The sequence below is a fragment of the Phodopus roborovskii genome, unplaced genomic scaffold (genome assembly GCF_943737965.1).
Source record: "Phodopus roborovskii unplaced genomic scaffold, PHOROB, whole genome shotgun sequence".
Classification (NCBI taxonomy): domain Eukaryota; kingdom Metazoa; phylum Chordata; class Mammalia; order Rodentia; family Cricetidae; genus Phodopus; species Phodopus roborovskii.
In genome coordinates, this window is record NW_026126558.1 from 28,156,452 (window position 1) to 28,228,540 (window position 72,089).

The following is a 72,089-nucleotide window of genomic DNA, read 5'->3' on the forward strand; positions in this document are numbered from 1 at the left end:
CAGAACTTACACATTTGTAGGCTGGTATATTGATTTAGCAGGGGCCTCTCTCTCTCTCTCTCTCTCTTTCTCTCTTATTCTCTCTTCCTCGCTCTGTATTGTTTTCAAGACAGGATTTCTCTGTGTAGCCCTGCCTATAATCAAACTCATTTGTAGACCAAACTGGTCTCAAACTCAGAGATTTGTTTGCCTCTGCCTCCAGAGTGCTTAGAATAAAGGTGTATGCCACCACCAACTGGGTATGTGTTTATCTCTTTACACATTATTTTATAGTAAGTACTTCTCAGAGTACTCATTATGATATAATTCTAAACATCACCCATAGCCCACGAACACAAATGCGCCCTCCTTCCTGAGCCTAACACCAGTAGCACAGACACTGAGATCAACAATTAATAAATGGGCCCTCCTGAAACTGAGAAACTTCTGCATGGCAAAGGACACAATCAACAAGACAAAACAGCAGCCCACAGAATGGGTAAAGATATTCACCAAATCCAATTCTGACAGAGGTCTGTTCTCCAAAATATACAAAGAACTCAAGAAGCTAGTTACCAAAACACTGAACAATCCAATTTAAACGTTGTGTATAGAACTAAATAGAGAATTCTAGATAGGGGTATCTAAAATGGCTGAAAGACAATTAAGCAAGTGTTCGCCATCTTTAGCCATCGGGGAAATGCAAATCAAAACAACTCTTAGATACCATCTTACTCCTGTCAGAAAGGCTGAAATCAACAACACCAAGAGGTTATGCTGGAGAGGATGTGGAGAAAGGGCAACACTCCTCCAATGTTGGTGTAAATGCAAGCTTATACAGCTACTTTAGAAACCAGTGTATGGTGATGTTAGACCCTAATTCTGGGGTCCTGATGGACCTATGGGAGAGCCCCATGACACAAACACCAAAACCAGGAGATGCAACAAGCAAGAAGTGTTTATTGAACAAGTGCACTTGGGTGTCAGCAATCTCGGGGAGAGCTGCACACCCCTCAAAGTGTTTAGGCTCCTTTTTATAGAGATAAACTGCAATCAGCATACATGCATGGGGCACAAGGTGATTGATTACAAAGTATGATGTCATGTTTGAGAGATCACCCAGGTATGACCTGTTCTTATTCAAGGGCTAAACCATAGAATGACTTGAAAAGTGCCCAGACTGTCCATTGGCCAGTAGTGACTCATACAGGGCTGTTCATCTGGAATCATTTGTTTTAGGGTTGTGGGCCAAGACCTGTGAGAACCTTGTTTCATACTCTGTCTTTCTCTTGACTGTACATTTACAGCCTCAGTTATTCCACAAAGGTTTGATGATTCAGTAACTAGCCCAATTTAACATGATCAGTCTAGCATATAACCACTAACCCCATCACCATAGTAACCTTTCTTGTTCTCATAATTCCTGATGTTTCACCTATGTCAATGTCCATTCTTTGTGATTTTCTATAGTCTGCTTGCGAGAACTATTTTCTTGCCCCTTTCCCACATCCTTGCTCTGCAAACTAAAATCTTTCATTGATTCCTCCAGAAAATGGGAATCTGTCTACCACAAGATCCAGCAATTCTACTCTTAGGCATATACTCAAATATTGTACATTCATACAACAAGGACATCTGTTCAACTATGTTCATAGCAGAGTTATTTGTAATAGCCAGATCCTTAAGCAAACTAAATGACCCTCAACTGAAGAATGTATGGAGAAAATGTGGGATCTTTATACAATGACATACTACTCAGGGGAAAATGAAAAAATAAAAAATTGATTCTTGAAATTCACAGGGGAAAAAAATGGAACTAGAAGAAACCATCCTCAGTGAGATATCCCAGTCACAAAAACGACAAACATGCTATGTACTCACTCATATATGTATTTTAGACACAGAGCAAAGGATTATAAGACTACAATCCATACCACCAAAAAAGCTAGGAAACAATGAGGGCCCTAAGGGAGACTTACATTGTCCCCCTGAGAAGCAGAAAGGGACAAGATTTCCCAAGCACATTGGGAACATGGCAGGAGGGGAGAGGGTGTTACACAAGGGAGAGGACTGGAGAGGTGGGCATGAGGGAGCAGGAAGATTGAGTCAGGAAAAAAATAGAGGAGAGCAAGGAAATAGATACCATATGAGAGGTGAGCCATTTAAGGTTTAAAGAGAAATATGGCACTTGGGAAATTTCCAGAGATCTACAAGGATGGCCCCAACTAACAATCTATGCAATCACGGAGAAGCTACCTTAAATGCCCTTCCCCAATCATGAGATTGATGACTACATTATATGCCATTCCTGAGCCTTCATCTAGTAGCTGATGGAAGCAGAAGCAGAGCCCCATAGAACTGAAATGAGCTGAACTGGAATCCAGTTGCAGAGAGGGAGAAGTGATGAGGAAACGGGTCAAGACCAGGTTGGTGAAACCCACAGAAAAATCTAATCTGACAAGTGGGAGCTCATGAACCAAGACTGATAGCTGGGAAACCAGCAAAGGACTGATCCAGCCTGCTTAATGTGGATGTTAGCAGGACTGGGCTGTCTATGGGGCCTCTGATAGTGGATTAGTATTTATCTGTAATGTAGAAATGGATTTGGGAGCCCATTCCACATAGTATAGATATGACAGATTTTGAAGATGGAAGGCTTCACCATCCCTGGGGAGTAAAAAGGGGATGGGACTGGGGTTGGGAGGGGGACAGGGTAGGAGGAGAGGTTGAGAGGGAACTGGGACTGACTTGTAAAACAAGCCTATTTCAAATTTAAAAAAAAATTAACAAAAAATAATAATTTTCCAATTAAAAAATCCAGTCTCAATATATTTTAGAATACCTTTATATCTTTATAAGTGTCCCATGTTTTGGCATCTATCATCTAATGGACACGTTTCATGCAGGAGTTCTGTTGTCTTGAGAATGTTAAAAATAAGGTTTCTTTCTCACTCAGAGGGGCAGAGAAATTACTGTTGCTATGGTTCTAATTGAACTTGAAGCCTCTGAAAGCATAGAGCAGTTTTGTTTATTGACATGTAACTGCCCTCCAGAAATGTATGGAAATAATTTATCCTCAAGAAAACCTTTTTGTTTTACAAGCCTGGCATATAACTGAGAGGACAAACTTCAATAACCCTAGGATTTCTTTCCAATACTAACAATGACTTGCTGACAAAGATGGCAGACAAAAAAATTCCCTGAAAAGATCTCTATATAGGATCCTTTGTTTCCAAACTTGTCTTACTGCTCTACTTGGACAGAGGAGAGATTGGAATAAAATGAACTTTTGCCTCACTACTTAGCAAGTAAAACCTTGAAAAAGACTTACACTCTCTGGTAGATATTATTTAAGTAAGCTTGCCTCACATTAGCACTCCCAGTGATACAGGTGATGTTAATTTGCCTCATTATTTGAGCCTCTCCTTCCCAACCAAAGTCCTAAATAGATCAGGGAGCCAGAGGGATATTATCTTTTCCTTTCAACTTCTGTTAATTTCCCTGTGATAATTGACTTCTAACAGTAGCACGGGAAACAGAATTAAAAATATCAGTTGACTGCCTAATGATCTCACATTGCAGAAGGTCCCAGAAGTGTGTTGATTTGGAACACACTTGACATCACTATCATGGACCTGACATTGCGGTAAATAAGGATCAGGATAAACAAATAGGCCGAATAGATGTTTATTCAGGGAGATACAACCTGCAGATGAACACTTGGAAATCAACCCGATCCTCTCCGTCCGAGTAGCAGGGCGGGCAGTGCCCAGAGGACTACCTCACTGGAATCCCCTAAAAAAGATTTGAGCTTAATACAAAACTATATTCAAAGCAGTGATAACAAGGCTCTAAGAAAAGGAAAATCGAGAACAAAATGACCTCACTAGTGAGGGCACAAGGAGTTTACTATTGTCGTCCTAAGCGGGAAAACGAGCGCCAATATCAAAAAAAAAAAATTTCAACCTCATCAAGACCTGAGAAGGAAAATAACATGCTCATATGCACCTCTTTTCTTCCAGGGAAAATTTGACACAGAGCCAATATGATATACAGAAAGGCTGGTATGAGGAAGGATGAGGGAGGAGTCTACTCCTGTACAAATTCTTCCTCTTACACCACAGAAATGATTCTGTCTTTTGAAATTATCTGATGAAGGTGAAATCGGTGACATTTAATGTTCATAAATAATGTAAGCACCCCATTTCTGGTTGGCAGTGTTGTCACCGGCTGTCAGTATTATTTTGCTATCACCAATCTAATCTCAGGACTTTGTTTCCATTGTTTCTTTATAAAAAGGGAATGGAGAAATGAAAGAGATACCAATGAGCCTGGCTTTTGTAAAATCAATCTAGTGGGAGATATAAAAGACAGAGCTTCAAACGCTGAACTCTCCAGAGGCCTCTACTTATTAATGGAATGGTAATGATTCCTATCATGCCCAGCCTGAGCTATTGGATCTAAGAAAAGGGATATTTGTCACTCATGTAAAGAATGAAACAGGACAAAAATGCATAATAATGTTATCAGTTGTTCCTCGACACTGAATGATTATATCACTAACAGAATGCAGGTGGCAAAGACTGCTCAAAATATAAAAAAAAATAAAAAATAAAAAATAAAAAGGGTGCTCAGTGATTATAATGAAAAAGAAACACTACTATATGAGCACCAAATAGAATATGCATAGTATTTTACTTATTTTTTTTCTTATCCATTAGTGTTTTAAAACTGAAAACCTACTTCCCTGTTTAAGTAGAAGCTTACTCAAATCAAATGTAAATAGAGATCAACATTTTTAGAAGTCCAAACTTTGCCCTGTTTCTCTCAGCCTATTCATAAATGCAAAGGAGTGTGAACAGTGCAGCCATGAAAGGGAGAAATAGAAGATTTCTATTTCTATTTCTTCTATCCACAGAGACCCAATATATAAAGACCCTTTTTAATGTTACTCAAAAGATTCTGGAGAAGTCAGCTCAGCTAATGTGCCAATTTAGTATTTCTAAAAGTGTTTAGAATTCCTAACATAGTGTATACTTAGAAGACTGAAAACATGGACACCTCCTGAGGTCTCAGAGGCTGTTGGGATGACTCCAAAGCAAAAAAGGTCATTGTGTTCTCAAGAGAAATGTATTTGCTATAAATGCCTACCTCTGCAGAGGGAATTTAAGTTTGGCAGAATAAAAGATGACCTGGAAACAAGATTTACAGAAAAGAATGGAATTATCTACTTTTTCAATGTCATAGTCAGATATTAGAGAAGGGGTAAAAGTAAGAGAAGTTGGTTTTAATAGATAGTCCAAAGTTTTAGTGATTGAAGCTCTGGAGGGGTAGTCCACAACATGAGGACTCAAGTTACCATGGCTTTTTATAGCTGGCTGAGAGACAAACCTACATGAAAGTAATTTTAAGTATATGTTACTATATATAAAGATATACTTATATAAAATATGTATGAATTTTTTAAGTGTACTATTTCAGATGGGATATATATATATATATAGTTTTGCCATAATATGAAATGAAATGTAGGTTTATAAAAGAATTAATGAAATAAGAAAGAAATAGGGGAAGGGAGAGAGGAAGGTAAGAAAAGAGGGAGGGAGAGTAAATGGAGGAAAGAAATAAAAGGAAGTAGACAGGAAAAGAATATAATAGAGGTGAGTAACTGGAAAGGAGAGGAAAGACAACAGAAAACAAGAATAAAGAAATCAATAATGGTTGAAGGGACAGTAGGGAGAGGAAACGGGGAAAAAAAGAAGAAAGAAAATAGCAGAGGAGAATCAGAAAAGAACATGATAGACAACAAGGTGATGGATATAGATATTCTAGAGAGTTCATTCAGGCAATCGTTTGACAATGTATACCTATATAGGTTTGTTAGTCCTCCTCAGCAGAGATGGAAAAAAAAAACTCCAAAGGGAAAAGAAAGAGAAAAAATACTGGGTTTGAGAAAAGAACAGTGTTTAACCAGGATGAAACTAGGAGGGAGGAAATAAGATGTTTGTCAAAGGGCATAAAATATCAGGTAAGTAAAGATGAAAAGTAAAGTCTAGAAATCTAAGATAAAATATGAAACTGTAGGCAGAAAAATTATGTGTAAAAAACAGTTGTTAAGAAAGTAAGTTTTAGCTGTGTTTTCACACATAGAAGGTAGGTGGAGTGATATATTAATTTGCAGCAGAGTAGTAACCCTTTCAATCTTGATCGATCTACTAATATCACACTGAAAACTTCAAATTTACACAATAAGCTGACTTAAAAGGAGAGAATAAAGCTGCTATATGAATGTTCATTTTAACAAGTAAAAATTTCAGAGTTAATTGTGAAGGAGCTGTTAAATTTTTTTCTCTATATGTTTAGTAATTAGACGATAGAATGAAAGGGAAGAGAAAGAGATCTCTTTACAAGGAGGGAAGGCAAAAGTTCTAAACATTAATTAGAAGAGGATAACTTTTTCTCCAAATATGTTAATAGTCCACTTATTAGTTCTCCCCACACAGGCTGAGGGGGAATAAAAGTCAAGTCAGATGTTAAATCTCTTAGGAATTTGCACTTGCCAGAAACCAAAACAGTGAGTTGGGTACAAGATTCACATAGAATGGTGACCATATAACCACTTTTCTTGCAGGAGGGGCTTTGGGGACAGGACAGAAAAGTGTACATGTTAGCAAAGTGAGGCCATGGAGGGATCACAAGGTCATTCATGGGCTTGGATATTTCCAAAGCTTCAATAACACTAAATAACCAAATAAACTGCCTTGTAGCAGGTGGAAAATAAAGCTAATCTTTATTATGTTAGAATGTCTACATTTTTTTTTTTCTGAAAAAGTCATAGCATTCTAAAAAGTATTTCACAGGACAAATATAAAATAAAATATCTATCTTCTACCTGAAATTTCAGCAAAGTTCAAGTCTTCCAAGCTTGTCTAGCAGGCTGTTGGTGTGCTTTATTGTCACACAGATCATGGGACAAGGGCCACAGTTGCCCATAGGCAGCTGCTCAGAGGCTTCCTTCACTCACCACTAAATGGACCATCCATCCTACAGAGCAGCCTATGATCTGGAAACATGTTCTCTCTGAGCAAGTATGTAACAAAAATAAGTGCAAGTCTTATTAAAAGAGAGGCATCAATGTTTAAATGCCATCATAGAAAAGGAATCAGAGTTTGTAAGGAGTTAGGGTTTTCTGCCAGCTGCCTGGTATTGTCCGGCCACTGCGCCAGCCCCAGATAACAAACAGAGATTCTGTATTTGATATAATGCTGTTGGCCAGTTACTTGTTTCTTATCAGCTAGCTCTGTATTAAGTATTAGCCCATTTCTGTTGATCTATGTATTTTCACATGGTCTCTTCTTACCCAGGAATAGGGCAGGTGTCTTGTCTCCCCAGTCTCTCCATCTTGACTCCTCCTCTACTTCCTCTTTCTTCCTTGTCTCCTAGTCCCTCCTATCTTCCTTTCCTATTGGCCAAAAGTGCTTTATTTATTAAACCAGTATGAGAATCATATATAAAGAATGACATCTCCCATTATCTCCTCTTTTCTGTTTAAACAAAAAGAAGGGTTTTAACCTTAGCATAGCAAAATATATCACACAACAGTTATCAAGTAATAATCACAGTTAACAATATTTAGTCCATTAACATTTAGCAAGATTTAAGAAAATATCCCATCATCTATTCTATCTTTGTGAGTCTAAAGACCTGTATGTAACTTATCTTTAAGTCTAACTAAGGAAATCTAAAACCATAACTATCTGTCTTCAACTCCTTCAAAGAGCACAGAAGGTAATATATAAACTCTAGAAATGACAGAGACATCTCACTGGTCAGTCACCCGAAGTTCTTCTGTAATATTCCATCTTCAGCCATAGGCCATAGTGTGTCAGGCAGACTCTTCAGCAAAGCAGGAAACTTTAAACTGTCTTCTTGTATTAGCTGTTTGTCAGACACTTTTTGCTGTGTTCTGCAGACTGTCTGGCAGACTCTTTCATGAAGCAGGAACTCTGTAGCAATGTCCATCTTGAATCAGCAGTCACGTTTCTGTGGGTCCTGCATAAAGTCAGTATCTTGTCCAAATGGCTAGTCTTGCCATATTGGAAGGAACTCCATAACGAGTTTCTTCAGTGTCTATCATCCTTTTTGATGCTGGTGATATTGCCAGGAATAATTGTGCCTCATTGTCAAGAAAAACCCTACACCATTTTAAATGCCATATTCTGTAGGTCTTTGAAAGGTTTGAAGAATGCCTATCCATTTCAAATACATCTCTATATATCTAGACCTAACTAACCTAACCTATATATCTAGACCTAACCTAACTAACACTATAAATTTTGACTATTATAGGTAACTATAATCTGTACTAAATTATACATTACATTTCTAAACGAGCTATGCAAACATAATATCTAAACAAGAGGAGAAATATACATATCACCAAATTGACCTTAAATTTGTATCAATGAATGAAAATCCATTCCAAAACAAAGTATTCATATCTATAACATAATTTCTTTTTTACCTTTAGAAAGAGATTGTGGTCATTAACCAATCCCGCTTAAATGAAAACAAACATTTATAAACAATATTTGGGAATTTGGGCATTGTTCTTTCCAAACTGCTTCCTGCTGGTAGGGGGCACTGTCATGGGGATCCTAAGAAGATGCAGAAATCCTGGCTCTAGTCTGCAAGGCTGCCTTGTCCCAGCTGTTTTGAATGTCGGATCACCTGGTACTCTGTTTCAGGGGGTCTGGTTTGCTCAAACCACGTTTTTCTAGAAGGAATCCACAGCTTTTCATTTTCTTTGGAAACAAAAATAGAAATCCTTTCCCCAGTAACTTGTCCTTAGACTTAAATTTTGAAGTCAAAGTATTTTTAAATTATATACATTGAATTAATTCAGTAGTATTTCCTTTAACAGTTGTTGTTATTTTCTTAGCAGTCAAAATATACAAAGACAATATAATGCCATACAGTATGGAGATTCTCTCCATTTTTATGTGGCCTTTTTATTATTTTGTTTCTTTTACTTCTATTTTTTTTAGTTTTTGAGACAGAGTTTCTCTGTGTAACTTTTATCTGTCCTGGAATTCACTTTGCAATTACAGAGATCTGCTTGCCTCTGTCTCCCTGGCATGTGCCACCACACCTAGCTGTTCTGTCTGTTTATTTTTAAACCATTTTATCCCTTTTCTCTTTCTCTCCCAAGCCTACGTATATTTTAAAACACACTGTAAACCTTTAGCGCTTTTTCTTAATGTGAATCTGTCTTTATTGTAAATCTTTATCTTTTTCTGGCCATGAGTCTTTTATCTGGTAAACAACAACATTGCTAAAATGAAAGTCATAGTTGTTTCTACTGGGGTTTATCAAAGATGGTGGCGTCTATTTTACCGCCAGCACTGAGAGCTATGGTCACCGCCCTGGTCTACGCTGTCACCCAGCAGCATGCTGCTGGTTTGGAGATGTGGTCCCTGCCACCGCCAGCTCTCGTATACACCAGTAAATTGTTAGCAGTGCTTTTTAAAAGCCATGCAGCTTTTTGCAGCTTATGCTGAGTCAGGAACCCTCCCTTAAAGGAGCCTCGCAAATACCTGCTTGTCTCTTGCAAAGCAGAGTCCAACCGAGAAAATGCTGCTACCAAGAAACCTTGCTTTGTCTCTGTCCATTTGTTTCTAAACCCTTTCTTAAGCTTTTGTTAAATTTTAAGTGGAAGTTCTTATTAGCCACATGGGTGCCATTTGTAAGGAGTAAGGTTTTTCCTTGCCGCTGCTGGTCTTATCACATTGCCAAGGCAGCCCCAATTAACACACTGAGACTCTGTATTTGATATAATGCTGTTGGCCAGGTACTAATTCCTTATCGGCTAGCTCTGTCTTAACTATTAACCCATTTCTATTAATCTCCACGTGGTCTTATCTTACCGGGGAGTGGACACAGATTTCTGTTCTCTCCAGTCTCTCCATGTTGACTTCCCCCTTTGTAATATTGTACTGGAAGGAAATCATCAGCTAGGTCCAGAACACCATCAGTAGAGACAGAAGAAGCAAAAGTAAATTCTAGAAAGTAGGCTTTGTGTGTAGCTGTGTCAGAGGTCTATGAAAGGAGGAATATACCTGAATCTAGATTGACATGAAATATTTTTTTTAAAAGAAAGCCCTAAATTTTTTTCAAAAGAAATACTGTTCTTAGGACGCTTAATCCTACACTCCTGAGTCAATTGGTTTGAGGCTAGCTGTCTGTCAACAAGCCCGGCCTGCTTATATGTCCCATTAAGTGAGTTCCATCTTGTCTCCCTGAACATCACAAATGTTTGTGTGTCACCACTCCTATTGTGACTTTAATGAGCATCATTTTGAAGCTCAGTGCATCATAGAAAAACAATTTCTTCAAAACATGACACCCATTCATCATTTGTTTTGGATGTTTTTCAGATTCCAAGAAACATTGATATATGTTACTCAATATATTATCTACATCCTATGGTAAGTATCTATAGCAGTTACTATAAGCAAACATAAAAGGAATAGACATTTAGATATGCCAGTTAAGTTGTATAGCTACAATGTACAAACACATAGACAATCATAATATTCATTTTTTTCATGATATTTTGGCTACAGTTGAAGCAAGTGTCAACAATTGAGAAAGTGGATGCTTGGTATTTAGAAAATCTTTGTGGTGTTTCTATAAAACTTTGCACATCTACGATCATTTCAATTTCACAAGTTAAAAAAGAACTACTTACCATCTCCAAAGACAAACAAGAAAAGAATGAGACTTTTTTCAAACCCCTTCATAGAGCAAAGTTTACCTCATGGACAGTGTTCAGTGCAGAATGCTCTTAGAACTTTTGGTCGCATTCCCATATGCTGTTGTACACCTGTGGCCAGTTATTTACAGACCTTAGAATTTGTCACATGTCACTGATGCTGTGCTAGTTTAAAGACAATGGCCCCAAACCCTCAGTGTAAGATTGCAAACTTCTGTTTCTTTGTCCCGGCAGGTACCACATTCCCTGAACACTCTGGGCAGACTAATTCACTTGCTGTTAGAGTGTTCCTTATTGTGTGACCTCCCTTCCTTTTAGCTCTGAATAAATATCCCTGGGCAAGTTTTGCAATAAAACTTGTTCATAACTTCAAAAGCTATAACCAATGTAGAGGCAATTGTACTAACTCACAAACCAGCCCAGTTATACAAACAACTCTTGTAAGTAGCCTGGATACTTCAATGTTGGAATGGAGGACTCTAATAAGTGAACCTAAATTTAACTGCCATCTGGTATTTGCTGTCGGCAAAACCTTGCATCCATGATCAGCTCTCCAAATGACTCCAGGAGAAAGGCATTATTATATCTGCCTTTAGTGAATGAGATGATATGGCTAACAAGATAAGTATTGAACCTAGATTAAGATTACCTTATTTATACATTTTATTAATGAAATTCCCTACAATGCCAATCAGTCTACCCCATTTATTAGAGACATGTATCAACAGCTATCACTCAATACTCAGTTGTACATCTTTCAGAAAAAAATGAATAGTTTTATTAGTTTTATTATTCCTAGACTCAAATTTTCAGTTTGATGGATCAATGTGAATTCCTCCAAGTAAGGATGCCATGAGTTATAGTGTGTATTCTTTTCTTTGCATTCATAAATAGAGTAGTTTGGCTAGTCTCATTCCTTTACCGTATCTGACTAATAAACATTTTTCCAAGCTATTAGTACTAGAGGGTAACCATAAATGAGTGACATTTTCAAATGCTTTATACTCCAGACCTCAGGATCAGATGTTGCCATTTTCAGAGACAGCTGTAGCTCCACTCACAAAAGGCCAAGTATCTTATAAAGAGAAGAGGCATTGTAAAGGAAGCTGTTCAAAGCCATATGTCCAGTTCTTTTCAGGTGCCTTAGGAATAGGACCAAATCCCATACCTCCCTGTGATGAAAGTTCCTTAATTTCAGGTACTACTCTAAAAATCATGTTGATTCAGCCCATTTATTTTTAACTATTTATTATGTTCACATATATTTCTTGTGTTACCCATGGAATTTACAAAGATGATGTAATAATGTGCTCATGTCCCTCAAGAGAGTGTCTGACCTATTGAAGATTTTGTCACCTTTTTTTCCATTAATTCCAGAAACATCTTCTGTGTTCTACCTAAAGAACTGTTATTATATTTCTGTTGCTTTTCTGATTGTTATGTTATTTCTGCCTCAGTGGGAACATGTGCTTCAGTCATATAGCTTAATCTTTCTATTCATTGTACGAATTGAATTATTTTCTCTTCTTTTATCTTTGTGTCACACAGAATGATGGTGCAGGCTGTGTTGTCAATTTAAACTATGGAAGCACACACACACACACACACACACACACACACACACACCATATTACTTTTGAACCTAGAAATATGACTTCTGTTATGAGGACGTGTCTTTGATTTTTAGTCTAAGGAGGTGCTGAACGAGTACAATAGTTAGACTTAGAAATAGTAGTCTGCTTATCCATCTATCAACTATCTCTATAGTTGGTCATATAACTGGGTTGTACCCTTTTAATCCCATTTTGCAAAATGTTGCAATTTAGGATTTTGAGCTTAACAATGATACAAAAGTGACCCAGAACTGATAGAAACTGCACTTAAGGTGCAGTTTTCCCCTGGGCTAGCAATGTGTAACCCAAACTCCTTCATGCTGCTGAAAGCAGTAGAAGACTGATGCTCCCAGGTACCTTCAGGTTACGGAATCAAGCAGGCTGGTAGAACAAATCACTGTCAAGTCAGAAGGGTACAATTCACAAGCACCAACAATCAAAGAAGGCGAATCAAGAACTGTTGCTTTAGTACTACATTGCTGGTGTATTTCCTTGCTATTATTCTGATCCTTAGGCATTGCATGATTTCACAAATAGGTGAGGTTAACTTTGTTCTAATGATTCACATACTCATGTCTTCTGAAAACATCTTCCATGGATATAAGCAGAGGTGGCATTTTATTTCAGCTGTTAATGCAGGAGTCTTCAAACTGACTTATAAAATTAACTGTTGAGGCTATGCAACCTTGTTTTTAACACTGTGTTCCACAAAATTATTAATTTACAACTTTATTTGTTTTGTATTTTAGCACCAGACAGGGTTGTAAGTGTCAAGTGACACAAAGTCAATTACCTCAACTAGAAAATGTGCAGAGGTTCTCTTTTCTCTGGTATATGAATTGCAGAAGGAAACAGCAACATAGCCAGTCCCTTTGGTATTTGGGTGTTGTAATTATTACCATTGTTCCCTTGCTGCATGTCACTCTCTCTTATACAAAGCACTCATTGTTTTAATAAATTCTGTTCATTTCAATTTAGTAAGCAACAGATATCTGGCAAAAATGTGATGATTATGATGTTGATGACAATGATAATGATTATAGCAGCTATCCTCATTCTTTTGGTTTTTCCATCCTTGATACTTGGCCAACATAGGGAATCTTAGAAAGTGAATGTTAGCTAATATATCTGTGAACTCTTGTTCTAGCACACTGTGTTCTATATCCATGACTACCATGTGTGAGATACTGGTCCCTTATAGATTCTGCCTCATAGTACTCTTTATCATCATTGTCTTTAAACTATACAAAAGTGGAATCCTGTTCTGTCAAGTCTCATGACATCACTAAATATATTTGTGAAATGAAGTCCCTTAGTGTAGGTTGTGGCCTGCATGGAAATATAAGTAGTGATATTATTTTTTACAGCAGATTTATTTAAGTGTATATGTATGGATGCTTTGCCTGGTACCTCCTAGGCCAGAAGAGGATAACAATTCCCTAGAACTAGAGTAACTGATAATTGCAAGCTGCTCTGTGGATACTGGAAAATAAACTTGGGTGTTCTGAAAGAGCATTAAGTGTTCTTTAACCCCGAATCACCCCACCAGCTCCCTTTTGACCTTTTCACTTTACTAAGTAGTATAGCATTCAGGATCCCTTTACTATCTTGCTTTCCTCAAAATTTCAATATTGATATGACTGTTGAGAATATCAAGAACATGTGCAAACATGCATTCACACACATGTGCAAATATTGTCCTTTCCCCTTACACCACACAACAGAAAATACAATTCATTTTAAGAATTAACATTTAAGTGTATCTTTATCATGATACAGTATTCTCAAATCTAGATATTAGAAACTACCTAAAAATATATGCTAAAAGATATGTATGTAAGTAGATGTAATCAAGACCAATAGATGCCACTGATGCAAATACAGGTATAGTTTTATAATGCTAGATAATGGGGGGGTAGGACATAAGATTGGGAAGTTGATTACAGCATGATTGTATTGAAAATTTTGGACTTTAAATGACAAAACCCATTGAAAAGTGTTGAGCAGGGTGGAGATGAATGCACTGTATAGTGTAGGCTAAAGTAGGGTGGAACATGGAAGAGGAATTACAAAGGAAAAATAATAAAGCTTTGGACCATTACTCTCACTCTAGGAATTATTCTTTATTCTTAAGTGGAGTGTGACTTACAGAAATGTCCAAAACTTTGTAAAGGTTTCAACTGCATTTGGATGGAGGCACTGAATGTACAAATGCAGAGATCAAGTTGGCAAAGGATGTGGACAGGTAGGGAACAACATTCTTGCTTCATTTAACAAGGGCTTAGTGATAAGGGAAGGGGAGGGTTGGTCAGAGGCCTCTGCAAAGCAAATTGCACAGTGTGATAAATTCAGGGGAGGGATTTAGCTTCACTAATCCCCATTTAAATTTGCTGTCTCCTAAATGGTCACTGTTTAAGCTTTCACTTCCTATAGAGTCATGGGGGAAGGACTCATGCAAACTGAGCAGGCTAATCTGAGAAATGAATACACAGTAATAAATCAATGCTGTTATTATGTAGATTGATATGGCTACTTCAAGCTCTTGAGAAAAATGCAGGAATTTTGGGGGTAATTTTTTAAACTGTTTCAGCTGCATGATTTAGTGATCTATTTTTTTGAGGTTGAAAGAAGACCAACTTCAGAGGCCCATTTCCCTTTCAAAAGAAGGATTAAATAATGTTAAAGTAGTTTGATGTGCAGTTTGTTTGCATTTTTTATTTAATCAGCCAAACAAATATAATTAATTCAGACAGTTGTCTCTGTGGTTCTGGCGCCTGGTAGGAGCAGTATCATTACAAATGCAAATATGTTCCTAAAATAATGAGAATGTCATTATCACCCCTTACTCCTTTACATGGTCAGAGAGAAAACTAAACCACATTTGTTATGGAAGTGACTTTTTCACGCTGTGGTGGAAAGAACATTAACTTCTTTGGCTAAGTAGGATACAGCCTGGCTGTGATTTTCTCTACTGTCACTGTGCTGTTAATGGGGCTTGAAAGTTGGGGGTATATTGTAATGAATTAGGCACCTGACCAGCCATCACCATGGAGTAGAGATTTTATTCTGTCTCTGTGTTCTTTGCACAAGCTCCCTAACATTTCTGTGACTTCAGTCCTCATTTTTTTATGCCTTGCTGCCTGAAAGGAATGTTATGGGGATTCAATGAAGCCTATGAAACAATATCCATATGTAAAACATGGTTGGTATTAATTGCATTCCAGACTGTCTGTGTATGCATAAGCTTCCATTGTGTTTACTTGGGTTGATGTTTGCTCAATCAATGAGAACAATCTCATTTTCTGCTGCATTCTATGAAGATATTAGGAGCCTCTTTTTAACGTTTCTTTACTTAATGTTTCTCTGCTGTGAGTCTCCTTCTATGTGTTGCTGCCTCTAGGAAGTACTCCCTTCATTTTAAAGCATATGCGAACTTGTTCTTAGTAGAGGAAGTAGCCCATGACCATTGCTGCAAAAATCCCCTTGCTTCTCTGGAAGTTTAATCATGATCTATGTGAATTTTGTCACCACTTCTTGGTGTTAATCACTCACTGAGCAGAGATCTTGGAATTTCCCTGACATTGTTTTATATCTTAAAAATCAGAAGCCTGTAGTTTGTCCTTTTCTTATCCAGTGTTCCACATACATGAATGCAGGAGACCATCATTACCTCTACAAAACCATACTCCTAGAAATGTGTGGTAAATACTGACATGAAACATACTTTTGACAGTTTTGTATATGAAGCACTTAATTCAAGAGTCTTGAATTAAGACTCCCCCCCTACAATTTAGAACATGGATATTGCTGAGATCTCTCTCATTTTGTTTCAATTTCCTTATTTGATTTCAACTGAAGCCTGGGAAGAAGACATAGAGAAAGTCTACATATAAAATTAAAAAGCGCTAACACTGTATTTTTATATTTGAAATGGTATTGAAGATAAAAAAAACTTGTGTGGCTGATGACTGTAAAACCAAATATGACTTAATGATAGAAAACATTGGAAAACACTATAACAAATAATGCTCAGCAAATATTGTCTCATTAACTTTAAAATTACAGTGAGGAAATAAAATTTAAGCATTAACAAAGTGTACTTTAATAAACAGTAAGAATTCAATTTCATGACCTACTTTTCAATGTATTAGACCTGAATCTTTGGATCACTTTCAAAACCCTTTTATATTTTATGTTTGTTCCCCGTTAAAAGTAAAAAGATAATAATTATTATCATGCATTAGTGTGAAAATTAAATATAGAATGCAACTTAATAATCATAAGATAGCAACGATAATTAATAGTAATAATTAAATGTCAATAAAATCATAATTAAATTGTCATTGAAAGCACAATACAAAAGGCAGTGAACATTCAAGCTTAAAGATGCTTTATTAAGGGGCCATGCTGATGTGAGCAGGGCTGCTGCAAGAATCCATGTAGATGTCCGTGCTCCATGCTACAGAACAATGTTATGAGCAAGAAACTTTTACTCATGGTGTTATCAATGGCTGCAGACTCATAATTGAGAATGAGAGACATTGAAGGCTTCTGTGACAAATGCTGCCCCCCCAATATAAGGGAATAGTTCAGACATGAAACAATTGAAGAGAATCCTTAGAAAGTATAATAAATATCTGAAGTGTAGCTCTTCACAGTTGATTGCTTCTGGCAGTAGGGTGGGGAAGGATTTGGTTTTCTTTAATGGGCTGGTCACTGGAAGTTTGACAGTGCTCCAATGAGTACATGAACAACACAAATAGGAGTTGATTTTTTTATTTTGGGCAGAGGGTTGCGGAGGGAACAAGGGTGAGAGGATATGAGAAGCAAGTGTGATCAGGGTTCATTGTATGGAATACCCAAATAATTAATAAAATTTTACATTGGAGAAAATAAAGAGATGCTTTCTCAAGTTAATTAAAATACCTGGTATATCAAAAGATAATATCACTCTTTAACAAATATGTTTGAGCTGGATCTGGTGTTCCACGACAGTAATATGCCTACTTGGAGGAGAGAAAAATGATATCAAAGGCCTACATGAGCTGCAGGGCCAGTATGGTAAACAGTGAAATCATGTCTCAGAATAAAATATGAAACAAAATTACATTTAACTCCCCTCATGAATGCATGAAAAAAGCCTTGAAATATTTCACCTGTAATTTTGGATATATATTCAGACATTTTAATGAGATTTTAATATAATATTCATACTGATTTTTTGGCATATTCATGATTATGTGAAAGTAAAACCTTTACTAAAAAATAGCTTTCATATATAACAATGTAAAGTATGTTTCCTCATAAAGCTAAGTGTTTATGCCTTTGTGGAACGCTTTTCTATGATTCTACTAAGGATACCTAGTGAAAAGCTTGGTGCCTAGCAAATATCAGCAGAAGATTTTTGAAGCCTAGAAATGGAGAAGCCATTGGTAAACGAATTAATAGAAGGGTTCTTACCAAAGATGATCACTATGATATTATGACAATTACAAAGAAACTTAGACACAGTTATGCAAATGCCAGCATGATCGAGTATAATTAATTTGTTTCCCTATGTATTATTTTGTTTTGTTTGGAAAAGAGACGAAGATTTAAGTTTTTGTGACTGGATGAATGGTGATTCCTCTCAACACAAGCAAGAAAAGAGAAAATATAACAAATGCATTTTTAATTTATTCATTTAAATATTCATTTGATTTATTCTAGTAAAATAAGGAGTAATCATCTCAATAGAGTTATACCTTCAAGAAAGTATTGTGCTGCATAAAATATAAGTTGAAAAATGATCAACTACATTATATGTAATTATGTATCTGTATGAATCAATATATTTGCATACATGTATTGGATATGTATTATGTACATATAATACATATATATGCTTCAAGACTTTGTATCTACTCTCATATTCCATCTTAATACATTAGGTATTTCAGGGAAAATGTTTCTCTAAAATATTTTTATAAAATATTAATAACAATAGAAGTCGGTAAGGCACCGTCTAAGGTTCATGGAGAATGAAGGGAAATTGATCCTCAGAAAAAAGGAACTGTGTGTTATACCTTTTATCTTACATTATAAAAATTTATTCTCTACAATATAACCTCAAAAGTTTCAATCCTTAGTCTGAGTGTCAAGTTTAATAATTACTCCAAGTATATTTCCCATGTAAAAGTTCCACACCATATATTCATGATTTTGGACAAAATTCAGGAAAAAGATTTGTATAGTAATAGCTCACTGGAAGAGTGAACTATTTCCTGCTTTCTTGTGTTTTCATTTCATAAAACGTAGATATTTAAAAAAACAAGGCTAAAAATATACATTTGATACCCTCCCCCTTACCTTAGTGATTATTTATTCCACAGATTAATATTTTTCTTCCCAGACTCTGAATCCTTTGGATGCTGACTTCAGAGGAGTACACTAAGCCTCTGAAGCTTTGAGTTTGAAAACTTCTTTTCAAGAAACATTAAATAACAACTTATTTCACCCTTTGACATTGTAGTGGTTTGCATTTACTTCATGTCAGACATTTACATTGTATTTAATATTTGACATATAATAAGCAACATGAGACTATAGAATTTTATTTTGAATTACAAGAGTAAATGTCACTGAAAGGTATATGAGTCAGATATATTGAAATACTCCAAGTTTTCCTGAATGAAACCCTGAAGAATATCTGCTGAATCATGATGGAAAAATAAAAATAAAAGACATAGGAGAGATTTTGCAATATTCAATATAGTGGAAGACACTGAATATTCTTGGTGCCTTCAGAAAAACAGCAGTTAAGCAGATGTGGGTGGACTATGTCAGTCACAATGAGGCATGCTAAGAAAAAAATATTCTAACAACATGAGCTGCTACTCATGAACACCCTGGCCAATGTTTTTCTTTCTTGTACATGTGGCAAAATATGACTGCATCTATGTATACATGCCCAAAATAATAGCACCTAAATCTGGAATGCTTTCATATGAATTCTGTGTGTGTGTGTGTGTGTGTGTGTGTGTGTGTGTGTGTGTGTTACATGGGTATTTTAGAGTAGAAATTAGTCTTGTTTAGAATGTTAGTTAAAAATGTTTCACTATGTAGTGTGTCAACGTTATGCCAATGTGCCTTATACACTTGATCTGATTGTAGAGGAAATTAGCATCATTTTACAATTAGATCGTGTCAAAGCATGATTTAGAGAAGATTGAGACCGAGAGCAGATCCATGCACAAATTCCATGGTTTGTAAGATGAGTCCATAAACACCAGAATCCTTATGAAATCAAATTAATTATATGACTATTTGAGACTTCTTTACAGAAGCTTTTAAGTTTACTAGAAAAATCTGAAGGGCTAATTAGTGCAAAGTGAAAGTGTATCCAGTTAAGACAGTAAGCCTGATCCCATTACCATGTCAAGTGGGTTAAACGTGAAGTGCTCTCCTGAGAAGTGAGCTCACTGTCTCATTAGTACATTGGTATATGCATATGTTTGCTTGTGGGGTGCCTAGGGGAAAATCTGGAAGAGTTGGTGCATAATGAGGTTCATATTGCCAAAATCAGTGTTTCTGGGACACACATACTAAGGAACTTTTTCCCAGTATTCTTCTGTATTTGCATTTTTTTCATCTGAGCAATCCAGCAAACTGAATGCACATTGATATTTTGTGTACACAGCAGTGTGCAAAGTGCTGTTTTCACAGTCCTCTTCAAGACTGCAAGGCAAGAGTATTCATGCATATTTTCCTGACTTAATGACAAATAGTTGAGATTGCTACCTTCTTTCCTCAACTCCAATGTTACACCAAACTCTATATATTCACTTGAAGTCTCTCTCTTTTCAGACTTCAAACAAAATTGAATAGACAACATGTAAGTATCAGTATGTGTATATGCATGTGCATGAGCCTAATGGAAAGTCATTTTGAAGTGGAAAAATCAGTTCAGTGTGTCTGGTAAAGTACCTCCAGATACTATATTAGGGTATTAAAATTCACGTGGGACCTCAGCCTGAAAAGAAAGTCGTAAGGTAAGAGCAAACACTTCATTCTTATTTACCAAACTTAATACTGAAAAACCTAGACAGAAAATAAATTCAGAATACTTATTGTAGGAATATAATAATATTTGTGAAAAACTTAGAGGTAGAGATCTTTGGTGAGAATGAGAAACCAATCACTGGAAGATCCTGAGCTGATATTGCTCCCAAAATTAGGAAAACAGAACCTAAACATATGACAAGCAGAGAAGAAACCTACAGAACTCTAATATATTGGAGCAAATCTGAATGTATATAAATTGAATGCATGGGATCTAACATCAGAATTGTAATGAATATATAGATTCATATGCGTTGAATATTAAAATCAACTAATGAATATATGAATATAAAAAGACTTAAATATTGCAGAGACACACCATGTTTGTGGATAATTCAATTTAGTGCAAGGTTATTTAATAAATGTTTTAATTTACTCAAAATAAATACAACCATAATAAATATTTATCACTTATTTGCATACAGTAAGATATATTGATTAAGAACTTTTATAGGAAATAAAGTAAATTAGCAAATAAAAAACACAGTTAAAAGCTATTATAGAGAAATGTACATTGTTGATCACTTTCCATGAAATATCCATAAGCTATATTGTCTAGGATGTAGGGTAAGCTGGCTTTTTGGGCTTTGTCTTTGGGAGATTCTGGTAAGTGCAGTCTTATGCCATTTTTCCGTGGCAAACCAAAGTGTCTGTGTATACATTTCTTGAAAATGCTTAGAACTAAGTAAAAGTTTTCACATGGTAACATTTGGCTAATCACTCTATAGTTTCCAATCTTGCCTGATACATTTTTCTCTCAGGTTATGTTTATTTACTTTCCAAGAATACATTATTCAATATATTTTAAGCCTACAAGAACATATTCTCCTCTCAGCTTTTACATGGTCTTTATACTCGGAATTGTCTTATCTCCACAGAATATCCAAATAGCAATAATAGTTTAATATCAAGGCATTTGTTTGGAAAGGCAGAATCATATTTGTTTTAAGTGAAATAAACAGTGAAAAGTGAGGAAATTTTACTTCAAAACAAAAGAAGATGTTAACATTTACAGTAGTTTTTTAATAGAGCTAAAAATCCAGTATCAATACTTAAACTTTTAAAGGACAATAGTAATAAATGTTATAAGAATTCACTGAAATAAAGGTACTGCAAAGAGAAACTTTTCTGATTCTCCTTAATGGTTGTATGTCATAGGAAATATAAATGCTGAAACTTAATAAATTTCATAAATCAATGCTTTGGCATAAGTTATAAGGAGGGGTACAAGACAGAAAGTAGTAGTAAAATAACTTTTTAAAATTTTTAAGTATAAAAAATTTTAAATTATTATTAAATTTAAATATTATATACTTAAAAGACTATGAATTACAGTATATTTTATCAGCAACATATAAGATAACAATAGAAATGTCATGTATATAGAGCCATATATGATTATATTTATGATATATTTACTTTAAAGTGAAAAGTATTTGTCTTTTAAACAAATTTTCCATTCTCTATTTAATTCTCTTGGAAAATTAGCTTGATTTCAAAACCTATCTGTTGAGAATGTTTCACACAGAGAAAACTGACAAAAATACATTGAAGTTGAAACCATCTGATACAAATAACAAAGTAATCATAGTTTAAGCAGAAGTTTCATATATTCTTTGACTTCTTTTATTAAAGAACACATGAAACTTTGTATGAAGATAATATTCAATTTACATGTGTTATTTTGTATCATATGTCGGGGGCCTATTATTGTACACGTATATCTGGCTTAACTAAAAAGTTGTTAATATTTGAACTCTTCTTTTCTGACTCTATTTGTGTGTATGCGTGTATGCCAGAGTTGTACAGATGCCTACAGAAGCAAGAACGGGGCTTTGGGTACCATCATGCTGGAATTACAGGCAACAGTGTGTTCACTGATATGAATGCTGGAAACCAATCTGGGTTCTCTTGATTGCATAGAGCAATTAGACACTGGCTAAACTTTTCAGTACACTGACAGTCTTCTTCCCCCTACCCCCTTTTGTATTCTTTTAATTGTTTTTAATTTTGAGATTGTAATATAAAAATTACACAAATTATCCTTTCCTTTTCTCTTTCCCTACATATGTACCACCTTGCTCTCTTTCACATGGACTCTTTTTATATTTATTTGTGGACATGCATGAATTTGCATATACATGAAAATGAATGACCAGTTGACATTTGGTAATCAGTTGTCCTACTCTCTAGTACTTTCAGTTTAGGAATCCTACTTCTGCAGCTCTTGGTATCCCATAGTTGTCTATAGTTCTTTGTGTGGGTTTGCAGTCTTACTATCTGATTTTAATATTTATATTACTTGTACTACTCACAATTATGCCACTGATATTTTATTTTAGAGAGTTTTTACAACATGTTAATAAGTACAGTTTTAATGGAATTCATGCTTAAAATAAATAAGCAAAACAAATAAACAGAAAACCTAAACTAAAAGTACTTGGCAGGTTTTAGCTGAACTACAAAAGTATTGACTTCTCTAAGTATTTGAAGCATAACACATCAGCATATGTAGCAAATTGTACTGATACAGGCAAAGGCCTAGCCACCACAGCAGATGACCTGAATTTGAGTCTCACAAGCCACACAGTAGAAGAATAGACCCAGCTTCAACACAATGTTCCCTAAATTCTACACACAAACCATGGCACATTCAAGTTCTCCCCTCAAAAAAGTCCATGCTCAAATGTACATGTTCACACATGCATAGAGAAACTTTTGCATGTTACATACAAATTCTATATTTTCATATAAATTTGAGATTATTTAAAACATATTGTACACACACATTTCTAATATAGTTCAAGGTATTGTAACTATACAGCTAATAGGCTTAATATCCATGTTATTGAAACTGTGTTATCGAAGTGCTTTAAATGCCATATTCTGTAGGTCTCTGAAGTGTTTGAAGAGGACCTGTCTTTCTAAAATATATCTCTTTGACCTTGAAAACATATCTAATGTGTTTACAAGTTCAATTGTAATAGGTGGCTAATTACTAACCTACATTTCCTTATTATCTTATATAGTTGATAATAGTAACTTTCAAGGACTAGAAATTTACATTACATTAATGAATGAGATGTATAGGTACCTAAATGCACATACACACAAACACACAATAAACAAAGTGTAAGAAAAAAAACATGCATTTTTATTTTAAAATATATTTATATCATTTCCCCTTCTATTTCCTCCCTTTAGTCCTCTACATGCATTTTCCTACAATCTTTTCCAAATTCATGTCACTTTTACTGTTGTTATTGTTACTTATGTACATAAATGTGTAATTGTATAAATACAGCATGCTGACTCAATTTGGTTTACTTCTATTACTGGCCACTTGGAATTTGATAAACAATTATTCATGTCTGGAGATGATACATACTCCCTGTCTCAGCAATTCTTAGTTACCTGTACTTCTTTGCATAGGAAAGAGGCAACATGAGATGTCCTCTTTTTTTTTAAGACACTTATGCGTGTAGTTTTCTGACCATTTGTAAGATAAATGACTCAGATCAGGTTTTCTGCACCTGTGGCTTTAATAGTCTTTCTGATATTCTTGTCAAGATGCTTTCTGTAGATGCATCCATTGTAATTGAGAAGCCCAGTAGTTTTTTGTAATGGCCTCCTTCTGCTGATTCTTTGATTAGAGGTAAGAGCTACATTCCCTGTGAGTTTAAACTTGAATGCCTCCTCCCTAAGGGCTTGCTTTCAAACTGCCAAAAGGTACAATACAAATTGCTAAGGGAATAAAGGAACTAATAATGCTACCCTGTGTTGTGATTGTGTATGAACCACAACAGATACTAGCACAGCTAGATATTCCTAAAACTGCAGTAGTAGCACTTATATCTTGGCAGTAACCAATAGTTATCTAATTGGATTTAAGGCCTACTCACCAGAATGATATTATGATTGGTGTTGGAAACCTACCCACTTCCTAGAGTTAGTGAAGTTATGGGTCTTAGAGAAGAATCTTCCACTGTGTACTTACTAAAAAAAATTATATTTCCTAAAACTAGTGATCAAATACTCATTATGATTCAAAATATTGAACTATTTAAACGTAATTTTTTTCATTTATGATTTTTTTAAATCAGGATTTGTGTGTGTGTGTGTGTTTGTGTGTGTGTGTGTGTGTGTGTGTGTGTGTGTGTGTGTGTTTGTGTATGCAAGTACCTACAGAGGAAAGAAGAGGGTAATGGATCCTTAGAGCTGGAGTTACAGGATACTCAGAATCAAACTATAGTTCTTTGAAAAAGCAAGTACTCTTAACTACTAAGCCATCTCTTCAGCCCCAGATATTTCTGATATTTTTTAAAATGTCTTTAAAAAATATTTCATATTTATTCTATGGATTTTTCATCATGTATCCCAACCCCACTCATTTCCTTGTCCATTCATATCTGCCCTCAGCCCTATCAACCTCTCCCCTCAAAAAGAAAATATAATTTAAAAGAAAAACTCAAAACCCCAAACCACAAACCAACCAACCAACCAACCAACCAACCAACCAACCAAACAAACAAACAAACAAATGAACAAATCTCAATGTGGAAGCTGTATTATGGCCCAGTGGGTCACACAGTATATCCTTTAGTCCATGCATCATTACTTGTAAGTGTTCATTGCAATGGGTCATTGGTCTGGCTTTAAGTATCTGGCTTCTGCAACACTATCTAACACCAGATCCTGACCAGGACTACTTTTGGATATCCTGTTATTTCCATGTGTCTCAGTGATCCTGCAGCTTTGGATCTGTAGGTCCAGGCCCTTCATATGTTCAAGCATTTCACAGATGAGGTGGATGTTGGGGTGAGTTAACTCATAGACCTTGTTCTGGGTCTGGTTGGTAGCTGGGTTGGTGAGCCCAACTGTTTTCCCTCATTGTCACCACCCACTTAAGCTCTACATCACTGTCTGGCTAACTCAGCCAGTACACCAGGCAACAAAGAATGGGGCCAGTTTTCCTGTTTGCATGCACTTCTGTCTGGCTCATCTGTACTCACACCACCAGGGCCAGGTCTACTCTTGTTCAGGAGAGGTGCAGGCCCTGCTTTTCAGAGTATTGTAGTTAATGAGGGTCAAGTCCAGCTCCCCCACTTTCATTACCCCATGTCCTTCTTTCTCATCTGCAATAGGTGGAGAAGAGTGAAAGAGGGGGGTATCTTTCCTTTTTTCACAATGACACCACATGCTGGACAAGTCATGGGGCTTTCTTGACTCCACAGGTGACTCTCCCTCACACCCTCCAAGTTGAAGAAGGGCAGAGCCAACACTGTGTAGCTGTGTCCTCCCTCCTTTCAGTGTCAAATGAGCCAGTCATCAGCACAGACCACAGTTGTGTCAGGGCCATGGATTCAGACATGGTCCTTGTATACAACCAAGGCCTGGACAGCACGTGATCCCAGGTGGGTGCAGGCTACTCTGATATGTATGCCTCAAGCAGTAGCAAAGCCCTCAGAGAGTATTGTCTTTGGCAACAGCCTAAGCCCCGATGCCACCATGACCCTGATTGGCATTTCAGGTCATTCAGATGGGCATGGACCCATCATCATTTTGGCTCTGGAATACAAACATGATTCCATGTGCCACAAGGCCCTCAATGGCAACAGTAGCCTTGGACACCAATGCAGATCCTGGCTGCAGCTAGAGCACATATGATATCATGGCCCCTGATGGAAACATATGTCATTCAAATCTGTATGTGCCAGGCAACAGCAAGAATATCTGATGCCAACATGGGCATAGGTAGCATCCAATATCATGGACATCCGTGTGGCCTTTGGTGGCAACATGGACCATTGGCATCAACAAAGAGCCAGGTTTGGTATGATCACCAACCTAGACATATGTTCTTGGCAGCAGCCTTGGCCTGGATATCTTCAGGATCCTAGTTGGCATCAAAGGTCACCTAGATCTGCATGGTTCCCGTTGCATCATGGTCTTTGAACACCAGCATGCCCCCAGGTGGCAGCACAGACCTTGGGCATCTGTGGTAATAGGAGCCACAGACCTGGTTACAGCAGGGCGATCAATCCAACAGGGTCTTTGGCAATTGTCACCATTTTCAGTTGTCTGCTCACACTTATGGGGTCACATTCCTCAGACCCTAATATGGTCACAGATGGTATCCCAGACTATTACAGTTAAATAAGGATCAGGATAAACAAATAGGCCAAATAGATATTTATTCAGGGAGAAATAACTTACAACCTAGACAGATGAACACCAGCAAGTTCCACCGGATGCTCTCCTGTCTGAGTCCCACCAGCAAGAGAGCTTTCCCTGGCTCTTCCTCACACCTCCTTCCACAGGTCACTTCCGCCCATGACTCCACCCCCAATGGGCGTGGTCAGTGCCACAGAAGGAGACAAAGTAAATATCTTACTACACCAGACACCAAGTTTCTACAAGGCCCTTAATGGTAACAGAAGCCATGAACATCAACACAGATGTCCAATGCTGTGTCAGGACCAAGAACCAGGATATGGACCTAGATAGAAATACAGGCCCAGATATTACCATCACCCCCAGTGGCAAGAAGATGGCCCATATTTACCCATTCCTCACCACCCTCATCTTTTCACCTCCTCTCTACTCAGCACACAAAGATTTCTGCCTATCTCTCTCCCATTTCCTCACCCAGTACTCATTCACCATAATAGCTCCTGCCTGGCCAGCTCACTGTTGATTTCTGCCAGCCCAAGCAAAGTGGTCTGAGTAGGAGCTATGGCTGTTCTTCCCACACCTGCAAAGGCCTAAAAATATCTTTTATTTACTTTTTTAAGAAAAAGGATTTTTCCATAGGTATATCTTTAAAGACAAACTATTAGTAGTCTGTCTTGCTACAAACCTATAATATTATCTTAGCTACCCATAATTCCTAAAAATGTTAAAGTAAGTTGAAATAAAATCACTATCAAATAAGCTCCTCAAAAATATTAAACTACTGACCAATACACTAACATGTAATTTAGGGGTGTATAGATTATAGAATTTACTTTGCAATGTTTTTATTTCCAAGGTGCCTTCACTTTGGAGTAGTTTGCAATGGGAGAGTACATTTATTTTAGAAGACTGACTACCAAAATAGAATAAGTATTGGTTCACTTTATCTCTAAACACTTGAAAAATTACATATTGTCCTGTGAATAAAAAAAAGAAAAAGTTGCAGTGGCTAAGAAATGCAGGTACCATTATTGGCCCTAAATAGTTTAGAAACATTTCCAGGTTATACCACATTAATTACTTTTAGCTTCTGAAGCCAAAATTATGTATGAAAAGGAAATAAAAATACAAAGCTGGTATACAATCTTAACTGAGCTCCTAATTCACTCTGCATTGCTTGTATGTTTGAATTATTGCATTTGTGAAGGTGTTTTTACCCATTGGTATTGCCAATTTTATTTGGTAATTAGTTTTGCAAGGTGTGAAGGAATGTAAACTATAATATTTTCCAGTAGAAAAAAAAAATGGAAATCAACATTAATTGAGCTACGCTAAATTATATTTTACCAACTTCGAATGTTTTAAGGAAAAGAGATCAACTTAAGAATATGATATATGGGCTACTCCTGTCTCCTGTCCCCATCGAGAACACCCTTGGAGCTCTGATACACCCCCACCCATCCCCACCACAAGCCTGCCCCCCCTACCCTGTGCCCTACCCTACCCAGAGTCCTGCAGCTCTGGTTGAGCACTGGGACAGAGAGTGGAGCCAACAATCCACCCTACTTTGGAGACTTCTCTGAGCAACTCTGAACAAAGGAGACCTGACTATCCACGCAGGACCACCAGTAATTTCCACCTGCTTGGTCTCTGACACCACCTCCAGCCCTCTGCTGGAGCCCCAGTCTGTCCTCTCTCTCCATAACTCTTCAATATCGTACTAGAAGTTATAGCTAATACTATAAGACAACAAAGAAGATCAAGGGGATCCAAATTGGAAAGGAAGAAGTCAAACTGTATGTATTTGCAGATGATTATGGTAGTTTACATAAGCGACCCAATAAACTCTATCAGGGAACTCCTACAGCTGATAAATACCTTAAGCAAACTAGCAGGATACAAGATAAACTCAAAAAAATCAGTAGCCCTACTTTTTTCAGACGGCAAAGAGACAGTGAAAGAAATCAGAGAAACATCACCCTTTACAATAGCCACAAGCAACATAAAGTATCTTGGTGTAACACTTACCAAACATGTAAAAGACTTATGTAGTAAGAACTTTGTGGCTCTAAAGAAAGAAATTAGATACCAGAAAAAGGAAAGATCTCCCATGCTCTTGGATAGGTAGGGTAAACATAGTAAAAATGGCAATCTTAGCAAAAACAATCTACAGATTCAATGCAATCCCCATTAAAATCCCACCACAATTCTTCACTGACCTTGAAAGGATAACAATCAAATTTACGTGGAAAAACAAAAGACCCAGGATAGCCAGAACAACCCTATACAATAAAAGAATTTCAGGAGGCATCACCATTCCTGACTTTAAGCTATACTCAGCTATAGCTCTGAAAACAACCTGGTATTGGCATAAAAATAGACAGGTAGACCAATGGAATCGAATTGAAAATCCTGATATTAACCCACACATCTATGAACACCTGATTTTTAACAAAACAGCTAAAATTATACAATGGGGCAAGGACAGCATCTCCAACAAATGGTGCTGGTACAATTGGATGAGGGAGTATAGACCCATATCTGTCGCATGCACAAAACTCAAGTCCAAATGGATCAAAAACCTCAACATCAATCCAGCCACATTGAAACACTTAGAAGAGAAAGTAGGAGGTACCCTTGAACAAATTGGTATAGGAGACTGCTTCCTGAACATAACTCCAGGGGCACAGACACTGAGAGAAACAATTAATGAATGAGACCTCTTCAAACTTAGAAGCTTCTGTAAGGCAAAGGACACAGTAGACAAGACCAAACAGAAGCCCACAGTTGGGAAAAGATTTTCAACAATTCTATATCCAACAAAGGGCTGATCTCCAAAATATACAAAGAACTCAAGAAACTAGTCAACAAATCACCAAATAACCCTATTAAACAATGGGTTACAGAACTTAAGAAAGAATTCTCAATAGAGGAAATCAAAAAGGCTGAAAGACACTTAAGAAAGTGCTCCACATCCTTAGCTATCAGGGAAATGCAAATCAAAACAACTTTGAGATACCATCTTACTCTTGCCAGAATGGCTAAAATTAGAAACACCAATGATGACTCATGTTGGAGAGGATGTGGAGAAAGGGGAACACTCCTCCACTGCTGGTGGGAGTGCAAACTCATCCAGCCATTTTGGAGATCAGTATGGCAGTTCCTCAGGAAAATGGGAATTAGTTTACCACAGGACCCTGCAATCCCCCTCTTAGGCATATACCCAAATGATCCACATCCATGCAACAAAGACATCTGTCCAACTATGTTCATAGCAACATTACTTGTAATAGCAAGAATCTGGAAGCAACCTATATGCCCCTCAATTGAAGAATTGATAAAGAATATGTGGCACATCTACACAATGGAATACTACTCTGCAGAAAAAAATAATGGAATATTGAAATTCGCAGGCAAGTGGATGGCACTTGAAGAAACCATCCTGATTGAGGTAACCCAGTTATAAACAGAGGAACATAGTATGTACTCACTCATATATGGATTTAAACCTAGATAAAGGATCACCAGCCTATAATTTATACCACCAGATCAACTAGGATACAAGGTGGATTCTAAGAGATTCATATAAAATCCCTCACAAAATCTGGAAGGGACAAGTCCTCCAGAGCACAGCGTAAGTGGGGAGGGGCAGCAAATGGAGAGAGAAGTAGGGAAAATGAGTGGTAGGAAAAGAAAACACGTGTAACCAGGAAGATTGAGCCCGGTTAAGAATAGAGGACAGGGGAGAGAGAGTGAGTGAGAGAGAGAGAGAGAGAGAGAGAGAGAGAGAGAGAGAGAGAGATAGACAGAGAGAGAGAGAGAGAGAGAGAGAGAGAGATCATAAAAGAGGGAGCCAATATTGGTTTGAAGATAAAACTGAACACAAAGAAAGGTCTAGAGAACTACAAAACTGCTGCCAACTAACAATTTGAGCTTCCCTGGAAAAGCTATCATAAATGCCCTTCCAGGAGAGTGAGATCAACAACTAACTTATCCATGGAGCACTCAACTAATGCCTGTTGGAAACAGGAGCAAACAAGACCAGGCTGCAGGAACACATAGGGACAGCTTACCTGAACAAGGAGGAGCTAATGGGAGCCACCAGACTGATAGCTGGGAAGCCAGCATGGGACTGACTCGGGCCCCCCTGAATATAGGTCTCAGCCAGAAGGACTGAGCAGTCTAAGGGACCTCAGACAGTGGATCCAGGATGTATCCCTGGAGCACAAAAGGACTTTGTGAACACATCCCCCTTGGAGGGATAACTGCCTTAACCTAGAGACAGGAGAGAAGCTCTAGTCCCTACTTCATATGACCTGTCAGACCTACATGACCCCAACTGGATGACATTCCCCTACAAATGGAATTGGGGTGGGGGATGGGAGGGGAGGGTGGTTAGAGTGCATGTGAGAGGGCAGAGAGGGTAAAAGGGAAGGAAGTAGGGAGGGAGGAAGAGAGGGAGGTAGGGAGGGAAGGAGGGAGAAGGAACTGGGATTGACATATAAAATAACAAACTAAATTAAAAGAAAATGCTTTGACTCCAAAATTTAAGTTCAAGGACAAGGATTTTCTTTTGGTTTCCACAGAAAATGAAACGATGTGGATTCCTTCCAGACTAATGTGGTTTGATCAAGCCAGACCATCTGAAACAGAGTATCAGGTGATCCTATATTCAAAACAGCTGGACAAAGCAGTCTGACAGACTACAGCCAGGATTTCTGAATCCTGTTTGAATCCCCCATGACAGTGCCACTTACCAGCAGGAAGTAGTTTGGAAAGAAAAATGCCAAAGTTCCCAAATATTGTCTATAAATGTTTGTCTTCATTTAAATGGACTTGGTTATATAAAATAAAAAAAAAGAAGAATATGATATATGGCACTTGGAGTTCAATCTAGAAAATCATTCCTGTAATAGCAGAACATGAAAGGTAGGTGCAGAATGATCAGAAGTTCACTACCTCTCTATGTAGTGATTCTGAGATCTGAAAATCCTCAATTTTTATTAAGGCCCATTAATAAATGACAAATATTAATTTGTTCCCCAATAAAATAGCAAGACAAATCTCTGGAATAAGAATATTATTATTACCCATGCTTAACTCCTAAAGAGATATTGTACATGGAGTTAATCAGACATGGTTACAGGTCTCTGTAACTCATGTTCTAATTTTAAATTTATTTTTTGAAATAAATACTTTTCCTACAACCCTTATTCTGATTTTATTTTGAGACAGGTCTTGTCAAAGTTTTATTTGAGCTCACTTTTTCTGGAATCTGCTTCCCATGTAATGAAATGAAAGATCCCCACTGCCTTGCACAGCTCTGTCTCACATTCTTCAACAATAATGTCCATAGATTTAACTGGCATTCATCATAAACTCAGAACACAGGTCTAGATAATAGTAGCATAATAGCCTGTTGTTGTTCTAATAACAAATGTATATTCACTGAAACTGTTATTCAATTGTTGAAAAAAGCTCTATACTGAGCATAGATCTGTAATTCCATATTATGTGCCCTATGGGAATTTACATCAAAATTTATGAAGAGAATTAGTATAATGGTATTTAATTTAGGCAACTGAGAAAAGACTATTGTAAGAGGGGTTTCACAAAAGCTCAATGTAGCAATCATGGGAAGATCTATAATTCTGTGTAGAAGATGAGAAGGAATTAATATATATTTCATCAAGAGAGCAATAAGAAGGCCTTGGCTTGGAGGAAGGAGAGGGTAGAGTGAGTGAATGAAGCCATGAAGGGCTAGGGAAAAATTGCAGATACAAATCAAAAGATATCTCAAAGCACTGCACATTTGGAGAAATCAAGTAATTGGCTTATTTAAATTATCTTTTAAAATTTCAGCTGATACAGGTGCACTTTGTGATTCTGGAATTATTGAAATGGAGAAAAATGCTTTCTGAATGCAATAATCACCTGGATGTGAGGAAAAGGAACACTGTGAGAGGTTTAAAATGCCTTGGTAAGCGGCTCCAGATCTGGTGACAGCCGGCTCTGAATATGCAGGAGCCCTGTCGCTCTACCTTTGTACTGGGTTGGCAATTTTAAGCAGCATATTTTGAGGTAGGATTGTCTCGAAGGAGGAGGCATGGGGCCATTTGATGAGTCAACATGAAATGTGTCTTAATTTTGAGAAAACACATAGAAAGTTATTGGAAAGGTGAGTGCTATATTTTAAAATAATTGCCCCGAAGTGCTCAATTACATGTTTCTTAGTAACAACATCTGTTAGTGAGAAAATAAAGATCAGGTTCCCAGATTCTCTAATGTACCCTTAAGTGATGAATAAACAGATTAAAACACTTCAAGAAAGTGCATCTTGTATTTGGCAGTGAAATTTTGCTGTATAGGATTAATCAAAGAATAGGAAATAAAGAAGTGAACTTTTAAATTTCTTTTTTTTTTTGCATATAGAGTATTTTTTATTTAATTTTATATAACAAAGTCCAATTAAATGAAAACAAACATTTATACACAATATTTGGGAATTTGGGCGTCGTTCTTTCCAAACTACTTCCTGCTGGTAAGGGGGCGCTGTCTTGGGGGATTCGAAGAAGATTCAGGGTATTATTCCTACAACAGTTTATATAATTCTATAGGAGTCAGTAGAAAGACTTGCATACCTATGGAGGATAGTTGAATAAATGTCTTTTCCAATGATTTTCCTGTCTGTTTTCTCTATTATTAAAGAAGAAAAACAAAAACATTTCCACTGTGCGTTTTAATGGATTCAACAAATTAATTTTAATCCACATGATGTTAACTATGAATAGACAGCACTTATCCTATATTCCACACACAATGGTGCTCTAACCAATGCTGATTATCTTCTGTCTTTTACTGACTTGGTTTCAAGGTAGGTGAGTCACACACCAAAGTAAATTATACAGCCATGCTCAGGAGCTCAGAAGGTGCCATCTTATCTATCATCTATCTATCTATCTATCTATCTATCATCTATGTATAATCTGTCCATCATCTATTGATCATATATATATATATGTATATATATATATATATGACTTATGGACTTTAGATTTCATATATATATGTATATATGATTGATAAACTTGATTATAGAGTTTATAAGATTATAACAATTATGAAATTATAAGATTATAAAAATATTGGAAGAAAATTTTAGCTCAATTGGCCACTTGGAAGATTTGCATAAGAAGTTGTGATACAGCAAGACAGAGCAGAGGATCGTGCATCTTGGATTTTTGATGAGGCCATTTTAGGTTTAACTACAATTTTATCTTCTTGATGGATAATCCTAGAAAATTACCTAGCTTTATCCTAGGAACCCAAGGTCAAGATGCCCTAGCTAATGTAGCTTCTGTTAAGCTGCCTACTCATGCAAAACAACCTACTGCCTGTTAAGCAAGATGCCAGGATATGGTTTAGGGCTTTAAAAACCACTTATTCTAAACAGTTGTGCTAATTTTGTGTCCCAAATACCTGAGTGTAGTCCCTCTTGGCTGGAATAAAGACTTCCAATTGGCAATAAACTGTGTCTGCGTGGTCATATCTTGTGGGCTCCCTGCAACAAAATGGTCAAGAGCTCATACATTGATAATGTGTCTATCATTATGGGGAAAAGGAGTCTGTATAGTATTAACCAGTAAAGAAAGAATAGTCTGTGGGCTTCTAAAAGAGAGAGACATAGAAGGCATGGAGAGGTATCTACTGAGAAATAATCCTGCACACTTTGAAAAAGCGTTGCTCTCATTGTTAATAAAAAAAGCTGATTGTTCCATTACCAGGCAGGAAATATAGGCAGGACAATCATTTAAGGATGCTGGGATGAAGAAGGATGGAGTCAGAGAGACACTAAGGAATACTCACAAGGAGCAATACATGCTAAAGGGTTAATTTAGGCTGTAAGAGCTAGTTTGTAGTAAGCCTGAGATATCTGTTGAGTATTTATAATTAATATTAAGCCTCATTGTGGTTATTCTGGAGACAGAGTTTGGGACAGGAAAACTCAACCCATAGGTATCAGTGTTCTGGCTGCTTAGAAACCCAGTAATCTAAATGACTTCAATCACGCATCAGTTATATATTTAATATTTTACTTTTGAATAAACAAGAATACTCTCATGGTTCAAACTCATAAATATCTAAAGGTAATGAGGGAAATATTTGCTTTTAATCTTTATATTCAGACATCTAATTTTCTTACCTAATTTTTGCTTGATTCACTGAACACCAGACAAATAATATTAAATAACTATGATCAAACATATTTTTCATATTTTGTGTTGTACAATTATAGCATATCATGTAGTCTTTTGTCCTTCATCATACTTCGTGAAAATAGAACTCCAGAACCAATTTGATTGTTAAACATTTTATTTTTAAATTTGAGGAGATATGCCTATCTTGGAACATCCTAGGTGTCAGGTCTAAACAGTAGAGCACAAGTATAAAGTCCACAGGTTTTGCCTTTACATTTTCAGGAATGCATATTTATTCAGTATGTTGTCAGTTCATTGGTGAATCTACCCTAGAGAGAGCTAATAATATCTGATGAAGCATAAGACATCTTGAGTTATTGATATTATTGGGGAAAACAGGAACACTTCTATAAAATTTTAAACTTGCTTAAAAAATTGCTAATACAGTGTGTACAGATAATTATGAAGCTTTACAGGTTTTGAACCCATTGACTCTTTGAAAACACTACAAAGCTTCTTTCACAGAAAACAGGCTGTAGGATGTTGATGTCTTCTAACATGCACAGGTGCATGCAGAGCACAGGCCCTGCAGATTGCTATTTTCAGGAAGCTGGAATTCCCAGAGTGACACATGTGTATGCAGTGTTGTCATGGAGAACTTAAGTTCTGTAAGTGTAACTGAAAGACGGCTACAAAGGAGAGTTTCTGAGATTTTAGTGCATGTGTAAGGCACCATTACTCTTGATGAAAAAAATATTACATACGTAATCCTAAAAAGGGTAGGATAAAAACAAATCTGCTATGGCACTGCATAAGAAAGGCAAAAGACAGGTCTTGAGCTTGTACTGGGAAACACATCTTGTATATGTTTCTGAAGACTCAGCATCAAACCAAACATGTCATTAAATCAAAAAATAGATGAGATGTTGTAAATGACCGAGTTTCAATCTGCACCATGTTTGGAAAGACAAACTTCTCTACAAGTAAACCAAAGTGAATTTCTAGAGAGAAAATTCAAAAACCAAAAATAGAAATGGAATGTGACTTATATTCAAATGTATTCACATATCATGGAAGGAATAGTCAGAGAATCAAGCCAGTAAGTTATATGATAAGTAGGTGAGTTAATAGACATACTGTGATAGATCTGTGGAAATACATTCCTGCATGTACCTATAAATTTAAATACCATTTAGATTATCTTTGGACAAATAGGAAGAAGGTAAATATGTTTAAAAGACTAAGTTCATTATAAAGAAACAAATAAACAAATTGTAAATGTGCAGTCAGATCTTAAAGAAGAAACTGGATTAAGGAAAATGAGGGGTGCTTTAGAGGTTGCCTTTCATATCTAGGGCTTGAACGGTATCTCTTGTTCCAATAGCTCATGGTATTCGGTGTGTGCTTATCATGTGTCACCAGAAAAGAAACTCTATTGAGGATGTGACCTTTTCTAACTTGTGTGCTGAGCATTGGTAGCTGACACAAGCACCAGGGATTTCCCTAATGGTTTTAGCAAATTTGAGGACTGACACATATGTATTGTTGAAAACAGCAGGTTCAAATTACTAAAAAAAGAAATAGACACAAATCTTAGCATCTAACCTCAATGAGCTTTCAATCTCATAGAGGCACTTAAAATCGGAACAATAACTTCTGTGTTAGATTTGTGTTTTATTTCATTTTCCAGAGCAATAAAATGACAATTTCATTTTTAAAAGACCATCTAAAATTCAGCATATAACAAGTTGTCATGGCCCACCTGTCGATTTCAGAAATAAATTTCGTCTGACATAGTGAGAAAAAAAAATGTTGTGAATAAAAGGAGAGAACATGGAAAAAAAGGCATGCCCAAATGACCAAAATTCCACTATTTAGGATCAGAAAAGTGAGGAAAGCTTGGTCTTCATTGTAAGTTCAGTTGAGTCTGGGACATATAGAAACTCCTTCTCTCTCCCCAAAATAAAGTAAATAGGAACACTTAGTGTGGTATAACATGCCTTTAATTCTTGATCTCAGGAGGCAGATGCAGGTGGATTTCTGTGTTTTTGAAATCAGCCTTGTCTCTATTGGAAGACTCTGGGCTAGCTAGGAACTACATGACCCTGTCATGACAAAATAAACTCTATAAAATAAATCAAAGAAATAGGAAATAGTGAGGAAGAATTATTTTTGAAACAATACCAATTGTCATACTTTCCGAGAAAATTAATTTACATTGTACTACAGTATAAAAGATATAAAAATGTGTCTGAAGATAATAGAGATCAATAAAGGCCACTTAAAGGCTGAGAAAATATGGTGCCAGTATGAGTTATCTGGAATGAGCCAACAAAAGATGGCAAATATCAGGTATCTGAATAACTTTGAATCAATAGTAAAAACGACTATTCAGTTATCGATTATGTAACCATTTCTGGCCAAATGCCACTTTTGTGTGATTTTGTATTAATTTGTCATTGAATTGAATACTGGGAGCCTTCACACAAAAAAATAAATACAGCACTGTAATCTGCTTATGACATCTCACATGTTCCTCAAACTCCTGCATCCCCTAGCATCTTTCATTCCTTGTCTTCAGAGCTCAGATTTCACAGTGTCCTATTATTCTTATGCTGATCCTAAAAATTACAAAGTGAAGCCTGAATGCTAATAGAAAAGGACTCTTAAAATCATTTTCAAGAGTGTACTTTCCATCATAGCAGAACACAGCTAGTAGACACCATCCAAAAACCAGAAAAATAGGTCCCCACTAGATACAAATCTTACAGTTACTTAATGGTGCATGATCCAACTACATGAGCCATGGATTTTAAAGTCTATAGCTTATAAGTTATTCAGTCTATGGTGTTTACTTATAGTAGCCTAATGGACTGAGATGGATGCTCCTGTTTATTTTATTTTTTTTTTAAATATTGAAGCTTGAACAAGTCAAACAGTGCTTATCAAGTATCTCAAATTGAAATGTGGGCTTGCCAGCCAGATTTGCCCAGTGTGCTGAGTGCTATCATAGTTCACTCTTCCTCATGGATGACATGCTTGTGTCAGCTCATTTCTTGCTATTATGAATAATTCATTAGCTATTATATGTGATTCCCAACCTTCCATGAAGATTGGAAGTCACGGACATTTCCTTGCATTGTAGTTCCAGCTGCTATTGAATGTTGATTTGAGGTGCCAAGGATATGGTTGAGGAAGTTATTCACAGTGTATTAATTAGCTATTTTTCATTAGGCAGTACTGCAGGAAAGATAGGCAACAATGCATTAACTTGTAGAAGATCTGATTTACCACACTTTATATAAAACAAAACCAAATAAAATTGGGAGCAAGTCTGAAATCTCTGCTGTACTAATTAATTCGAGTAATTACTAATCAACATTAATATTAATGAATTAGCATATGCAGAAAGCATAATGAGTATGAGGTCAGGATATGATGTTTATATGTTTAATTTTTTAATTTTGCCTGTATAGTTTAGAGCTGGAACAAATGCTTGCTGTCATCTTGTCTAATCTTATCTTGTAAAAATCACATAGCTTAGGCACTGGATGAGATAGGATGCAACTTGAAGACTGTAGTATTTCTAAATCCTTAGGGAAAACAAATTACTCAGAAACCAAAAAAGGAGATTTTGGAATTTATGTCCCTGGAAATGACTATATGTTTTACTTACTATCTTTTCATGTTTGAACTGAATGTAAGAGTAAAAACAATCCTTCAGAATATGAAAAGGCAGTTTCATTTTTTTCTCAAATTCTAAAAATAGATTTCCCCAAACCAAGTACATATGAAGTACTTAATGAGCAAGTGAAAAACGAAGATAGTAAGTATTATTAATCACCATTTGAACCTTGAACCCCAAAGCAGGACCTCTGCTAAAGAAAGAGGTCTCAGGCAGAGAGTGCCAGTTCCTACTGATATCCCACTACCAGTGCAGAAACATCCCAAGTACCAGCAAAGCTTTTGTCCTCTTCCACCAGCCATTGGCTAGAGCCATTAGCTACAGTCCACACTACTTTGGGGGACTACTCAGAGCCAATCTGAACACAGGAGACCTGCCTATTACTGTGGGACCACCCGTAATTTCCACCTGCTTGGTCTCTGACCCCACCTCCAGTCCTCTGCTGGAGTTCCGGGCCCTTCCCAGAGACTTGCCTATCTCTGTGGGACCACACTGAGTTTCTGCAGACATCGTCAACTGGACCCTCATCCCTGACACCATCCCTGAGTCCCTGTCTGCAGAGACTTTCTATAGAACTTGGATCATCCAGAGCTACAGATATTGAACCTCTGACCCACATAAGCCCACGGGGGAATGTATCATAGAGAGAGGGGGAGACCCCACAAACACCTACTGGAAGAAGCTATGGGAAGATGACAATACAAGAAAAAAACTAACAACAGAAAGACAAGCATGACACCACCAGAATCTAGGGAATCTACACCAACTAGAACGGAACACAACAACAAAGCAGAGGAAGCAGAAGAGAACAACTTAAAAATTACCATCATAAAAATGATAGAGGCCCTCAAAGAATATGTGAGAAAATCCCTTAAAGAAATGGAGGAAAAATAAACAAAAAAGTGGAAGAAATGAACACATTCCTTCAGGAAAGCAAAAGAAAGTACAGAGAGCCAAAAAAAAAAAAAAAAAAAAAAAAAAAAAAAAAATTAAGCAGGTGAAGGAAACTGTTCAAAACTTGAAAACTGAAATAGAGAAAATAAAGGTAAAGGCAACACAAACCGAAGAAATGTTGGAAATACAAAAACTGGCCAAAAAATCGGGAATGACAGATGTAAGCATAACCAACAGAATTCAAGAGATGGAAGAGAATCTCAATTCTCAATTGCAGAAGATAAACTAGAAGAAATAGATTCATAGACCAAAGAAAATATAAATCCGGATCCCCAAATCCGGGCCTCTGCTAAAGAAAGAGGCCTCAGCTGGAGCATCTCAGTTTCCAGTGAGAAACAACTATCCTGCAAAACCTTCCCAAGTTTCAGCTCAGCCTTTGTCCTCTTCCGCCAGCCATTGGATAGAGGTGAGTCTGGGCCCACTTGGGGCAGCCTCTCCACTACAACCTCTGCCCCCCTCCCCCAAACTCCCTGGGTTGGCCCCTGATCCCACTGTTCCTTTGTCCTGTCCCAATTAAGAGCACACTTGGAACTCTGATACACCCCCACCCATCCACACTGCGAGCCTGCTCCCCCCTACCCTGTGCCTTACTCTGCCTACTGTCCTGCCCTGAGGCTCTGGTTGAGCACAGGAACAGAGGGCAGAGCCAACAGTCCACCCTACTTCGGAGACTTCTCAGAACAACTATGAACAAAAGAGACCTGCCTATACACACGGAACCACCCATAATTTCCACCTACTTGGTCTCTGACCCCACCTCCAATCCTCTACTGGAGTCCGGGGCCCCTCCCAGATATCTGCCTATCTCTTGCAGGTCTGCTATGAGTTCCCACCAACAAGATCCTTGATTCCCAAAGCGGGGCCTCTGCTAAAGAAATTGGAAAGGAAGAAGTAAAACATAAGCGACCCAATAAACTCTACCAGGGAACTCCTACAACTGATAAACACCTTCAGCAAATTAGCAGGCTACAAGATAAACTCGAAAGAATCAGTAGCCCTACTTTTTTCAGATGACAAAGAGACAGAGAAAGAAATCTGAGAAACATCACCCTTTACAATAGCCACAAGCAACATAAAATATCTTGATGTAACACTTACCAAACAAGTAAAAGAACTTTGTGGCTCTAAAGAAAGAAATGAAAGAAGATACCAGAAAATGGAAAGATCTCTGAAACTCTTGGATAGGTAGGATAAACATAGTAAAAATGGCAATCTTGCCAAAAGCAATCTACAGATTCAATGCAATCCCACCACAATTCTTCACTGACCTTGAAAGGATAATAATCAACATTATATGGAAAAACAAAAGATCCAGGATAGCCAGAACAACCCTATACAATAAAAGAATTTCAGGAGGCATCACCATTCCTGACTTTAAGCTCTACTACAGAGCTATAGTTCTGAAAACAGCCTGGTATTGGCATAAAAATAGACAGGTAGACCAATGGAATTGAATTGAAAATGCTCATATTAATCCACACACATATGAACAACTGATTTTCGACAAAACAGCTGGAATTATACAATGGGGTGAGGACAGCATCTCCAACAAATGCTGGCACAATTGGATGAGGGTGTGTAGAAGATTGCAGATAGACCCATGTCTTTCGCCATGCACAAAACTCATATCCAAATGGATCAAAGACCTCAACATCAATCCAGCCACATTGAACCTCTTAGAAGAGAAAGTAGGAGGTACCCTTGAACAAATTGGTATAGGAGACTGCTTCCTGAACATAACTCCAGGGGCACAGACACTGAGAGAAACAATTAATAAATGAGACCTCTTCAAACTTAGAAGCTTCTGTAAGGCCAAGGACACAGTGGACAAGACCAAACGGCAGCCCTAAGACTGGGAAAAGATATTCACCAATCCTATATCTGACAAAGGGCTGATCTCCAAAATATACAAAGAACTCAAGAAACTAGTCAACAAAACACCAAATAACCTTATTAAAAAATGGGGTACAGAACTTAAGAAAGAATTCTCAATAGAGGAAATCAAAAAGGCTGAAAGACACTTAATAAAATGCTCCACATCCTTAGCTATCAGGGAAATGCAAATCAAAACAACTTTGAGATACCATCTTACTCTTGCCAGAATGGCTAAAATTAGAAACACCAATGATGACTCATGTTGGAGAGGATGTGGAGAAAGGGGAACACTCCTCCACTGCTGGTGGGAGTGCAAACTCAAACAGCCATTTTGGAGATCAGTATGGCAGTTCCTCAGGAAAATGGGAATTAGTTTACCACAGGATCCAGCAATCCCCCTATTAGGCATATACCCAAATGATCCACATCCATGCAACAAAGACATCTGTCCAACTATTTTCATAGCAACATTACTTGTAATAGCAAGAACCTGGAAGCAACCTATATGCCCCTCAATTGAAGAATGGTTAATGAAGATGTGGCACATCTACACAATGGAATACTACTCTACAGAAAAAAATAACGGAATATGGAAATTCACAGGCAAGTGGATGGCACTTGAAGAAACCATCCTGATTGAGGTAACCCAGTTACAGAGGAACATAGTATGTACTCACTCATATATGGATGTAAACTTAGATCAAAGGATCACCAGCCTATAATTTATACCACCAGAGCAACTAGGATACAAGGTGGATTCTAAGAGATTCATATAAAATCCCTCACAAAATCTGGAAGGGACAAGTCCTCCAGAGCACAGCGTAAGTGTGTGTGGGGGGGCAGCAAATGGAGAGAAGTAGGAGAAAATGAGTGGTAGGAAACGAAAACACGTGTAACCAGGAAGATTGAGCCCGGTTAAGAATAGAGGACAGGAGAGAGAGAGAGAGAGAGAGAGAGAGAGAGAGAGAGAACATTAAAGAGGGAGCCAATATTGGTTTGAAGATAAAACTGAACACAAAGAAAGGTCTAGAGAACTACAAAACTGCTGCCAACTAACAATTTGAGCTTTCCAGGAAAGGCTATCATAAATGCCCTTCCCAGAGAGTGAGATCAACAACTAACTTATCCATGGAGCACTCAACTAATGCCTGTTGGAAACAGGAGCAAACAAGACCAGGCTGCAGGAACACATAGGGACAGCTTACCTGAAAAAGGAGCAGCTAATGGGCCAACCAGACTGATAGCTGGGAAGCCAGCATGGGACAGACTACAGCCAGGATTTCTGCATCTTCTTAGAATCCCCCATAACAGTGCCTCTTACCTGCAGGTAGTAGTTTGGAAAGAATGACGCCCAAATTCCCAAATATTGTCTATAAATGTTTGTTTTCATTTCATTCATGGACTTGGTTATGTAAAATAAATAAAAATAAAATGAGAAAAAAATTACCGTTTGAGGTGATCTTTATTCAAAACTGGGCTTGAGATCTCACAATAAATTTGCACATATTTTTTTTTTTAGTCCTACATGCTACATTTGCCTTCTTCAGCTCAAAGAAAGTTGGGATTTACTTTACTTAATCTATTTCTCTCTCCTAATCACCATAGCAAGAGCAGTACCAGACATGTACAATGTATTTAAAAAATGAATTATTAAACTGATTGAAGACATGAATGAAAAAATAAATAATATTAAAATAATAATTTTAAGCAACAAACTCTAAAATATAAAATGATATCTCATGAATAGTCAAAGTGTTCAAAGAACATATTTAAAGTAATTTACCGAGCCCATTAAATAGTGAAGTAATCAGTAAAATGAAGAAAGAACAGAATAAAAGAGAGATATTCAATAATAAAAAAGAAAAATTGAATCAGAAACAGTTTTAGTAACTTAGTTATGAAACTGACAGTTTTCTTTCAGATAATGAAAAAAATGTTTCATATTATGATTTCTACAATAGTGAAGTCTTTTATTTATCATGTTTCTTTATAGTGTTAATACATTAATCAAATAATAAATAGAAAAGCCAAGGAAATGCACATTGTTTTAGGTATACAAAAAGTCTCGGATTGGTCCATGATTACTTGATTCCTGTGTTTGGAGCCAGTCCCCTTTACCTCATTCTATGCTTTAAATAAAAGAGCATTATATGTAAATACTGTGAGTTATATATGGAAAAGAACCAATTATGACAAAGTGAAATCATCATAGAGTAATTATTATCTTTTTAGTAGAAGCTAAGGATAGAGATACATTGAAATGGGCCAGTGGAAGATGCGACTTGCCTGGAAAGTTGTTGACCTACATTTAACTTCTAAGGCCTACATAATGAATGGAAAGATTATTGAATTCCCACAGTTAGCCTCTGCCCTCCACAGGCATGCAGCATGTTTGTACATACAAGAACATAGACACACACACAACTATACCTACACAGACTAAAAGTTACAAATAATACTTTAGCAATAAATGAAGCTAAGTGTAGAAACATAGGTACAGAAATGATGGGGACACAGATTTGTGAGTGTAGCATAGGTAGAATGGTGAACAATAACCTTGGGAGTTCCTAGTTCTTGACTGAAAAATAATTTTACCACAAAGGTTAAAAAATCAGGAGTGCAGCAATAAAGCTTCAGAATCAATAGATCTGAAATCCTGGATCCATTGTTTGCATGTTGTAGTAGACTGCCAGTTCACAACTTTGGAGAAAGGCAGATGTGATAGTGCATGTCCCAGCAGCTTAGTCTGAGGATTAAATGAAGTTGAGTAAGTAAGATTTTTAATTTGATAGATTCATCAGTGTGGATTTATACCTGCACAATTATTCTGAAAAGCAAATGTGGTATCAGAATGTGGTATCTGACAGTGGTAGAGACTCAACTAAGTGAGTAGCAGAGTTAAGGGAACAGACTTCACTACAAGTGACAGAAAAGAGCCAGGTTCCTCCTATATTTTTAAGGTATGATTGTGTACACTTGGGTGAGCAGTTGTTTCCTTAAGCAGATAACCCAAATTAAAACAAAAGAAAACAAAATCAATCAACCAAACAATAGCAAAACATTACCACAAATGGGACATTTCTGAAATATCTTCAAGGGGACTGAGCTGCAGGTCAACTGAAGGCATGAAGGCAACCCTTGGAATTCCTTCTTAACAGTTAATTTTCCTTCTTATTACTGCACATTAGATTTTTTTTTTTTTTGGTACACACTTCAATCCCTATAAGATGAAGATATAATATATATCTATTGAACACAATGATAATATGATTATTTATTTACATAATGATTGATAGTAGACAACAAAAACTTGATCTCCTGCCAGACTTTTATAGGCATTTGTTCTAAATATTAAGCATCAGGTTTTATCTCTCTTGTTATCTCATTGATCTTAGTATACCCTACTGCTTTTGTATGCATATAATACAAGTTTAGTAATTACCAGAAGATTTTTTTGGCATACTAATGGTTAAGATATATATATATATATATATATATATATATATATATATATATATATATATACACACACACACACACATATATATATAATACACACACATATATATATGTGTGTATTAATATCCACATTCCAATAAATGCTAGTTAAGTGTTTTGAACATTCTCTTAGCTTCTCTTAACACAGTAGCTGGAGTTGCACTAAGTTTTCACTGATGAGCTTCCTGTAAAATCTCACCCCACCTAGACATCTATTCCAGGACCTGCAACATAGGATAAATGGGGGTATTCTTAGCACTCAAGGCTTTTCCAAGAAACATGAAATGCATATAAATGAACGAACCATGGGGTATCTCATCCTTTACGCACCAACACCTCCAAGAACAAAAGGGATGGTTCTGGAATGAACTCCACATACTTTTCAGGATGTCCTTGACTTTTTCCCCCAGCATTCCAGCTGCCTTTGACACATGACTTGTAGGATCAAGTATTCCAGCAAACCTTTCTTAAGGAAAGTCTGTCACAGCCTCTACTGCCAGGGCAGCAATGTAGGGGACTGCTGAAACATTATGGATTTCCTCTGAATATAAATTCCCCTTTATGAAAGAACCGGAGCTGTGTTAAAACTTCCCTCTTCACTCAACCAAGGAACAGCAAGTAAGTTGCTCACTGTTTTATAAATTCAGAGATTAAGGACAAAAGGAGAGGAAGAAAGACATTAACCTTTGAAAATATCAAATATGTTTCATATAGTGTAAATATTGCTCTTTTCATTCAGCATTCACAACTGCATTTCAAAGAAGACACTGACATCCATACATTATAGATGAGGAAACTGAGCTGTCTTATGGCAAGTTCTCAGATCTCAGCTGGGACAGGACACTGCAGGGTCATGGGCACAGCTTAATGACAAGGAGGACTTAAGGCTGTGTTCTTCCCTCGGGAACTCACACTTAGCAGAAATAAAACACTTTTTAAATATCTTTAAAAGCCCAGAACTGGTTAAAAATTCTGTGTGTGTGTGTGTGTGTGTGTGTGTGTGTGTGTGTGTGTGCGTGTGTGTGCGTGCATGCATACACATGCATGTACCTGTAATTGGAGAATTATAGGAAGGAGGAATAAAGAAGAAGAAAGTGAAGAAATGATGAAATGAGAGATACTTTAATGATTTTAAAAGGGAAGAGAAGTTTATAAATATAATTGGAAGAAAAGAAACTTTAATTTTGTTTCTTGGAATAAAAATATTCTTACAGGGTTTTCTTTCACTCTATTTGCTTTGCAATTTCAAGTGAATGTTTGAAAATGAGAAGTTTAAATATATAGGCTTCCAGCATCTGTTCTACTAAGAAATATTACAGAAAATCCATTAAATTAATAATGGGTATTTATTTAAGGATTCTGCTATTTTTGAAATATAAAACCAGACCAGTGATTCATTCTGAATGGCAAATACTTATGAAAGCATAAACTGTTTGATAAAATGTATCCTGCTCAGATGCAAGAAGGAACATCCTTCAAAACATTAAAAGACTGATTTTGCTCTTGGTTTAGCTCAAGTTCTCCATGGGATATGTTCAAGTTTGTGTGATTAATTCATTTAAGTTCCTCAAGTATCATGGTATTCTTAACAATATCTTTAAAGTTTAAGTAGCTTGAGAAGCTTAACAAGCACTTTGTGTGTATGTGTGTGTGTGTGTGTGTGTCTGTCTGTGTGCACATGTGTTTGAGCATATGTGCACATATTTACTTGTTAGTGCCTGTACATAGGCATGTAGGTGTGTGTATATGTGTAGTTAAGTACTTGTACTTACCTAGACACATGTGCTGTGTGTACATATGAGGAGGCCAGGGACAAACATTGCATCTCTTTCATTGATTTTCTTTACTTTCATTTTTTGAGACAAATTCTTTTACTGAACCCCAAACTCACATAGTCATTTTGGTTGGCTAGCCATTTATTTTCAGGGATATTTCCTTTTTCATTCCTTCTCATCTTCAGTGCTGGGGTTGAAGGCATGCAACAACAGCAGCTTTTTAAGTGGGATTTAGGGACCCAAATTCATGACTTCAAGTGCGTATGGCAGACTAGCCCAGATGCTTGTTTGGAACATGATCAAGTTGATGTATATCATACAAATGACCCACGTATTTTATCTATTATAGTATCACAGAAGTACTCTGTAAATTCTATAACTACATCAAGAATCTTGTGGAGAGTTGTTTGAATTCATGGTTTCTTTAATGGGATGTTTGCTCCAAACTCACTGAATTTTTGCCCACATGTAAACACAATTTTACTTGTCAGTACATCTCATGATGAATAGGACACTCATCACAAAGAATTTTTCAACCCCGAAGTTTTCAAATGTTGAAATAGAGAAACTGTCAAATTGTATCATAAAAGATGTCTGAGATTTTTCAGGTAAATATTTGCATTCTATGCAGTCATCATGTCACTTCCTGAGAATGCTTGAATGCTTAGCTAGGCTACACAAATTTCACACTAGTAAAAACATTTCTTTTCTCTAGATTTGCTAAGGGACAGAGGATACACCCAAAAGACATGGACTGATGGCCAGGTCTGCTCTCAGACATGATTGACATTTGCTTTTGTTTCTGTCCTAGGACAGTACAGGAGCTACTGTAGAAGAAGGAAGAGAAGCACAGAAACCTTAGTTAAAATATTAAAACCAAGTTAGATGAAGAGAGAGGGAGAATGAGGAGATGTGTCCAGGGAGGTAAGAGAATTGATTAATGAGGACATTCATGTGAATGAAGACAGACAGCCTGGGGCAGTCCTTTGATTCAAGTTCAAATGCCTGTGGGTTTTAAGTGATGCCTGCAGGTACTATTTTGGGTTTCCTAAGAGAAGTGTCAATGAAACTCAGTCCAATGAGTTTTAGACTTATGTTGGAAGCAACTTTCAAAGCAAAAACTCTGACCTTGTTCCACAAATCCTCATTCATTAGCTATGGCATGGTTCCTCTGCTTTAGTAACCTTTCTTTATCGATTCTGATTCTGAGGGTCATAAGAAGTCAAACACCAAAGGTAGCCAGTCCTGAAACAAAGAGAATATATACCATGATTTTCCTCTCTCTCCTGGAAATGCCTACTCCAGTTCTATGAAATATTGCTGATTTATTTTTGAGTTTGTTAAACTCAATATTTTGAAACTTTGTTGATGCTATAGAAAATACTCAGATATAAAACTAAGTTTAAAAATTACAGGAAGCTGGAAATAATTTCTAAATGTATTTTCTTAATAACAAAAAGCTGATTTTGAGTATAATTTCAAAGTGACCAAGTTAATGAGTTCCTAATTCCATCATTTTCTATGTCATACAACAGCTATGGGTGCCTAGACAAATCTTGAGCATGAACTGGACAATGAAGGTGCCCTGGTAATTGTGCATCCCTGAGTTACTACCATCTTTACATCCTCCAATCAGGAGAATGGGGAGCCCCATACTTGGGACAGTGCCTGCTGTTATGTATCTGACTTCTGCCTTCCCTCGTCTTGATGCCTGGGTATAATATCCTGAGACGTCTGAAGACTGCTGTCCAGTATGATTCATAGTTGCAACCTTTGTGCTGAGTGGTTCACCATCCCTTATCACCCCAAGAATAACACCCATGAAGCCTTGTTAATTTCCTCCCATTTCAAATTCATTTACATTTATGTCCTAATTTCACATTTCAATTTTTCATATGTTTTTTTATAATCTTTTCCAACTGAAACCCCTGTTACCAGAGATGAAAGCCTGCAAACCATAACTACATGCAAAGCTTGGTTACCTAGCATGTATAGAAAACAGTTCTGAAACTGGAGTATAATGGGATAAATTATGATAACTTTTTTCACTTCATTGTTCCTACTACACTTATATTTTATTAACTAATTAGTTAATTTGTTTGTTTAATTATTGTGACAGCCTTTACATTCCACTTTAAAGTTCCAAGTTAGAAGAAACTTCACAGATCATTAATCACCACTTTACTCCTTCCTTCCATGCCTCACATGCTTACACTGCCTGAGATATTCTTCCTGGACAAACATAATCTGGTCTTAAGACTCAGCTGACCTCTTTCTAAGAGGCCACAATCACCTTGGTACCCAAGCCACACAAAGACACAACTAAGAAAGCAAACTACACACCAATATCCCTAATGAACATTGATGCAAAAATGCTCAATAAAATACTGGCAAACCAAATCCAAGAATACTTCAGAGAAATCCATCCACCATGACCAAGTAGCTCCATCCCTGGTTTGCAGGTATGGTTTAACATATGAAAATCTATCAATGTGATCCACCATATAAACAAACTGAAAAAGAAAAATTATATGATCATCTCCCTAGATGCTGAAAAAGCCTTCGACAAAACCCAACACCCTTTCATGATAAAGTTCTGGAAGAGATAAGGGATAACAGGAACATACCTAAACATAATAAGAGCAATATACAGTACAGCAACAGCCAACCACAAACTGAATGGAGAAAAGCTTAAGGCAATTCCTCTAACATCCGGAAAAAGACAAGGCTGCCCTCTCTCTTCATTTTTCTTCAACATTGTACTTGAAGTTCTAGCTAAAGCTATAAGACAACAAAAGGAGATCAAGGGGATCCAAACTGGAAAGGAAGAAGTCAAACTATCTTTATATGCAGATGATATGATAGTTTGCATAGGCAACCCAAAAAAACTCTATCAGGGAACTCCTACAGCTGACAAACACCTTCAACAAAATACCAAAACACAAGATAAACTCAAAAAAAAAAAAAAAAAAAAAACAGTAGCCCCAATTTATTCAGATGACAAAGGGGATGAGAAAAAAAAAATCACAGAAACATCACCCTTTACAATAGCCACAAGCAACACAAATTATCTTGGTGTAACACTTACCAAACAAGTAAAAGACCTATATAATAAGAACTTTGTGGTTGTGGCTCTAAAGAAAGAAATTAAAGAAGATACCAGAAAATGGAAAGATCTCCGAAACTCTTGGATAGGTAGGATAAATGTAATGAAAATGGCAATCTTGCCAAAGCATTCTACAGATTCAATGCAATCTATATTAAAATCCCAGCACAATTCTTCACTGAACTTGAAAGAATAACAATCAACTTTATATGAAAAAATAAAAGACCCAGGATAGGCAAAACATCCATGTACAATAAAAGAACTTCAGGAGACATCACTATCCCTGACTTTAAGCTCAAATACAGAGCTATAATCTTGAAAACAGACTGGTATTGGCACAAAAATAGACATGTAGACAAATAGAATGGAATCGAAAAACATGATATTAATTCACACACCTGTGAACACTTGATTTTTGATGAAACAGCTAAAATTATACAATGGAGGGAGGAAGCATCTTCAACAAATGGTGCTGGCACAATTGGATGAGGGTGTGTAGAAGACTGCAGATAGACCCATGTCTGTCACCATGCACAAAACTCAAGTCCAAATGGATCAAAGACCTCAACATCAATCCAGCCACATTGAACCTCTTAGAAGAGAAAGTGGGAGGTACCCATTAACAAATTGGTATAGGAGACCGCTTCCTGAATATAACCCCAGTAGCATAGACACTGAGATCAACAATGAATAACTTAGAACTTCTGTAAGGCAAAGGACACAGTGGATAAGACCAAATAGCAGCCCACAGACTGGGAAAAGATTTTCACCAATCCTACATCTGACAAAGGGCTGATCTCCAAAATATACAAAGAACTCAAGAAGCTAGTCCACAAAACACCAAATAACCCTACGAAAAAATTTGGTAGAGAACTGAAGAGAGAATTCTCAATAGAAGAAATCAAAAAGGCTGAAAGACACTTAAGAAAGTGCTCCACATCCTTAGCTATCAGGGAAATGCAAATCAAAACAACTTTGAGATACCATCTTACTCTTGCCAGAATGGCTAAAATTAGAAACACCAATGATAACTCATGCTGGAGAGGATGTGTTGAAAGAGAAACAGTCCTCCACTGCTGGTGGGAGTGCAAACTCATCCAGCCATTTTGGAGATCAGTATGGCGGTTCCTCAGAAAAATGGGAATTAGTTTACCACAGGACCTTGCAATCCCCCTCTTAGGCATATACCCAAATGATCCACATCCATGTAACAAAGACATATGCTCAAGTATGTTCAGACAGCATTATTTGTAATAGCAAAAACCTGAAGCAACCTAGATGCCCCTCAAGTAAAGAATAGATAAAGAAGATGTTGCACGTCTACATAATGGAATACTACTCTGCAGAAAAAATAAAGGAATATTGAAATTCACAGGCAAGTGGATGGCACTTGAAGAAACCATCCTGAATGAGGTAACCCAGTCACAAAAAGAGGAACTTGGTGTGTACTCACTCATGTATGGATTTTAGACCTAGAGCAAGGGATCATCAGCCTATAATTCACACCACCAGTGGAACTAAGAGATAAGGTGTATTTTAAGAGATTCATATAAGGTCTCTCACAGAATATGGAAGGGACAAGTCCCCCAAAGTACATGGCAAGTGGGGAGGGGCTGTGAATGGAGAGTGAACTAGGAGAAGGAGAAGGGAAGTAGAGGAAAGCCCGTGCGACTAGGAAGATTGAGTCAGGGTAGTAATAGAAGACAGAAGAGAGAGAGAGAGAGAGAGAGAGAGAGAGAGAGAGAGAGAGAGAGAGAGAGAGAGAGAGAGAACATAAAGGAGCGATCCAATATTGGTTTGAAGAGAAAACTGAAAACTGAACCTAAAGAAATATCTAGAGACCTCCAATGCTGACTCCAACTAACAAATGGAGAAACAGTGCTACCATAAATGCACTTCCCTGATAATGAGATCAACAACTAACTTTTCTACCATCATGAAGCCCTCATCCATTACCTGTTGGAAACAGAAGTAAACCCCCATAATTAAACATTGAGTCGAACTAGAATGCAGATTCAGAGAGACAGAGTACAAGACCAGATTGCAGAAACATATAGAGACAGCTGACCTGAACAAAGAGGAACTAATACGCCCCCATATTGAATGCTGGGAATCCAGGATATGACTGACTCAGACCCCTGAACATGGGTCTCAGATGGAGGGATTGAGCAGTCTAAGCAACCTCAGACAGTGGAAACAGGATGTATTCCTTATGCACAAAACGACCTTGTGGACACATCCCCCATGGAGGGATTCTCCCTTAACCTAGAGAAAGGAGAGAATTCCTAGTCCCTACTTGAAATGACTTGTCAGATTTACATGACCTCACCTGGATGGCATAGCCCTACTTGTGGAGTGTGGGGCGGTGATGTGAGGGGAGGATGGTCAGGGTGCATGTGAGGGGGGAAAGAAGGTAAGAGGGAGGGAGGGAAGTAGGGAGGAAGCGGGAACTGGGATCAACATGTATAATAAAAAAATAAATAAGTATAAAGAAAAAAAAAAGATTCAGTTGACAGCTTATACAGACCTTAGGAGTTAACTCTACTTTCCATAGTATTTTATTATAGAAAAATAATTATCTACATTTGACACTTAACATATTGAACAAAAAAATTAAATAGATTATATGCAGTGTCTGTTTGTCACTTATATAAACATAGAGTGGATATGACATTCAAATATCATCAGAAAATCTTCAAGCATTATATCAATTTGCTACATATTTCTTACCATTTAGGTATTCAAATTACCTGTGTTGAACTACTCAGAATTTATAATGTTTTCTAATTCTAAGTGGAGGTGTGGTTTTATGGAGGAAAACATTAGTGGACTTCCTGTTGGTGACAACACAGTCCAAAACAAGGTAAATAAAACAGGAATGCATGAGCCATCTCCTGCTTTTCATATGCCTTCTCTGTTGCATAGTATAACATGTCTCCAATGGTCCTCATTGAACATCAATACCTAATCAATACTCAGTGTTTTCAATGGGTCTGAATGTTGTTTTGAATTTACATCTATATCCATCTCCTTTTTTATATATGTACAGAGTCCATGCTAATCAATGTGATCCTTTCTTTCCTTATTTTCTGAATGCCAGCCTTTTTGTTGTTATTTTATTTTCATTTGCAAAGATCTATAAATGTTTATAAAAAATACATAAATCACCCAGAGGCCTTTTTTCCCCCAAAAGTGGTAAACTTTTCTGGACTTTCACTATGGTTACCATTTCCCCAGTGACTTGAAGTATCTTTCTGTAATTTTACTTTAAAGTAATCTGTTCTTGGTCCATTCTGGAATCTTTGCAATGTTAAGCTATCCAATTAGCTCAAAAAAGGATAAAGACATAATGGTTAGAAAAATCACATATTTGACCTACCAAGACTGTCTCTGTAAAATTGCCAAATGATTTCCTTCAGTGTGAATTTTCTCCTAATTTTTTAAAATGTCCTTCTCTGTCCTACTTGCCTTAAATGCTTAAGCAATGCTGTTAAAAGCATCTTTAATGATTTCCTCTAATTCTGACAAGAGATTCCTGCCTCTGGATTCAGCATTCATCAGCCTTTATTTTTGTTTGTTTGTTTGTTTAATAACTTGTTTTTTTTTTGACTCTTTGGGAGTTTCACATCAATCACCCCAATTTCATTTCCCTCCTGGTCCCCCCATCCTCTCCTTACCCCAAGCCTACCCCCACATAAGGAAACAAATCAAAGTAAGCAAGCAACGAACAAAAGTAAAAACAAAACAGAACAACAACAACAAAAAAAAAAACAAACAAATACAAAACAAACCCTACAACAAAGCATCTCTTTCCTTCTCCTTTCTTGCTTCCCCAACACCTTCATTCATCCTGCTGGAAATAGAGGCTTCAGTGTGCCATATGGTATACCTGTTTGTTCCATCAATTTTACTGGCAAATATCTATTCATATCTATTGCAGTGAGTCACTGCCTGGTTCAAGGTCTCTGGTTTCTGGTACACAATCATCATTGGGTCATCACCTGAACTCCTCTGGGATATAATGTGGCTGTCGTGATTGTACAAAATCTTGTGGTTATCATTCAATATGACCAGTCCTTCCATCAGCTCCATCAGGTTCTAGACAGGGTAGATATTAGGGTGGGTCAACCCAAGGCCTGGCTCTGGGTCTAGAAAGTAGTCAATCTGACCTGTCCAGGGAACTCTGGAGACACCCACCTTGGAAGAGTGGGTGGAGAAAGCTCCCCTACATTTACGTCATCAGGTACAGTTCACACTTACCTGTGGTAAAGTGTAGAGACTATTTCTCTGGCACTGCAGGGGCCAGATATCTTATTGTAGTGTCCAGCAAGAGGCAAGGCCACCTTTTCCAGGGCCAGCAAAGGGTATACCTGGCTCAGTATGGCACTCTGATTTCTTCTCACATGGCTGCTAGAGCCTCCTGTGGTGACACAGGCCATAAAGATCCACACAGAACCAGGCTGTAGCTGGACCATGGATTCATACATGGCCCTCAGCAGCAGCTTGAGCCAGGAAAACATCCTGGTATTCCTGAGCCTTCTTTTGTCATGTACATGTTTTTATCCACAGTCTCTAGTACAAGACTTTTGGTTCTTTCATCATGTCATATTTCAATTTATCTCTCAAATGTAGCAAAACTGAGCTACATTTGGTATTTTATATAGGGAAACACGTGCAACTTTGGTGTTATAACAAAATAAAATAGAATTCTTTGCCATGTTACTTTCAAAAGGGAATCAACTTCATGCATGATCATCACAGAAATTATTTTGCCTAACATCTTTTCATTAAAATTTCAATTCTGCTTGTAAGAAGAACAAAGGGAGAGCAGGTAAATTCAGCTTGCTATTGAAATCGGGAAAGGAAAGTAAGAGGACAGACAGTAGGGAGTTAATTTTAAATAGAAATTGGAACTTAATATTTCAAAGTTCCAAACATAGAAGTGAAGGAACTAGGTGAAGATACTGACTTAGGGTTTTGTTTTTATTCTAAACTGACAGCTAAAAAACACGTGTCATATTGGTTGGATTACTAAGGCTATTTAGAGCCTCTATTTTCTCATTTATAAAATACATATCCAGAGGCTATATATATATATATATATATATATATATATATATATATATTGCTTGTGCATTTTTCCATGACCTTTCTATTTGTTGAACACTCATTCATTCATCAATCCTCCATCAACATGGTCCATTCAAAGGTATCCCTCCCCACTTGGCATGTATTCTGTCCACTTCTCTTATGCTCCTATTCATTTTGTTGCACTCTGAGATTATTAGATTTACTTAATCAGTGATGGACTTATTACTTTTAGTATGAATGAGCTAGAGTGTACAAATCCAATGTCACCATTCTTATGCACAGGACTACACACACTGCAGACTAAGTACTCACTATTGGTTTTTGTCTTAAGTAAAAATACATTGATGGGGAATATCCTTCTGTATATAAGTTTCTCTTATTGGTTTTGAATAAAACACTGTTTGGCCAGTAGTCAGGTAGGAAGGATAGGCGGGGCTACCAAACAAGGAGAGAGCTGGGGGGAGAGAGTTAGAGAGAGGCCATAAAGAGATGCCATGCTGCCGAAGGATTATGTAACATGCATGATTAAGGGTAAGCTACAGTCTCATGGCAATACATAGATTAATATAAATGGGTTAATATTTAAGATACAGCTAGCTAATAAGAAGCCTGAGCCATTGGCAAAAAGTTTATAAGTTAATATATGTCTTTGTGTTTATTTGGGGCAAAGAGGCTATGGGACCATGCTGGAAAGAACCTCCATCTTTATTACATTGTAAATTTCCTCTGTTCAATACATCTCAGCCTTGCCCATTTGCTAGTTATTACTGTAAAAACTGAATTCACAAGCTTTCTACTAGCTTGGCTAAAGAGTACTTTAAAGACCAAAAGTGTGCCACTTGCCTAATATTTTATACTCTGTTCATCATTTGAGTGAAGTTGTAGAATGCATTAGATACTTGTATATGAGTAAGATGGAAAGTATAGAAATTAATAAGCATATTTTCTAGTTTGGCATCTGTTGCTATGATAAAAAATTACACAATTCAATATATGAAGTAAGAATTTATTTCACCTTACAGGTTACAGCTTATCATCAAGGGAAGCCAAGGCAGAAACTCAAAAAGGAACAGAAGCAGATATCTGGGATGAACTTGTTTTCAGACAAAGGTACAGTTCCTCCTTTGGTACTTACAATAATGTTTTAGAGTTTTATGCATGAATACTGTATCTATATAACTTGCATCTCTTCCCTTCTACCTTCTGACTCCTTCCATGACCTTTTTCTATTCCATTTCAAATTAATATATTATACAAATACATATAAATTTGAGAGGAATATATTTGTGTGTATATATAAACTCAAGATATATATATATATATGTATATATACTTATATATATATATATTCAAGAGTTTATGTATACTATGCAAACATACATATACATACATATGCTCATATGCACATATACATCTTCTGGTGCAATTCAAAACAACAAACTTCAATTGACTAGCTCAAGAGTAAAATTGATGTGCATCAAACATATGTTCTGAAGGGCCTTGGTATATTTTGAATTTTCTTTTCATGTGATACAATGTACTTTTTCAGATTTTCTCTGATTTTCCAGAGTCTTTTCTTTCTCCCCAGGATCTAGAGTGTGTGTTCCCTCCTTTTTTATTTATTACATCTTTGTGACTGCCTTTACCCCCAACCATATATGAATCAATGCTGTGGAGCTTTCAAGGGCAGATCTGTGATTCTGTTCTATCTTCTCTTCTTTGCATTGCATGAGTCTACAGTCCCCAACTTCCATTTAAGCAATACAGCCAATTTAAGTCTTCCAAACTGAAGAATTCCTATGCTGAACCCACATAGAGATGGAGATGTTAGGGGATCCCCAATTGTCCCAGTTCTGAGATACTGAATTCTTATAGATAAAATTTCAATCCTGTCAAAAAAACGATGTTAAAAGTCACTAGCCCAGCTACTTTACACACATACTCTTCGAAGACTGTACCTGAACATGGCAGCTGGCTTCTCTCAAAATGTGATCTGAGAAACATTGAAAGATTGTTTTTCATATTGATTAATTAACTACTATTATGTGTTGGACACTGTTCTATATGGCAAGTGTGGAAACATGGGCATACATAAACACAGACAGTGGTTGTCTTCATCTATGGAGCTCACCCTTATTTTTGAAGCAGAGTACCTTGACAAACCCAAAGATTATCAGCTCATCCACCTAAATTGTCAACAAGCTTGTGAAATACCCTTGTTTTTGTCTTGCAATGCTGGAGTTATGAATATGTGTATATATTCCCTAGTGTTTACATAGGTCCTGGGGATTTAAAACCTTCTCCCTTTGCTTAATCAATAACCACTCTTACCCACTGAGTCATATCCTTAGAGTTCTATTATTATGTTCAAACATTAAAATTTAGAATAACCTTTATGTAGGTTAAATGACTTGAATCTTAATGACAATATATATTAAATGTTTTATACTTCTTATGCTATCTTAAATCCCACATGAATAGCAACTGATTGATGAAAAGAAGACTAAATGCTTTTTGAGCTGGCATAATGGTTCACACTTGTATTCATAGCATTGGGGGGGGCAGCAAGAAGGATCACCAGTTTAAGGCCAGGATGAATGCATCATTACAGAATATTTAGTGATTCTATATTTCAATATAAACTATAAAATTAGGGCAGAATAAAAGTTTTATCCTGTGATGTATTTTCTTATTCTATGAAATAATTGATGTTGATGTGAATAAGATCATAGAATTATTTTATCATCTAGAATAGCAACAAAATAAAATGACAGTAAGGTCTCATTTTCCTACTTAGTTGATAAATGGTTCAAAGGATGAATTGTGCATGTGTGTTTATGTCATGTTGTATGTGCAGGGACATGTATATATTCATTTGTGTAAACCAGATGATAGTATCAAATATAATAATGCAATTTCTCAGGCACAATCTATACTTTTTATTTTTCAGAGATAAAGTCCCTTACAAGTAGATCAATATGGATGCCTTTTCTCCATTTTCTATGTGCAGGGACTTACAAGGGATCACTGTTGTTCTTTTGTTACAGTTGTAAGAATGAATCTGGAGAATGAGATGTGAGGATGGTTCCGAGCTGGAGGTGTCCCAAGTGAGTGCTTTTCCCATGGTAAGGGACCATGTAGACAAGCATAGCAGGTTCCATAGCAGGTGAGGGTGACTGAGGTGGAGGGAATAACACTCCAGGCAAACAGAGCTTAAATGAGGAGTTTATTTAGAAAGGGGAATGAACAGGGAGGGAAGAGAAAGAGCATAAATGGGCAGGGGTCTGACTTTTAAAGGGGTCCTTTATACCTGCCTGCAGACTAGTACTCATGTAACCCTGGACTGACCAGAGTACTGCCTGAGTGCATTCTGTCCGATGACGGGGCAGGCCAGCGTAATGCCTGAATCCTTACAAGCACCACCATGTCCAGTTTGTGTTTTCCACTTGGTTGTTGGATACTGAACTCAGTTTCTCATGGTCATAAAGCCATCATGTTTCCAAATGAGCTAGGCCCAATCTCCAAAGTATGATCTTATGATATTCGTTATAGTTAAGTATCTGATTTTTGTAAATTTCCTAATATTTTACCTTAAACAATGTATTGAAAAATATTGTAGAATGCCTATACTAAATATGCTAAAACATACCAATATATATATATGTATGTATGTATGTATGTATGTATATGTGTGTATGTGTGTGTGTGTGTATGTGTTTGTGTGTGTCTGTGTCTGTGTGTCTGAGTGTGTGTGTGTGTGTGTGTGTATTGTAAAACTCAAACACAAGAACAATGCTGAAGTGAACCGATGAAGAACTCCTTCAAAAAATCCTTTATCAAGAGTCTCTTCATCTTTTCAATAATGTCTTGACAGTGACATGTTTCTGTCACTGAAATAGAATAAATAGGAATCAGAAGAAATAGGAAGTCCCTGTGCTTTGACATTTGCCCTCTCTGGGTCCTAGAAGTCCTTTAGCCATATCTAAAAGACATTTCAGCGAGTGTTCTAGATAATGAAAACTTCATGAAGAAAATCTCAATCCATCTTACCTACTGCAATAATTCTGGCTGACATCCCAAATACTCAATACTTGGCATCCCAGAAAACTTTCCCCAGTGTCCTCTAGAGATGACAATGCAATGCAGAGAATTTTAAACAAATACATAATAATTCTCATGTTAATTCATTTTAACTTTGAGCCTTTTAATGTGCTTTTTAAAAATCCCATGAATGTAATTGGAAATATTTCATCATGTCTGTCACATAAAGTACACATTTCAGATTCACCTTTTCAGCTTTCCTGAAGTCTAATATTTCCAGAGAAAGTTAAACTCCTTCGCAGTGTTCATTCCTGGAAATCACTTTCATGCTGTAATTACAGGGCACGATGGCAATGCTTGATTCTCAAGTGAGCCAAGCTGCTGAACCCAAATTCACTTGACCAGCTGGGTCAGTGGAAATAAATGGCTTTCTCTGACCAGACTTGGCTTGGCTCCCTTAATAGGATCATTTTATATCCCTGGTTCAAGGACACAGTTTTGCAAGGCAGGGACACAATACTGATAAACATGCCACATAGAAATTGTTGGCTTAAACAGAGCATGCAGTTTATTCCTGTGCAGTAGTTTCCCAAAAGTTTTATTTTCTGGGTCAGCTTGAAGGTCACACCTCACTAAAGGTTAAAGTAATAGTTTGGCTATGTCTGAGATGAGAACTTCTTAGAATATACTTTCCAGAAGCAAAAGAAACACATTTGAAGCTGTATTCCCATTCACACTCACTGGGATCATTTGTGGAATTCTGGGAGGGAAATTACTTTGCTTCCATTCTAAAATCGAGTGAAGGAAGGTAAGTATGTTGCACTGTGGGTGTTGTCCTAGGGGCCATGTCTCATTTTCTTTTTCCTACAGGTTCCTCTTCAGTCCGTAAGCATACAGCATAATGTCAAATATTCATGTGCCTTCAGAGTTTCAGGTGTCACAATTTATCAACCTATCTATAGTATATCATCTATATCCACTACCTTTACAATAGCTATTATATAGCTCACAGGCATGACACAGTTAACATCACTGTTTGGGCTGAATAATCTGACAACTTTTCATTTAAAAATAATAAAAGGCTCACAAGGTATATTTCTGCATACATGTTTTATTTCACTGCACTTCCATATTTCTCCTCTGTATTATGCTCTCTCTGACATTTTGCCTGTCATATGGAGTCTTTTCTCAGGGAAAGTAAATCAGATTTCTGCCTGGAGTGCAAACTGACTAATAATAATCATTGCCATAAAGGAATCTGTTGTGTTTGGAACCAAAAGTGCTATCCAGTTGTTATAGCAACCAGGATTGAAAAGGGCTGCCTGGTTGTGAGGGGCAGGCACCAATATCCCAAAACTGATTCTTCATCCAAGCCTTTCCCAACAGAATAATTTCTAGACATTTCTAAAATGGATGCACAGTGACATATTGTCAGCTAATGTGAAGTAAATGTAAAGAGATTGCATTTTCATCAAAGAGTGTGACATTCTCACTTCTTGTTGAACTAATTTTGACAAAGTTGGACAAACAGAGCATGGCCTGGTTGAGGACATAAACAAGCAGGGCTAATTATTGTAGCAGAGAATGGATGCATGTGATAATCATCTCTTCCATAAAGTTTATTATTTCTATTTGATTATTAAGTACAAATAAAGAGTCTCATTAGATAACATAAACTATTGTATAACCATTTTAAACCAGCATATCAACTTTCACTGATATGTTCCTTCACTCATGGTCATCAAGACATTTATAGCATGGATTTATTCACCAGCCTGCCCACCAGATGAATAAAATTTTGTTCTGATTCATCTCCTTTTCCCCCCAAAATTTGGACCATGACAACACTCTATTTTTTTTAATCTAGTGAATCCAACTATATATATATATATATATATATATATATATATGTATATATATATATATATATTTAAATATATATGTGTGGGAGAAAAAATTGTGAAATTATATCATTAATAAAATACTATATGTTAAAGATAAGATTCCATAAATATTTTAATTTGTTTTAGAGAATTTTGTCATAATACAAAAAAATCAGGTATGAGTTGGATTTAAAGGCAACAGTAATGGAATTTGAACTAAAAGTTTACAAACACATATATACTTTTTCTTAGCCTAATTAATCTTGAAATTTAACTTTTCACATGGAAGGTAAGGCCTAAATTCTTTCTTAATTTCAGATGGTTAAGAATGTGATATGACATGTGTAGTTAATGTACAGAACTGCTGTTATTCCAAAGGATAAAAAGAAATACATTTGATATTAATTTTATGTCCATCTTTGACACTGTGGCAAAACTCAAAACATTTATGATTGCAGCAGTGTTCCATACCTTATCTGTTCATTGTAGCTAGTTAGCATTACTAAAGGCTTAAATTATTGACTTTTTTAAATTATACAAAACAAAATGAACTCAGTTGGAAACGTAATATTTCCATTCCTGCCTGTGAAAGCAGGGCATTTTGCTTCCACATTTATGCTCATGTTGAACATATGGCATTAAATGTTTTCCACAATGTAAAAGACATGCTCAAGCTGCATTGTTTCTGCAATGCTAAGTATGAGGAACTGTTATGTGAGTCTCTGGAATGAAGTAAATTCTAGAAACATGCAAAAAAAAAAAAAAATCCAAGAATGAGGTAAAATGATTCTATTTAGAATCTAGTATGCACTGGACAAATTAACAGATAAGTCAACACAATTTTTCCTCTCAAGGAACTTCATTGAGTTTTCATGGTCAATAAGATTAACAACTTGTGATTTACATCTATCCACTTTAGCCATACATCTTTCAAGCTTATTTAAATTTGTTATTATAATTTTCCCTTCAAACACCAGCCTCTTGGATATATACTTCTCACTCTGGACACAAGAAAGTCATCCTCTCAGCATTAGTTTATTTGACATCTCTTTGGTGATTTCCTACTATTTATCCTTACCTATTAGAAAGTTCCAACAGGTCTCTCATTGCATTGACATACCTGGTCATTATGTCATATAATACTTGGATATGAATCTATCCTTAAATTAAGCATCACCAGGGAGAGAATAATGCAGGTTTAGTATTGATTGGATTTAGAGTTAAAATTATATAAAAGTTATTTTCATCAGAATAAAACTACAGCTTAAATTCTTAAGCCCATGTTTACTGCCGTACTTGTGTCAAAAGCATGAAAATGGAACCCACCATGAGGAAAGCAATGAATTATAAAAATGGGGGATATACAACAGAAATTTATTCAACTGTTAAGAAAATTTAAGTTATTAAAGCTTCCAGAAAGTGGATGGAGTGGTAAAGAATTTATTGAGATAAGACTGTTTCAAAAAGGAAGATACCAAATAAAACTCCTCATATGCTGACCCTCAGCATTAGTGTTTGTGTGTGGAAACAGGGATATGGGAAAGAGTGAATTCAGGCTACAAAACTAGGTAGGAGGCTATGTCAGTGCTCAAGAAATGTTAAGCTATTGAGGAGGGAGCAATAGTTATATGAAAGGAATAAGGAGCTTAAATGAGATGGGAGGGCACAAGGTAGCAAACAAACATGGAGAAGGAACGGGTGATGAGGAAAACAATAAAAGCAAATTCTGTCTATGAAATGTCATTGTTACATGAAATATTTTATAAGCTAATAAAAAAGCAAAAATAAACCTGAAAACATATAGTAAATATATAACCAGTAAAATACTTTATTGCCCAATTTTTTGGAAGATACTACAGTCTATCGTTATGTACTCATTTATAAATTTTTCATACTTGGAAACACTGCACATGTACAATTATACAGAAATGTTTCATTTGGTATCTTTGTACAAGCATTTGTCACATGTTGAACAGTTGCTTTCGTGTTCCATGACTCCTTGATAAAAACAATGCAATTTTACTTGTCTTCCACTGGGAAGTATATTCAGTGGCTGGATATCTTTTTCTAAGATCTTATTTGCTTGAGGATAATTCACCAAAGATGAGTTCCAAGAAACAGTACCACTGGCCTAATGGACCTATTTTTTTGTGTGTGACCTTAATGCACATTGCCAATTTTTTCCAACAATCAGAATAGCCAATATACATATTTACTAGTAATATCCATGAACTCCTTTTCTACATTCATGCTCCTATTGTCTTCTGTGGCTATTCATTTATAATATGGTAGTAATAACTGTTTCCTTTCCTTTGTCAAATATCAAAGGATTCAGGTTTGCTTCAAATGTACAAGTATGCAGGGAGCCGCTGTCCCTCAACAAGGTGATGTGAGAAGACAACGAATCAGCCCAGCCTTCCAGGAGCTGCGATGTCAATGAGGAGGAATGAATAGCACCAAACTCTTCCTCTAGATTCAAAAGAGCTCCAAATGAAGTAGGGAAGCTGGAGAAAGCTTAACAAAGAGAATACCTAGGGCTATTGAAAAAGTTAACTGTTTCCTTAATGAACACATGTTTATATGCGGTCTTTGCTTCTGCTCTGCTTGGCCATTTACATTCTAGGTCTCTAACCCTACATAATAATTTAAAGTGAATATGTGTAACACAAAACAAACAAACAAACAAAAAACAAAACAAAAAAAATAGAGACAGATATTGAGGTTCAAGCTTCAAACTGAAGACCAAAGAAGCAAAGCAGCTAAACCAATAGATCTTACCTTTACCAAGCTGAAATGGCAACCCTGTCTCCACAAATCCTCAGAGGCAAAAGCTCTAAGTTCCTGTCTTCCCCAGCCTTATATTTCTTTCTTTACCCAGCCATATTACTGCTATCTCCACTTGCTAGTGCTAGGATTAAAGGACTGTGATCCCAAGTGCTGGGATGAAAGATAAGAGCTTTGTTACTCTACACTTAGTGTCAGTCAGTGTGGTCTGGAACTCAGGGAGACCCATCTGGGGTTTTATGGCTTGTAGCTAGCTTTGCATTCTGAACCCTCAGGCAAGTTGTAATAAATCATAAATAATATATTACCACAGATATGTTCTTTTTTTAATTTTTAATTTAACTTTATGTGCTTTGGCGTTTTGCCATAGGTGTCAGGTCCCATGGAACTAGAATTCCAGACAATTGTGAGCTGCCATATGAGTGCTGGAAATTGAACCCAGGACTCCTGGCAGAACATCTGGTGCTCTTAACCACTAAGCTGTCTCTCCGGCTTCCCCCATCACAGATATGGTCTTAATCTTAATGTGAAAATGGTCTGTCTATGGTTATCTGCAGCTATCACATGATTTAGAAAACAAAGAGTGGGCTGGAAGGATAGCTCAGCCACTAAAGGCTAGGTTCACAACCATAAAAATAAGAAAACAAACAATGAATTATTTTTCACCAACTAGTTACTTTTTTTACATATTGCTAACCTTTAGAAGCAGTTGCAGTATATTTGGATGTAACACATTTTATTACTATCTGACATTTCCTGATCATTTAACTTGTTATTTATAGAGTTTTATACACATATTCAGCCATTAGACTATAATTTAAATTTAGGGTGTGTGTGTATTTGTGTGTATGAGTTTAATGAAGATGGAAACATATGGAATCCTAAGCCTTGGGCATACTACGGAATTGCTTTACCACTTAACCATAGCCCTGCCACAGTTGAGTTCAGCACAATCTTGTAAATGCTCTTTATGTTACTAATCTAGCTGGAATATGCAGTCAATATTGCCTAAATTTTGCCCTAGTTGTTAGTCACAGGACAAGGTATTCCTGGACCCATTGTTGTTCTCTTGATACATAAATGGAAATCTTTTTAAAAAGTGTTTAATATATTCTTGGAAATTCAAGTTATTTAAGAATGCATAGAGTCATACTGCCCGAAAAAGAATCATTCCTCACCAGGACCTTCAAGCTGACCTATGTTTTCTCTACCAATTTAAATACTTAGCAACAAAACTCCAACAGTTCAAACACTTCAATAAAGTGTCATTCCAGGTTGCAGAGAAAAGGGAGTCAGCATGTTCAAATAAGCCCTGCAGAAAAAAAACTTTTGTAGTATAACTTCCATGCTGTCAGTTTTGGCTCAGACAATCTCTAATAATATTTTCCCAGTTCTCAATAGTTGCTAAGGGACTATTTCATAGGGATCTTCAGAGATGAGAACCACTAGTGTCTATAACGTACAACTATATTCCATAACATCTCAAAAATATATTGCTGACTTTCCATACCTACAACAAGGCATGCAGGAGGGAGAATTTTTCCCTCACAGTTGCATGTTGAAATTAAAGTTGATTCCGTTTACCTGACCCTGGTGCTTTGTCCAAACAAGCTCATCTGAGCTTCACTCAGATGGTCATTGTTTACTTCTGCTACTTCATTACTAGTTCCTTAATTATTGGACCTAGCCCATCCAGCATACAAATATAGTTTTTTTTCCCAATGTAATATTTTGCTGATTATTTCGGAATTTCACTTTGTGCACCCTGATCATACTTCCCAGTCTTCCCAGCATCCAGCCCCCCTAAAGAAAAATAAGGGTCTTGCGCCTTCACCTGAAGTCCTCAGTTGCCTGTGAATACAAGATTCCATTGTTTTTTCTTTCTTTCTTTCTTTCTTTTTTCTGCAGGGTAGTATTCCATTGTGTAAATATGCCACATCTACTTTATCCATTCTTCAGTTGAGGGGCATACAATTTGCTTCCAGGTTCTTGCTATTACAAATAATGCCACTATGAAAATAGTTGAGCACATGTCTATGTTGTATGGATGTGGATCATTTGGGTGTATACCTAATAGGGGGATTGCCCAGTCCTGTGTAGACTGATTCCCATTTTCCAGAGGATCCACCATACTGATTTCCAAAATGGCTGTACAAGTTTGCACTCCCACCAGCATAGGAGGAGTGTTCCCCTTTCTCCACATCCTCTGCAGAATAAGTTGTCATTGGTGTTTCTAAATTTAGACATTCTGGCAGGAGTAAGATGGTATTTCAATGGTGTTTTAATTTGAATTTCACTGATAACTAAAGTTGTTGAGCACTTTCTTAAGTGTCCTTCAGCCTTTATGATTTCCTTTATTGAGAGTTCTCTATTCAGTTCTGTACCCCATTTTTAAAAGGGTTATTTGGTGTTTGTTGACTAGTTTCTTGAGTTCATGTATATTTTGGAGATCAGCCCTCTGTCAGATGTAGAATTGGTAAAGATCTTTTCCAAATCTGTGTGTTACCATTAGGTCTTGTCTGTGAGTTTTATCTTACAGAAGCTACTAAGTTTGAGGAGGTCCCATTTATTAATTGTCTATCTCAGTGTCTGTGCTACTGGAGTTATGTTTCAGGAAGCAGTCTCCAATACCAATTTGTTCAAGGGTACCTCCTACTTTCTCTTCTAAGAGGTTCATTGTAGCTGGATTTATGTTGATGTCTTTGATCCATTTTCACTTGAATTTTGTGCATGGTGACAGACTATCTGCAGTCTTCTGCACACCATCATCCAGTTGTGCCAGCACCATATGTCGAAGAAGCTTTCCTCCTCACATTGTATACTTTTAAGTGTTTTATCAAAAATCAGGTGTTCTTAGGTGTGTGGGGTAATATTGGGATTTTTTTTATTAGATTCCTTTGGTCTACCTGTCTATTTTTGTGCCAATACCAGGTTGTTTTCAGGACTATAGCTCTGTAGTAGAGCTTAAAGTTGGGGTAGGTGATGACTCCTGAAGTGCCTTAATTGTACAGGGATGTTTTTGTTATCCTGGGTCTTTTGTTTTTCCATATAAAATGGATTATTACCTTTCAATGTCAGTGAAAAATTTTTGCTGGGATTTTCATGGGCATTGCATTGAATCTGTAGATTGCCATTTTTACTATGTTTATCCTACCTAACCAAGAGCATGGGAGATCTTTCTATTTTCTGGATGGATCTTCTTTAATTTCTTTCTTTAAAGACACAAAGTTCTTATTATATAGGTCTTTCACTTGATTGGTAAGCATTACCCAAAGATACTTTATGTTGTTTGTGGCTATTGTAAAAGGCGATGTTTCTCTGATTTCTTTCTCTGCCCCGTTGTTGTCTGAATGAAATAGGGCTAGTGATTATTTTGAGTTTATCTTGGATCCTGCTAGTGTGCAGTTGGATTTTTTCTGCTGTATGTGTTCCTTGGTAGAGATTTTTGGGTCATTTATGTAAAATAACATATCATCTGTAAATAGAGAAAGTTTGACTTCTTCCTTTCCAGTTTGGATTCTCCCAGGCCCCCTGAATTCCTTTTTTTGTCTTAGTGCTTTAGCTAGAACTTCAAGTACAATATTGAAGAGATATGGAAAGAGGGCAGCCTTGTCTTGTTCCTGGTTTTAGAGGAATCACCTTAAGCTTCCCTCCATTCAGTTTCTTTTTGGCTGTTTGTTTACTATATATTCTTTTATTACATTTAGATATGTTCCTGTTATCCCTGATCTCTCCAAGACCTTTATCATGAAAGGGTGTTGAATTTTGTCAAAGGCTTTTTCAACACCTAGGGATATGATCATGTGGTTTTTCTTTTTCAGTTTCTTTATATGGTGGATTAAGTTGATAGATTATTGTATGTTAAAACATCCCTGCAACAAAGGGACAAAGCATACTTGGTCATGTTGGATGATTTCTCTGATGTATTCTTGGATTCGGTTTGCCAGTATTTTATTGAGTATTTTTGCATCAATGTTCATCAGGGATAATGGTCTGTAGTTTTCTTTCTTAGTTGTGTCTTTGTCAGGCTTGAGTATATAGGTGATTTTGGCCTCATACATAGACTTTGGTACTGAACCTCCTGTTTCTATTGTATGGAACAGTTTGAGGCATATTAGTATTAAATCTTCCTTGAATTTCTGGTAGAATTCTGCACTGAAGCCATCTGGTCCTGACCTTTTTTTTGGTTGGAAGGCTTTTGATGACTGCTTCTATTTCATTAGGGGTTATAGATGTATTTAAGTTGCTTGTCTATTCTTGATTTAATTTTGGTAAGTGACAGTTATCCAGAAATTTGTCCATTTCCTTTGGCTTTTCAAATTTTGTGGAGTACAGGTTTTCAAAGTATGGCCTGAAAATTGTCTAGATTTCCTCAGTGTCCATTGATATGTCCCCCTTTTCATTTCTGATTTTATTTACTTGCATGTTCTCTCTTTCCTTTCTCTTTAGTTTGGATAAAGTTTGTCTATCTTGATGATTTTCTTGAAATGCCAACTGTTTGAGGCACTGATTTTTTTGTACCATTTTCGTGGTTTCTACTTTATTGATTTCAGCCCTCAAATTGATTATTTCCTGGTGTCTACCTCTCTGGGGTGAGTCGCTTTGGTTTTGTTCTAAGGCTTTCAGTTGTGCTGTTAATTCTTTAATGTGACTATCCTCTGTTGTCTTCATATGGGCACTTAGTGCAATGAGCTTCCCTCATAGCACTGCTTTCAAGGTGTCTCATAGTTTGGGAATGCTGTGTCCTCATTCTCATTGAATTTTTGAAGTACTTAACGTCTCTCTTTATTTCTTCTTTGACCCAGGTATGGTGCAATTGCACGTTTTTCAGTTTCCATGAGTTTGTAGGGCGATTTATGTTGTTGAAATCCAACTTTAAAGCATGATGGTCTGATAAGATACAGGGGATTATTCCAATTTTTTTTTTTTTTGTATCTAGTGAGGTTTGTTATATTACCTAGTATGTGGTCAATTTTAGAGAAGGTTGTATGTGGGGAGAAGATGGTATATTCTTTTGTGTTTGGATGGGATGTTTTATAGATGTCTGTCAAACCCAATTAAGACATATCTTCTGTTATTTCTTTTGTTTCTTTATTAAGTTTCTGATTGGTTGTACTGTTTAACGGTAAGAGTGTGGTGTTGAAATCTCCCACTATCAGTGTGTGATGTTTTATGTGAACTTTGGGTTTTAGTATTGTTTCTTTTAAGAATGTGGGTGCCTTTGTATTTGGGGTATCGATGTTCAGAATTGAGATTTGTGCTGATGCATTACTCCTGTTTGAATATGAAATGACCGTCTTCATCTCTTCATCTCCTTTGATTGGTTTTGGTTTGAAGTCTTACTTGTATTAGGATAGCCTTACCCGCTTGTTTCTTGGGTCCATTCGATTGGAAAATCTTTTGCCAACCCTTACCCTGAGGTAATGTCTGTCCTTGAAGCTTAGACGTGTTTCTCTTATGCAGCAGAAGGATGGATTCTGTCTTCACATCCATTCTGTTAGCGTGTGTTTTATAGGCGAATTAAGACCATTAATGTTGAGGGAAATTAAGGACCATTGATTGTTAATGCTTGTTTCTTTTAGATTTGTTGTTGCTGGTGGTATTGTGAACATATTTACCCTGCTTTACCCTTGGGTTCTGGTGAAGTGGGATTATCTATTGCCTATGTCTTTGTGAGTGTATGTAACTGCCTTGGGTTTGAATTTTTCTTCTAGAACTTTCTGTAGGGCTGGATTTGTAGATACATATTGGGAAATTCTAGCTTTGTCATTAAATATCTTGCTTTCTCCATCTAGTCTATAGTGATTGAGAGTTTTGTTTGGTATAGTAGCCTGGGCTGAAATCTGTGAAATCTTAGTACTTGTAGAATATCTATCCAGGACCTTGAGAGTTTCCAGGTGTAATTTTCATAGATCTTCCTTTATGTTACCTGGCCATTTTCCTTTGCTGTTCTTACTATTCTTTCTTTATTCTCTGTGTTAGGTGTTTTGATTATTATGTGTAGATGGGTCTTTTTGGTCCAATTTATTTGGTGTTTGGTATGCTTCTTGTACTTTCATGGGCATGTCCTTTTTCAGATTGGGAAGTTTTCTTCAATGATTTTGTTAAATATTTTCTGCACCTTTGAGCTGGGATTATTCGCCTTCCTCTATGCCTATTATTCTTAGGTTTGACCGTTCCATGGTCTCCCACATTTCTTGGATTTTTTTTTTTGTTAAGGATTTGTTGGATTTAAGATTTTCTTTGGTCCATGAATCTATTTCCTCTAGTTTACCTTCAGCACCTGAGATTTTCTCTTCCATCTCTTGTATTCTGTTGGCTATGCTTGTGTCTGTAATTCCTGATTGTTTGTAGTTTTTCTATTTCCATCATTCCTTCGGTTTGCATTTTCTTTATTGTCTCTATTTCAGTTTTCAAGTCTTGAACTCTTTCCTTCACTTGTTTAATTGTTTTTTCTTGGCTTTCTTTACTTTCTTTAAGATATGTGTCATTTCTTCCAATTTTTTGTTTTTTCTTCCATTTCTTTAAGGAATTTTCTCACATCATCTTTGTGGACTGCTATCATTTTTATGAAGATGTTTTTTTAAGTTCTCTTTTGATTCAACTGCTTTGGGATGTCAGCCCTAGTTGGTATAGAGTCCCTATATATTGGTGGTATCATGCTTGTCTTTCTATTGTTAGGTGTTTTCTTGTATTGCCATCTTCCCATCGCTTCTTCCAGCAGGTGCAGTTAGGTTCTCTCTCTCCTTGGTACTCCCCTGGTGGGTTTAGGTGGGTCAGAAATTTTATGTCTGTATCTCTGAGTGGTCCAAGCTCTCTAGGATGTCTCTTCTCAGTTTGGGGCCATGTGATGGGGGTCAAAGATCAGGCTCCAGCAGGCAGGGACTCAGGATGGTCCTGCAGGGATAGGTGGATCTCAGGAAGGATCCCAGTCAGTGATCAGGCAGGTGGGGATTCAGGCTAGTCCCGGGTGGATAAGAAGGTCCATTGTTCTCAGAGAAGCTCTAGGATGTTCCTTAAAGTGGCAAGATTGTTGGATCTAGCCTCTGTTCCAGTGCTTAACCAGAGTGGTAGGACAGTGGGTAGGGTATAGCACAGAATTGGGGGAGGGCAGACTCTTATTGGAAAAGGCTGGGCTTGCATCAGAGCACCAGGAGTGCTCTTGCTGGGGACAGGACACAGGGTAGTGCCCTATATCTACTCTTAGGTGGATAACACAAAATTACAATGCCTTAGTTACTGTACACATTACAGCGAGTAGAAGCTGCTAAATATGAACTAATTTGATGTTACTCTACACAAATCGAAAGGAAGATAGCAATTTTGAAAAGAAAAGTTCATTGTAACTAACAAATTAATGATAAATGTATGTGTAATATAAAACACAAATACAACTGGTAGAATAAATTTATACTTATACTAATATTGAAGAAAATTAAGATAATAACAGCCAAACATATAAATCTATATTTTGTCACAGAATAAATGTTTAACTCATTGTAGAGAAAATTCCTATACTAGTTGTCATATTAAAAAAAAATAGTGAACTCATAGACAGTATTATTTTGAGGTCATTCCTTTAAGGGTACCTTAATTAAATACCTAGATCACAGAATAAATAGAAAAATGAATATGAAATATATGCATTATTTCTGTACCAAGAGATTTAAGAGGTAAATATAATAATTGAATACCCAAATATTACATATCTTCTCCTGATCAATACTCTGCCCAATAGGGACAAAAATCTGAAATTACCATATCCGTAAATATTCTTCTAGAACTCTGTGAATCTCCTATCAAAAGGTATAGTCTACATCTCTTTTTTTGTGTTTCAAGTGTTCCAATACACACAATATATGCAAATCTGACCTTTGATCCAGTTATTCTATTTAACCGCAATCATTTTGAAAAACACTATTGTTTTGAAGGTATACTGGCAACATTGAGTGGGTTATTCTGCAAGGTAATGAAAAGAATGAACATGTTTGTAAAGAAAAATACAGGGATGGTCATACCCAGCTTCTGCCATCACCCACATCAAGTGTCCAAGAGCTGAGTCAAGTTCTATTGTCTAGTTTCTTTCAAAAACCTCAATTGAGGAAATGTCAAGAAATGATAAAAAAAGGTGCTTCTCTTTTAAATATATAAAGTACTTAGTAGATCATAATTCTAACTGTAAAACTCAATTTGCAAGTATTTCTAGAAAAAATTCAAGGAATTAATCTCAATTTGAGCTAAAATTTTAAAAATAATTTATTAAGCATCATCCATCAGCATACTTACACTATCTTAGTACTATTATTGTCTTAATGTATTGTATGCTATGTATTTATTTATTCATTTATTTATCATGAACCTGTGTGTGTTTGTGAATTAACCTTAAAAATTCTTCACTGACATTGACAGAATAATACTCAACTTTATATGGAAAAACAAAAGATTCAGGGTAGACAAAATAACCCTGTACAATAAAAAAAAATCAGGAGGCATCACTATTCCTGACTTCAAGTTATACTATAGAGCAATCATCCTGAAAACATCTTGGTGTTGGCACAA